Source organism: Poecilia mexicana, unplaced genomic scaffold (genome assembly GCF_051168715.1).
Source record: "Poecilia mexicana isolate PSO_F unplaced genomic scaffold, ASM5116871v1 scaffold_12, whole genome shotgun sequence".
Classification (NCBI taxonomy): domain Eukaryota; kingdom Metazoa; phylum Chordata; class Actinopteri; order Cyprinodontiformes; family Poeciliidae; genus Poecilia; species Poecilia mexicana.
Window position 1 is genome coordinate 3,260,650 of NW_028263381.1, and position 66,746 is coordinate 3,327,395.

At 39.4% G+C, this 66,746-nt stretch overlaps 3 protein-coding genes across 3 annotated transcripts; all 3 read right to left on the reverse strand.

Annotated features, from left to right (window-relative positions):
* Window positions 1-12,381: 12,381 nt before the first annotated feature.
* Window positions 12,382-19,006, reverse strand: LOC148155944 (tetratricopeptide repeat protein 28-like). Its single transcript, XM_088010746.1, has 2 exons — window positions 18,034-19,006; window positions 12,382-13,228 (listed from the first exon to the last, which is right to left on the reverse strand). Exons 1-2 carry the CDS (start codon window positions 18,061-18,063, stop codon window positions 12,809-12,811), a joined length of 450 nt encoding a protein of 149 aa, XP_087866872.1. The 5' UTR covers window positions 18,064-19,006; the 3' UTR covers window positions 12,382-12,808.
* Window positions 19,007-19,135: 129 nt separating this feature from the next.
* Window positions 19,136-29,073, reverse strand: pla2g3 (phospholipase A2 group III). The gene is made up of 8 exons (XM_088010744.1): window positions 28,888-29,073; window positions 27,019-27,568; window positions 25,337-25,469; window positions 25,090-25,224; window positions 23,442-23,788; window positions 23,217-23,346; window positions 21,961-22,071; window positions 19,136-21,133 (listed from the first exon to the last, which is right to left on the reverse strand). The coding sequence occupies exons 1-8, from the start codon at window positions 28,900-28,902 to the stop codon at window positions 20,878-20,880; spliced, it is 1,677 nt and encodes a 558-aa protein (XP_087866870.1). The 5' UTR covers window positions 28,903-29,073; the 3' UTR covers window positions 19,136-20,877.
* Window positions 29,074-29,825: 752 nt separating this feature from the next.
* rph3aa (rabphilin 3A homolog (mouse), a) lies at window positions 29,826-47,181 on the reverse strand. Its single transcript, XM_088010748.1, has 14 exons — window positions 47,014-47,181; window positions 46,747-46,876; window positions 44,544-44,627; window positions 43,203-43,356; window positions 39,573-40,049; window positions 39,359-39,438; window positions 35,851-35,925; window positions 35,536-35,645; window positions 35,323-35,449; window positions 34,352-34,405; window positions 33,516-33,667; window positions 33,331-33,412; window positions 33,146-33,242; window positions 29,826-31,776 (listed from the first exon to the last, which is right to left on the reverse strand). Exons 1-14 carry the CDS (start codon window positions 47,127-47,129, stop codon window positions 31,643-31,645), a joined length of 1,872 nt encoding a protein of 623 aa, XP_087866874.1. The 5' UTR covers window positions 47,130-47,181; the 3' UTR covers window positions 29,826-31,642.
* Window positions 47,182-66,746: the final 19,565 nt, after the last annotated feature.

A 66,746-nucleotide genomic window follows, 5' to 3' on the forward strand; every position in this document is an offset into this window, starting at 1 on the left:
ATCTCAGGTGGAGAGACGTACAGGACCATGAAGCAGACAGCAGAGAGAAAAGGAGAGTAGAGTGCAAGTACATTTCCAGACAAGCACCAACAGAAGTACCAACGAGAACTTAGAAGGTACAATTGTTTTAAAGAAAGAAGTTAGGAATGCACTAAAACGTTACGGCTTCTATGCATATTTACCACGTAAGTCTTAGCTATTTGAGAAAAAATATGTTAAATTGCTTTGAAGGTTCATGGATAACACTTAACAAGCAAACCTGTGAAATACTGGGAGGTTATGGTCCAGTCAGATGAGACCAAAACTGAATTTTTAGGGGTCAAAGGTCATTGCACATCATCTGAATTCCCCCATACAAGCCGACTGGGAAGTTCACAGTTGGGAACATCATGCTGAACATTATATCTCAAATATATCATCTTTGCAATATTATTGTTCTGAAAGTAGGACTGTGATGCAGCTTTCAGCCTTGCCACTAGAGGGCGCGGCCGTTTTGTGAGCAATGTTTTTGTTTGGTGTTCATGTAAATCAGGAGAAGTCATGTTTAGAGGCAGCTTGAGAGAGAGAGAGTCCATAAGACTGGAGGGGAACAGTTTGTGTTTGAGAAGGATAAATGGCCAGATAAATTGATCTGGACCTTTTAACTCATTCTTGACTAAGCTAAGCTAAGAGTTACTTTTAAATGGTGAATTTTATCATGTTTAGTTGTTTTCTTATACTTTAACATTATAAGTTATTTAAAAAAAAAAAACGGGACTGGAGTAATGGAAAAAAGTGTTTTTATTTTATTTATTACTAAACGTGACTAAATAGCTATAAGGTCATTGTGCGTAGTTGTAAGGGCTAAAAGGCATGTTTGTGGCTGTCATAGGTAATGTAGCGTGCTTATATAATAATCAGTGTTTACATTGGATTATATAGTTTGTCTTTTGTTTATTCTGTTTTGAAGAACCACTCACACACTAACCCATCCTCAATAGAAATCTGCTGCCATCTACCAGGATGATTAGGGTTGATGTCTTGACTCAATGACCTCAAACTTACAGTCAGGATAATAAGGTAGATGATAGTAATGAAACTGAAAAAACAAATACCTTTCAAGAGCACCTGAAGGCAACAAGGAGAAACAGCCAGAAGTATGACTGACAGAAAAATCAAGAGGATCTGACAATGAATGAATCAACTAGGCAGAGGCGTTTAAATCATGGGAAGGCTGATCACTGGCATGAAAAACAAGCGACTAATTATGATGTAAACGGCAGACGGAGGCTGAGGGAAAGTAATGGCTGAGTAAACACAGAAACAACATGAAGCAGGCGTCTAAACAACGAGGAAACGGAATTTTCCCTTGATGAGCTCTGATGAAAGATCATCAGGCCAAAAACTGAAAAATCTATTTATTCAGAGCGTCAAAACAAGAAGTCACCATTACACAAACACATCAACTAACAATAAGCACAAGGACTTGCTGCAAAGTGAAATAAACCCCAAACGACAAGAAAAATCCAAACCAAAGTGACAGAACGGAGCTTTAAAGCAACACAACAAACACTTTAAATGCTCATACAGACAAAAGCAAAAGCTTTGTTCAACATTTATCAGCGTTTGGTGTTGACGGGGTGTCGCCGTGACATAAAGTCTGCGGCGGTGTGGCTGCATCGGTCTGTGTGGCCTCCAGGCACACACCGCAAATGAATCCATTCATCTTAGCTCCTGTACGCTGCCATATACACTTGTTCTGTGCTACACAAACCAAATACATGCTGCCCTCTAATCCACTCATTCCTCTCTGCAGCCACAGCAGGTATTTCACCTGCTGTTGTTTCTCTTTTGCTTCTCCTGTGCACACACTGCATCTGCTCACCAATCCCACAGCTCTCTCTCATCCATGTCGTCCAGGATTTCAAATTTCCAGGTGGTTGGTTTATTTGAATCTGTAGAATAATCCTGACTGGTTGAAAACACATTTACATACAAGTTTTTATTCATAATTGTTTAGCCTTGTCAGTGTCGCTTGGTTAAACAGATATGTTTAGGTCATTTTTCTGCTATATTAACAGCATTACTGTATTCCCTGTTAGATATTTTGTCTGTTTTTCTTTTTGTCACTCCTAGACAGTTAGATCATCGTACATATTTTAAGGTCAGGCAAAAGTAGCATGAGTAAAATTAAAAGAAGTTTTTGTAAAATTGCTATTCAAACCAACACAGTCCTATATTGAAAAAATAAAAAAAATAGTTTGATTTGCAGCTTTTGATTGGTTCTGTATTTGATTGGCTGGTGGTGAGCTTCTTTGATAAACACTAAGTTGTGAGCGAAGAGCTAGAGTTAATCAGTTGAGTGTGAGAAGAGAACACTATTAATCGAGCATGTGTGAGACTTAAACACACACACCACTCGTTATTCTTTGCTCACATAGACATCTGAACTTACTGCGGTCTCACTGTGTGCTCAGATTGGTGGTGCAAATATAAAACCATAGTTACAGCATAAAAATAAGGAAGTCAAATTTCTTAATTCTTCTCCACAGTCCTCATCCCAAACAGATCTCTGGATTCCTACTGGAGCTTTCAGAAACTGTAAAACCGACAATAAAAACTGCTTTCTAAACCTTCTAGCTTCTGTGCTACTGTTTTCTGTTTTACTTAAAGGCAATATGAAATCAGCGATAATACAGCAGAAACACAAACTCACTCCCTCCATCTCTGGCTGTGAAATGGGCATTAAGAGTTCAGATAGTCTAGGTCAAAGTGTAGCCTGATAACATGAGACCTAGCAACGTGGAGATGTTTGGTTATCAGATCAGCCTGTGCACGTGTGAATGTGTGTGCGTGCGTGTGTGTGTGTGTGGGTGTGTGCGTTTGACTTATCTGTGTACAGGTTTTGTGCATTTAGATAAAAACCCATATTGACTCAGTAACAAGGCAGGAGGCTTCGGCATTGATCTGCCTCCACTGAGAACTCTGTCAGAGCAGAAAGGGGCTTCGCCCCTTAGCAAGAGGCATTATTGAACAGTGATAAAACTATTAACCCTTCCAGCTCAACACCTAACATTTCATCTAGTGAAGAGCCTTTCAGTGCTAAGAAGAACCATATTCAAGTGGCACAGGTCTAAATGCATTCAGGTATTTATTTCCCCAATTGAATGTTCATTATATGTTAAATAAGTAGAAATTGATTCAAACTTTCAGATAAAAACAAGCCATTCTAGTGGAACAGTGTCTATGCTGTGATCTGGGAGCAGGTTTAGGTTTGTTGTCTCTACCTCTCCTCTTCGCTCCTCCCTTTCTGTACCTCTGATCTCTTAACGGGCAGCATTGTTCCTGAGGCACTGGCTCCCTCACCTGAAAATCACCTGCTCAGCAGGGAACATTGCTGAAGAGGACCGACAGGAATCATAGATGTTGCCAGATTGTCAATAGTTGTGGTAGCCTGGTTCTCCTAGCTGTTGTGCTAAAAGGCTCGTTGCTCTATCTCCATCTCCCTGAACCCAGACACTCGCCTACCTTGAATCTACTTGATGTTACTCTTGTCCTCCAGCACCTTATTTGCTCTTCTGCTACGATGCACACCTCAAAACGATTGGGTCTCCAGAGAAGTCCTTTCCTGATTGATTGAGAGTCTTCAACTTACCTCTCCCTGCCTTCCTCAAGTTTATACCATCTAGAGATCAGCAAATATCACCAGAACCAGTTCTTGTAAAACTGCTACAAAACTGGTTCTAACCAACACTCACTGAGCTTCAGATGAGCTCATTCACCCTTTGATCCACAGTAACCTGCCAACAACTACAACGCCACCATGTGTGAATGAGAAACCAATTCATAAGTCACTTATATCAACTTTGATCACGTAAAGTTTCAGACAACTCCTTTGACCTCCTACCAAGCAGACCTACAGCAAAGTTTAAGTTATTCGTTCCCCAACATTTTCACTATTACTACTATTCACTTTCATGTTCTCGTTCATGCCTGGTTCTTCCATCCAAGTCTACGACAAAACATCTAAACACAATGAAATTTGACCTTCCTCTTCTCTTAAACCAGGGTGTTGCATCGGTAAAAGCTGTGAAGGAGTTAGCCAAACTGCTCATGGAACAATTCACTTCGCCATGCCTAAAATACCGAGGCCGAGTTTGCACATACATTTTCCAAGCGTCTAACCAGAAGGGGCCTCTCACAGAACGTCAAAGGAAGTAGAGATATCTGGAGGTGAAAAAACATGTTTAGCGATTCTGGAGTGTTTAAAACATCCTTCACCACCTTCAAAAAGCGGTTCTAGCTTTCCTCCTCAAAGATGAGCCTCTGCTTGAAGCGCCTCTGGTCATTTATGAATTAAAAATAATGCTGGCAATTTCCCACACACACCTGAGCCTTCAAAGGTCAAACTGGCATCGTGGAGCTAAAGAAAGATCAGGTAGATATAAAGCATTAGCATAAAATGAGAGTCGGGGGGGGAAAAAATTACAAAAATATGTATTTATATTTGTCAAATTTATTGCAAAAACATAGAATCTATACTCAATTTAATATTAAGGTCTGAGCGTTCACTGATTCCCGGAGGCGAAAACCTCGGAGCAGATTAAAACTACTGCAAAATAACTGCCACTAATAAGCTAACAGTGTCAAAGGTCTGTGTGTCTCTATGAATAAATTATTCCATAGCGACCAGCGAAACTACGCAGGACGTATCACTGCTTGCGCGTTGGACGTGCTGTTTATACATCGTACATTAAGTCTGCTTACTAATAGCTAATTTGGTGAGTTTGTGCCTTATGGCAAGGTTGTAGTCACTTGTCCAGGCCAACAGGTACACTCAGGTAGACTCTGTATGTCTTTGTGAGCAGCTTGCGGCTGACAGGAATGCTGGTGGAGCTGCAGCCTGGGCCTGCTGCGCTCCCTCAGGACTCTTATGAAGGTCGTTTTCAGCCAGCTGCCCCCAATATCACAGCGTCAGAGAGGAGGAGCCGCTAACAATTACACCACCCTGGAGAGATGTGCCTACTTAGCACCGGGGTTGTTGTTTAGCTATTTTCCACTATAAAAATGATAAATTATCTGTTTCCACTTTAGTAAATTATAATGCCTAAGAGGTTTTATTAATAATAAATTAGCTTTTCCACATAACGGAATTATTCATCTTTACTACGTAGATGCTGTGTTGCTGTGGCAGACTGGTGAACTTTTAATTAGCGCTTCACTTTCTGGGAAAACTATGATTTACTCTAACAAGCTGGAAACATCCTGTTCTACTGTAAACACCTTAAGAGGCAGTGTTATGTAAAATCAACCTTTGTTGAGCTTTACATCATGTTTATAGTGTTATTCCCTCATTAGAAACATACCTGGAGTGTTGCCTTGATTCTTTCATGAAAGTTTGAGAAATCCTTTAATCTCCATGGCAACCATTCAGCTTCGCAAAACGCTTGGGTGGAACAAGCCCCGCCTCCAAGACGCAGCTCCTCCTCAGAGCTGCTGTTTCTAAGGATCCGGGCAACCAGAGACAGGTTGTCGTCTTTGGACCAGAACCTCTGAAACAGAAACTGATTGGTCAAATCTCAGAGTCCTGGTGGCATTAACTTGGCCTCCGATGACAAAATAAAGAACCTGTACGTTATTTTTAACCAGGATATGTCACTTTAATTCCATACAAGTTCCTCAGATTTCCTTCTGCTATACCTGGAATTTTGCCAAAATTAGAAATATCCTGTCCAGGAGTGGCTGCAAAAAACTAGATCATGATTTGTTACTTCAGTTCTGAACTACTGTAACTCTTTACTGTCCACAAAATGCGGTTAAAATCCTCCAGCTGATCCAAAATGCAGCAGCAAGAGTTCTGATAGAAATTAAAAAGAGAGAGATCATATTTCTGCTGGTTTAGCTTCCCTTCATCAGCTCGCTGTTGAATCCAGAATGTGTTTGTTTTTTTCAGTCGAACCACTGCAGTCCTCCTCCAGCAGCGTTGTCCTGCTCTCTTCTGTTCCTTATTTAACCGTTTTGTTTTGCGTTACCTCAGTCAGAGCGTCTGACCGTATCAACGGAAGCTAAACGTTGCACTATGTGGACATATTCGGATGAACAGAACATCATATGTACCAATCAATTCAGAAAAAAAAAAAAACAATGAACATGTGGAGCAGAAGCAAACTTTACAAGCTTAAAAAGCCTTGTCTTGAATTCCTATTTAACATCCCTGCAGTGACACTGTGTGACAGCAAAAGCCGCCGAAGCTTTTGAAGGGTTCCACTTAAACCCATGAATGCATAATTTAATTTGAGGGTGGCGTTGTGGGGGGTGGGGGGGTTAAAGATAAGCAGAAAACATTCAAGACAGAATTAACCCTATCTGACAGCGAAACTGCTGAGCCCTCTGTTCGCTAATCCTTTGACGGCTGCACATTTCCCTACTAATATGAAAATACAAGATGGAGATTTTTTTTTTTAAACGATTACTAAAATGACTGTTTTAGTAATGCTGACAATTAATAAAACATTTTTATTATTGTCTAAAATGCAACAGCATATTATACTTTAAGTGAATTTGAACCGAGTGAAGCTAAAGCTATGCCACTTTAGGAGTAAAACATTCTTACAGGCAGAGGAGTTTTTTTTATCCTAAATGCAAAATATATATTTATTTTGTAAAGATTTGGCTTAATTACTGATTTGAATGTGTTGTGTTTTCAGCAAGTTGCCCTTTTTCAGAGTCTGTATACTCCAGTTAATGATTAATCAACTTCTAAATTAGTTGACGATTATCTCAATAATCAGTTAATCGGGAATAAATCAATTAATCGTTTCAGCCCTATGAAGGTATTTTTGATCATCTTCACTGAGAGCGAAACGGACAAACAGTCGGTGCCACATATGCCCAGCTGAGCTCCGCATCCAGCAGCTTGGCATGCTGTTGCTGTGGAAACGCCAAACAGATGAACCTGTAATTGTTTGTTTTAATAGTGAGGAGACCTTAGACCGTTTAAATGTGTCAGTTTGTCTATTTGTCTCACCGCCAAACTTCAGGAAAAACAGAAATCTGGGATTATTTTACAACGGTGAAACATGGAGGAAACAGTCAAAGGGCACAGCTTTGTTTTTGCTTTAATTACACTGGAGAGTATGTAATTATGCAGACTATCACATTGTGACACAAGGAAATACCAAATTAAACAGAAACGTGGGATTCATAGACTGATAGTTGAATTCTGAGAGTTGGCTTTTGAACCAGTTTTTTCCTGGGGGTTTTTTTGTTGTTGTTTTTTTTAAGAGCTGCACCAAAAAAATATATATGTTGGTTAATTGGAAGCTCAAACATCAGCTCTATTTCTGCAAAGTGAATGCACCTTCGGCAGCCACTGGGGAAACGTCTGCCTTCCAACAAGAAGGTCCTGGGTTTAAATCCTGGCCTGGGGTCTTTTCGTACGGAGTTTGAATGTTCTCTGCATACTGGCTGCTGGCAGGTTTTAATTGAAAAGCACTTCCTGTGAAAGTCGGCCTTTTCTTTTTCCTGTTACTTTACCAAGCAATGAATGGCATGACTGCTGCAGGAGGTCTGTCCGTTTTGAACAAGTTATTTTACATGATTGCAAATGCTACACAATGGATGAATGACTACAATTAAACAGCTGATTCATTTATATCAGGTCTGTAACACTGAATTAAGTTTAGTTAAATAAATTGTTTCTGTCAATTTAAAGGATTCTGTTTTTACAACTTCATTTGTTGGATTAATTCATAACTAATAAAAATATATTTTTCTATATGAATATCATTAAAAATTCTCTACATACCAAATACGACTTTAGAGAAAATCAACTTCATATTTGAACACCTTGAAATTGTGCTTCTGTCTCTTTAAGAAGAGACAGAAGCACAACATGGCTCCTCCCTTTTACAACGTTTTCACCAGCGTAGGACTGACAAGTAGCTTGTATAACGAGCGCAGTAGATACACGGTGGCACCAGGTGTTTGCTAATTGTTTCTAGCTAGTTTGAAGGAGCTGAGTGGGGGGTTCATGAGGGAGGGCTGTTCTGTGAGGCAGAAACTTGGTAGCTTGGAAACTGCGGTCTGATGAGGAGCTGCATCTCGAAGGCGGGGCTAGGACCACCCAGGCGTTTTCTAGAGCAAAATGGTTGCCATGGAGATTAAAGGATTCCTCAAACATTCATGGAAGAATCAAGGCAACACTCCAGGTGTGTTTTTTGATGAGGCAATAACATTATCACTATGCAAAGCTGAAAAAAGTCAATTCTAGGTAATACAGCCCCTTTAAATAAAGATCAGATTTATGGCTGGCGTACTGCCGTTGCTGTAGAAACTGAGCCGCTCACTGGCTAGCCGCTGCTGCCAGTGTGTGCTTAAAGATCTGCAGAGTGAAAGCCAGCTAAATCCTCGTCATGCGACATTCCCACCATGCTTCGTTCACATCAAACTGAGACAATCTTTCATTAAGATCCACTCCTCTTATCTTTCCCCTTCCTTTGCACATACAGTTGAGTTCCTCCACCAGCAGCTTGTGTTTAATTGCTGAGTCAGCAGCTTTTGGTTCGAGCTGGCTACGTATTAAAAAAAGTGGAAGGATAGGCACACATCTTCCGATTACCTGAAAATTAACCCCAACTCTCCTTGCAGGCTAAAATAAAACTCACTATGTTCTGCAGAAGTGTTTCGGCAGCAGGAGACCCAGAGCCAGCAGTACGGGAGAATATTATCAGGTCTGAGAGACGCAAAGGAAGCTGCAGCAGGCCCTCCTGCTGATGCACATAATGGGAGAGATAAGTTTCAGGGGAACAAAAAAAGAAAAAGAAGAAGTAGAACAAAAAGAAAGCAAACACTAAGTGGCCGATAACACGAGTTCCAGAGCAGCTTCTGAGACAGATTTTTGGAGAAGTCAGTCAGCTGGGGTGGATTACAGGGCCTGTGTGTTACCAAGCCTCATGTGATGTGGGTCATCAGAGGGCAACGCAGTCGCTTTGGCAACAAGAACTGTTCACTTTCCTCTGTGGATGAGAGGGGAATTTCACAAGTCAGTGCTGCTCTCTAGTGGTTTCTCCAAAAATCCTCTTCAGTCATATTCTGACACCACACGATGAACTGATCTGTGTTTCTCTCTGAAGTCTGAATAAAATATGTTTTTTGGAGTAGTCTTCAATTAGAGGAACGATACAGGTAGAATAGATTCTGTTATTTTAATACGTCATCTATGTGATGTTTTGGTAAAAATGATCTGTCTTTTTATGTGAACTAGAAAGAATAGCGGAAGCTGCTGATGCTAATGGGGATCTGAAGGAACAACAAACAAAACAGGTTCTGCATAAAAGTAGCACAATTGACAATAACGTATTTGGAAAAAAAATAGAGGAGTACGTTCCTGCCAAAACACGCAACAAATTTTGAGATTAAAATTGATTTTTTTTTCTAGAAGATTTCTCAGATTTTCTAGAAAAAAAAACCCTGGAAATTTCTTAGTTTGAAAAGCTGAAAAATTGCAACAAAAAAACTAATATTTTGAAATTAATATCAGAAAATTTCTAGACATTTTTAGATTCATCTAAATCTAGAAAGAAAAGTTTGAAAAGTAAAAAAAAAAGAACTTTTAAAACTCAGAAATATCCACATTTTATCTAGAAAATGCTTAATCTTAAAATTTCTGAGTTTTTTTGGCAGAAATTTACTCCAGTCTACAAATGCACAAATATGGCATTGCAAAAAGTTTCAATTTTGTAAATCTCTAAAGCACAAGTGTTTTTTCCCCTAAAAAATCTTTTCTTTTATGTAAAGAAAAACAAGTTTTTTTCAAAAATATTTTCTGACATGAATTGCTAAAACAGGTAATTTTAGTGTGATTCAGTTGTGAAAATTAATTGTAGTTATTCAATAAAAAACTGAAAACTGCATTTATTATTATACCTATTTTCAGCATTTGTTTCTTTACCATCTGTATTTGAAGTTTTAAATAGCCCTTGTGGAAGATCCAAAGAGGCTCAGGACCCGCAGGTTGCAGCTACATCATTTATTTTAAAAGAAAAACTGAATAAAGATGGAAAATTCTGTATTTCAAGTCCACAGAAACTAATTTAAATGAAATCATTTCCTCTGGAGACTCCTTTCCTTCCCCATCTCATGCTCTGACCTGGACAAAGCTCTCCACCACTTTTCACTCTCAGCACAAACATCAGTAAAGCAGCTTTTACTCTGAAGGAGCCTGAACAGTTTGATGTGGGGAGGCTTCCCAAAGCAAACCCTTCCTGCTCGTCCCACTTGAAGAAACGAGAGCGTCTTTGCCCGTATGCGAGTAATCGTCCGTGCAGCGTGCGGTCAGCGAGACGTTTCTTAATGACAGAGTTATCCAGAGCGACGCGGGGCCAACTCCTCTGGCTGCTCTGTAAACAGGCGGAGCGGGGCAGCCATCTGGTCTGCCTCCACCTTCCTGATGATCTGCACTGATTCCTTCTGAGTGAACCCTCAGTGTAACGTCGAGCTGAACCAGACTGCAGCGAAACGTGAGCCAGCAAAGAATGAAGCTGCTTTTACTTTCACAAGTCCAAGTTTACACCTCCAATCAAAATTATTCTCTATGTTTAGTGTTATCATTTCTAAAAATATATATATTGGTTTTACTTATTGGTTGAAGTATCTCTGATAACCAGAACATTAAAAAAAAAATCTTAAATTTTTTCTAATTGTATTGTGGCGCCCCCATTGGGGAGCACCCAGTTGGCTCATCTATTTTGCAAAAAGAGAACAAAAAAAGAAGAAAAAGACAAATTTCAGTTTCTAGATGCTGCAGAGACTTCCCCTGAAAGACTCACAGCTCTATCTGGGGTGAAAGGCTGTTCGAAGGGCCTCCTTCAGGTTTTCTGTAAACTAACACTTCTTCACCTGTGAGCTGACAAATTGAACAGAAAGTTTCACTTTCTTCATGAGCTTAGCTATCTAAGAGAAACAAAAAGAACCTGCTCGGTCTTCAAAAGTACCAAACAATAAAAAATACAGGCAGAGTGTGTGTGTGCGTGTGTGTGTGTGTGTGTGTGTGTGTGTGTGTGCGTGTGTGTGTGTGTGGGGGTGTGTGTGTGTGTGTGTGTGTGTGTGTGTGTGGGGGTGTGTGTGTGCGTGTGTGTGTGTGGACGACAGCAAACAGCCTGGTCGGTGTAAGCATATAAAAAACTTCTTCTCAGTCAAAGGAAAGGCTTTCGCTCTTGCAGCAAGTTTTACTTCATTTGAATCACAAAGAAACAAAAAGGCTTTCTCGAAAATCTTTGCATCGGATGAACGAAACGAAAACATCGAAATGCAGAGAAGCGCTGCCAGCCTGCCTGCGCGCTGTTGTTATCCAGATAAGCGCCCAAACTTCAGCGACTTTTGACCGACTCCTCCACTCCGTTCCCATGACCGAGTCGCTCCATTTGTGTGTGTGTGTGTGTGTGTGTGTGTGTGTGTGTGTGTGTGTGTGTGTGCGTGTGCGTGTGTGTGGGTGTGTGTGTGTGTGTGTGTGTGTGTGTGTGTGTGTGTGAGATTCAGATAATGCGCGTGTTTGAGAGTGCTGTGCCAACAGACAAGTCAGCGGGGGCAGCAATGGGACAAACTGTGGGAGGCAAACACAGAAGAAGAAAAGGAGGAGAGAAGAAAGCAAAGATGGCCGACTGAAGGGTAGAAAGAAGGAAGTGAAGCAGAAAGATTCTCTCTTTCTGGTAGTTCATCGGTTCTGACCTTAGCTTTGACCCAAAGCGAATGCTGCAGTGAGCTCACAGCAATGACACCGCCACTATGCAGACACACACACACACACACACACGCACACACACACGCATACTCTCTCTCTCACACACACACAGGAATGCTGCTTCTGGTATTGTCTTTAAGTACCAAACTCGGGCCAAGGCCTCGCCAGGGTTTCCAAAACAAAATAACAGCCGTGCAAAGCTATCTCACACTTGCACACAAACACACACATACACACACTGCTCGGATACACACCCAAACACCACTTCCGTCCATTCTCTCTCACTGTGAAAGGAAGCGGAGCGGAGCTGGCTGGGAACCAGCTGTCCCGACAGAGGTAGTCCTCCGACTGCCCACTTTCCTCTCTGAAAGGACTTGAAGGACTCGGAGTATATTCTCTGACTTTCCACTGTTTAGATGCAAGCGACCACTTCAAGCCTTTGGGGGAGGAGAGAAGCAATTCATGCGGTCTAAATCTGGTTTTCTTCAAGCGAGTGGTTTGATTTAGGGTCATTACTATAGATGCATCATTAACACAAAGCTCTAAAATAAAAATACCCACTTTGACCAAGTAGTTTTTATTTCAAACAGCTTTCCAACCAGCTGAATCAAATAACTGAATTACCTTTTCAATATGTCATCAAGTTTGGCAAAAGCTGCATCTCCAGGACGACGGTTGGAGACGCCTGCTCTAGAGACATTCCCTAAAGGACTGGCGGCTGTAAGCGAGCTAAATGCAGTTCCACGCAGCATTCACTCAGGATGGCTGCATGCAAATGTGTGAGACACTTTAAAAAAAAACAACCAACCTCCAGACTAAAATTTGGTTTCCAGTCACAATTACACACTACTTTGCGTTGGTTTATCACAAATAACACTTTTACAAGGCATCGTAAAAGCACAGCTGGAGCTGACCACATCCCACAAGTTGCAGACGTTTAACTTTTATTTGAGCAACATTTTACGCTGGTGTACCGAAGACGATTAGCGCCAAGAAATAAAAATAATTCTGACTTTTGATCTCAGGAAATCATTGTTCTTCTTTCTCCAACCTGATCATTACTTACACTTTTAAATCCAATTACTCTGCTCAACCGACAACTACAATTAAAGCAGTAAGGTCATCAAAGGTCAAACGTCTTACCTTGGGCCATTTGGGGTTAATTAGACGGGCTTTGATTGCGTCGTCCAGAGCCTTGGCGTGCTGTCCCAGTCTGAGGTAGGCCGCAGACCGGTTGCTGTACAGGATGCAGTTTTGCGGGTCCGCGGTGAGGGCCTCGGTGTAGAGACGAACAGCCAGCGCAAACTCCCCCTGCTGGCAGGCCTGGTTACTGCGGCGCACACGCTCCAAGAACTCAGCTTTGCTCAGGGCGGCTGGACCGCCGGAGCCAGAAATCCGATCCAGCCTTTTCCCAACTTGGGCCGAGGGGATCCCGGGAGATGAAGAGCGAGAGGATGAGGAGGAAGGGTTGGTGGCTCTGCCGGCGGAGCGAGAGCCAAAAAGGGAGAACTGTGGAGAAGACGGAGGAGGAAGAGGAAGAGGACACGCTTAGCAAGACATAGCAACACATTTCTGTGTCTATTAATAAAAAACATCATCAAAATTACTTGTATTTTTCTTTTCTTTTTTTTTTTAAATAACTGCTTTACATTGAGTAGCTGTCATATTCAATTGTTGAGATAACATTTGTCTCGTTACAGTTGTCGTACCACCAGGCTAATAGATAAATGATCTTCATCAGACTACTGTCCGATATATTCCATGGAATTTGGTCTAATCAAAATCCTGCAGAAATCATATTTGTAAAAAAAACACTACTACTTTGAACAACATATTCAAAACCATATAATTTACATCTGAATCATCAGATATTTGCGACTGTGTATTAGGGCCACTGTAGAAAAAAAAACTTAATTTCCTCCAAAAAACTCAGAAATTTTGGAGGAAATCAAGCCCAGACATTTTCTAGAAAAAAACTAAAAAAAATAATCTAAAAATTTCTGCATTTTATCTTGAAAATTTTTAATTTCTCAAACTCAGAAATTTCCTTGTTTTTTCTTAGAAAATGTCTGAGAAATTTTGGTGGAAATGTACTCAATGTTAAATTTTATCTACAATGGCCATCGTAGAAATTGAATCTAGCATATTTTATTTCTTTAGTATTGGATTCAAATAACTTTGGTTTTAAAAATGCTCAAAAGACCAATTGACATTGACCTGCATGTCATTAAACAAGACATGCAGGTCATTTTTCTTTAGTTGGATCTAAAGAAAAACAAAGAACAACTGAGAACTGACTGAAGAACGATCTGATGCAGTGAGATCTGGACTGGCTGGACAATAACGAGTTCATCCAAATGGAAACAGGAAAAAACTAAACCCAAACATTACACTGGATGCACTGAACTCCAAAGGATCTGTGTTCATACTAAAACTTAGAAATATTTTTTGAATTATCCATCATGTCAGGACAAGGACAAAGAAAATTTGAAAGGATTTTAGAAACTATTCCATTCTCTAATGATGCTTCATAAAACAGACATTTGAGAAGTAAAAACTGATTTAAGTGTAATTTTCCAGTATTTGAAGCTGTCACTAAAACAACAGCCCACTCGAAGAATATTGTCAGTCAGTTACATTTTCACACACAAAAAAAACATTATTGAAGATGGAAAGATACCCAAAATAACGGCAAACAGTAGCTGCTTCATATGAATTTTATGATGCAGTGAAAAACTGCTGCGTTCACGTCTCTGTTCTGCTGTAACCACTTCAACTCTTCAGGAAGACGCGGAGGAAAAAAGTGACAAAGTCAAAGTGGGTTCTGCTCTTATTCCCGTCGCCACGGCTGCTGAAACTTGGGCTCAAATGTTCTCACTACGGCCGAGAGCGAGGCGCTTCCACAGAGCTGCCTCCTCTGATCTGGTGTTTCCAAATCCGGGTTTTCACCAGAGCTTACACCAAGGCCGTCATTATCTCTCTACAAATTGCCACAGGCACACACACACACACACACACACACACACGCACGCACACACACGCACACAGAAGCTTAAGGGATTCCTAAACCTTCAAAATGCATCAGCCAACATTGTTGACGAAGACGCCAGAAAACTTGAAGTGGTACTTAAGATTTACTTGAAATAGACCAGAGGCGTTTGTCAGTCTCACGTTTCTGATACGAGTGAAGCATCTGCTCTGTGGAGGTTTTCATTGTTTTAAACAAGCCTGTTTATCCACCTCCACTTATTTCAATGGGTTTTATTTCTAAGAACAAACCGGGATGACTGTGGCATCAAACTAAACATCGCTGCCTGGATATCAACAACCTCTTTTTTTGTTGTCATAATATCTTTATTGAAGTTGCACTCATGTAGAACTGCTACAAAATAACAATGCAATGGAAATGTGAATGGAAAACAATAGCTTTCCATTCACAGAGGTCCATAAAAATAAATCATTTTTAGCTAACAGGAAAAAACACTTTTCTTTTAAGAAATGACAGATGTAGATTATATCTAGGATGTATTAGACCAAAACTAAAACGATGAATATCATTCTCATCAGTTATTAATCTGTCTGAAAGACAGAACAAAACAAATACGTGTATATATGCGTGTGTGCATAAAGTTGTAAAAAACAAAACTTTAGCCAACACTTTGGTCAACTGTCATATTTTTAATAGATTAGATTAGATTCCATTTTGTGTTTCCCCCACCCCCCATTTTTTTTATAATTGGAAGATTTAAAAGAGCAGCTTCTTTTGGGCTTTTCACAGGTGTGAAGGGTTGACGAAGGAGAAGCTGCGTGGCTAAACAAGTTACCTTGTTTGCCACTGTTCCCTTCACATTATTTGTTTTAAGTAGAGCTGTCCGGATCCCACAATGAAATCGGAAATCGGTCTGGAAAATAGCCCGAAAAACAGCATCGGATCTATAATCTCTGATATACGCAAGCTGATAGAAGTACTCCACTCCAGCATTTAGTCCATCTCAGAAATCAGTCCATCCCAGAATTTAGTCTGCTCCTGCATTTGTATCCAGCAGTGCTTGTATCCTGAACACAGACCCATTGGTTGATAATGGTTGGGTCAGTTGTTGTTGACTATTGTTCTCTTCTTGACTAGTATCACCAGATCAACTATTTCCTAACATTTCACACAGCAAAATACGTAACAAAAGTGTGTATGATTCTTGCTGTTATCTTATCTGGCCGATATCGGTATCGGTCAACACTCAAAGCAGCGATATCGGTAATGTCGTATTGGAACACCCCTAATTTTAAATACATAATCAAGCACAAAACAGCATCACCTGATGAATGGGTTTTGTGTTAGCTGGTCAGTACCGTACACACACACGCACACACACCCACAAGGTCAGGTGAGAAGAAAAAAGACTCAACAAGACACTCAGCAGGATAAATCTATAGTTGTATAAATATCCCTGCATGTTGCATTTGCTCCATAAGACAAAGCATATTTCAGTAGACACACAGATGATCAAAGTTTTAAAGAAGAATTTGCTGGAGCTGCAGTCAGTAGAGCAGCGCTGCAACAGGAACACAGCATGAATATCCTGCTCAGTCCTTCCAAGACTGCTGGCAAACACACGCTTCCCCTGTCGTCCCGTCTTACTATTCACTGCCCCCCGACTCTGCCCAGGTCACAGGGAGGACATTCCTGAAGAACACCACCAATATGAGGAGAAAAATCTCCATAGAAAGAACGACTGCTCCACCTGAATATGATTATTAATCTTCTAATTTAAGATTAAGAAGTATCAAACAACAGGCTGGTGGCCAAATATGAAATGAACTCCTGACAATTTCACCAGTGGCTCAAGCTCAGCCATTAGATCTGCAAACATTCATTTTCGAGTCATGACTCAGATTCTCAGTTGGGTTTAGGTCTGTACTTTGACTGACCAGTCATGGGGTCACTGTCCTGGCCCGGTCTGAAATCTGCTGCTTCCCTCTGTGTCCTGAAGACAGTAATACCCACAGTACTATGCTGCCATCACCATGTTTCACAGTGGGAATGTTGTGTTCAAGGTACAGTCAGACCCTTAGGTTTTGTTTTGTTTTTTTGCTACATGTAGCACATGCCTGTAGGCCAAAAAGTTATATTTTGGTTACATCTGACTAAAGAAACTTCTTCCTATTCTTTTCATATTTTTAATTTGCTAAAAATATATATTTTTTTATTCTTACTAATAAGAATAATAGTATAATACTGTCTCAACCTTATTTCACATTGGGATGTATGTTCACGATGATCAATGTTAGCTTTCTAAAATCTATGACTATTTGTTGGTTAGCCAAAACATTGCCAAAAAGTTCCCAAGTAACTATGTTACCTTCAGTTGTTATAAAAATGCTGTATATATATCAAATATGACTTAAAAGATATTTGACTTCATAATTTGATGCCTTGAAAGTGGGCCTTTCTGCTCTTTCTGAAACTCTTCCTCCAGGAAGTCATCACCACATGGCTCCCTTAAAAACATTTTTACCAACTTCAGACTGAGAAGTCGCTTGTGTAATGAGCTCAGCAGATGCACAGTTCCACCAGATGTTTGCTAATAGGTGCTGGCTAGTTTGAAGGAGCAGAATGGGGGCACGGTGGGGGAGTACTGCTCTGAAGCTTAAATTTTCCACTCAACAGGTACAAACCTCTGACAGGGGTCTCCAACACAGTACCTGTTCAAAATCACATAAATGATTAAGTGATGTAAAAAAATAAACTGTCAGTTTGGCAGCCCTTTGTATCACTTAGTACTCATGAAGAGCCTCTTTAGCAAAAAGTTTGGTGACTCATGCTCTAAAATATAACAGAATTTCTACATGAAAAAACAACTGATTCTAAATAGATTTAAATGAGCACATTTAAAATATAAAAATAATGTTAAGTATAAGTTATTCATGAAACAATTTTTACTAAGCAGTATATATATATATATATATATATATATATATATATATATAATTTATACTATAGATAAGGATATGTTGGATGCAAAATGCATAAATAGTGATTAAAAATAAGTAAATAAGCCACTGGGTTAGCTGTGGTGACTGTCAGTTGGAAAGCCCCCAAACCAAATTCTGCTCAGGGCCCCAAACAGCTTTGGACCGCCTATGTTTTCAGACATTTCCTCATAAATCCTGAAGGATGTCAACACCTCATAATACGTGAGCAACCTGCATTTATTTAAAAAAAAAAAAAAAAAAAAGCTCCAGCAAACTTTCTTTATCTCTTCCCTCCGGCAGTCCCCACATTTCACCCCCACAATTTACGTTTCCACCGGCCTCACCTTCTCTTTCCTCGCTCTGGGCTTTTCCATCTCCGCTAAATCCTCCGCCTGCTGCTCCAAACTTTGATCCCGCAGCAGCAGCAGCAGCAGAACTGAGGGAGGGCAGGAAAAGCCTCCGACACCATCCAAAACAAGCCCAGGAGTCGGCCGTCGGTTCCCCGGTGATGAGTCCTGCGAGTCCGCTCACGATTCAGCCGCACGCGCGCGTTTCATCGCCACTTTCCAAAGTTTTTCTCGGTGGAGAGTTAATCCGCAGTGAATGCGCCATGTTCCCCGCTGCCGATCCTCCCCATAGCGGAATTTTTGTCCGGTGAGAGGCGGGGATCCGGTCGGCTCCATGGCTGCAGCTCTCAGCAAGGTTTCAATTACTCCTCATGACATCAGAGGGGAATTGAGTTACCTGATGGACATTATAAGGCCCGACAAAGCCGCACACAGTGACGGTGTGTGCGGGGGGAATAAGCACCACGTGGACTTAGTTCTTTTAGACATGAAAGCTAAACGCGCACGAGTAAAATTAAAACCAAACACAACAGGAAACTGATCTTTTTTATATATACATTTTTAAAAATCTTCTCTAAAATGTCCAGAAACTTTTTTTTTTAACATTGTTATTGGGAAATTAGATTTTTATAAACACCGAGTTTAAACCATCTGGAAAAATGTTTTAGAAAAAACTGGTTTATTTGCCCGTATCCAAACTGAACTGGTGTGTAAAAATTCTTAGCATGGGCAGTCCACCCAGGGCGCCAGTCTGTCAAGAGCAGCACCTGGAGAAAAATGCTGCCATTTACGCATTAAACAACTTTCCTCCTGCTTTTCTCATGATTATTCAAGCCATTCCTGTTCTATTTCTGGTTAAAGTGTTCTACCTTTTCCCCAGCAGCTTCTCTCTCTTATTTTGCTTTGTTTTTGCTTAATAATGAACATGTGTATTTTCTATATTTCAGGTCACACTTCAATAATGTTACAATCTGTGAGGACCAGATTATATTTTGTGTGCTTTGGTACATTAAAATTTTCCAGAAGAAAAACTTTTTTTTTTTTACCATCAGCTACAAATTTCCTTCTCTGACAAACTAAAAGAAACACAATGAAAACATTTTTATGTTCATAAATCTCAACTTTTATGAGTGCTTCTCATGTACAAGTATTTACAAATGATTTCCAGTTCATTGCAACACCAACCAAAATTTACAAAGGCTTTCACAAAAATTCTGTACAAATACAACTTCAACGTGCTCTTCTAGGAGCTGGGCTACAGACGGACAGCGGCTATCAAATGTGTTCACACCAGATTTTTTTTTAATTTTTTGTTTTTTATGTAAAAAGAGAACATAACTTTTTCCCCGCATATCATGCGACATTTATCCTGTGCAGCTTTTTGGAGAAAAGTTATTCATTCGTAATTGTTATTTCGACAGCAAAGGATGGTAGTGGCAGGATCATGCTCTGGGGTTACTTTACTTTAAATACAATCAAGATGGACGAAGCTGAAGAAAAATAAATACTTCATTAGGGGAATATTAAAGTTCTGGGATGGCCTAGTCAAAGTCTAGAGCTAAAATTGCCCTCATAATCGAATAAGTCTGATTTTTTTTCCTTCTGACACATTTGTTTGTTTTTCAGTTGAACTCCACTTAATAAAGGTCACATTATCTGAAAAACCTTTGAAAGGATTTATGATGGTCACTTTTTTTTGTTTGTTTTTTCTCACATCACCAACAGGTGGCGTTGTAACAGGAGTGTCAACATTTTTGAAGTCGCTGTCATTTTTCACATTTTCGAACCAACTAGGGAGAGAAACAGACATCAGGTCTGGAGGAGATGAACACATTATATGAAGTACAGCAGTAAAGACGTGAACCATCCTCAGGCTCAGTTTTCGTCTTAGAAATAAATTCTGCTACATTTCACTAAAGAACTACATTTACCAGATTCCAGAAGGAGTTTGGCTTAAGCTCCACAGTGACTCAAAGGTTGCTCAAATAAATATATAATAGTGCAATATTTAATAGGGTCCCAAAGAAGTTTCCATAACTTAATAAAACATAAGACATTGTGAAATAAATATCTGCCTTTTATCATCTCAGAAATGTTGAGAAAAAAAAATTCAATTCAACCTCTATTGTAAAAATCTTTGTATCCTGATTTCTTATTTTATTTCTTTATTATTTTTTTTTCTTACTAAAATACATTGCTTGGGGGCAAATTTTGCTTATTGAACAGAACAGACGAAAAAACTACTTGTTTTGTTGTCAGTCTAAGAGCCGATTAAAGATTGTGGTTTCAAAGTTTGGAAACCACCGCCCCCTCGTGGTCATGAGGCAACACAGCATGCATTTCCAGAAGGATGAACTCTGCTTTTACAGTCATTATTTAACAGCGTTGCCTTGGAAATTATGTCTGAAAGTTTTCCATATTAACCGTTTTATTTAATGTTTCAACTGAAAATCTTATTATCGCTGAAATAAGAATAATAATGATTTGCTAAGGGTTGATTTGTATAAGCAACTAAAACTTAATTAGGCTGAATTCTGAACGTTTTTTTCCCCCTCAGTTCAATAAACAAAGGAAGAAATGTAAAGTCTAGTCTTTACTTGAGGTAGTTACTGATCTATCTGGCTTTTAATATGGAACTTTCTCAGAAAATGATTAAAATAATTACCTCATTATTACCACCTTATTTGTCTTTCCTCTGTGAAAGACAAATAATCTTTCACAGAGGAAAAAAAATAGAACTTAAAATAGCTGAAATGTGTTCCTTTGTTTGAATCAAATCCTATAAAACAGTTTTTAATCATTTATTTCACAATGTCTTTTTTCCTCCCTGCTACCGGCCGTTCAGTTGACCTGAGTTCCTGTGATACGAGGCTGTTCTGTGCTTTGGACTCGTTTTCTGTTCTTCCCGGTTTGCTTGGGTCGAGTCATTCTCACACACAGTTTGTAAAGTCTCACAGCTCGGTCTTTCTTCTTGGCTTTCGTCGCGCCTGGCCTCCTGCCCCTCCGTCTCTCTGCCTGCAGATGGCGCTGCTCCGCCACTTCAACACTCGTTGGGTCAAGACGAGGAAGTTCTGCTTTCACCACCGTAGCAGTGCAGCTGATGAATCAAAGCAGGAAATAAAAAAAACAAAAACATTTTTATCGTGTGTGTGTGTGCTGTTATCTCTACCTCTGTAACTTTACTGTTCTTATATTAATGTAGAATATATAAGAGATAAGGGGTCAATTAGATGAGGTTTTTTTTTCTCCCCTTCAAACTACTGCTTTTCGTTTAAAACTTTCGTTCATGTCAGCATGCCGCATGTTCATTTTAAACAGTGAACAAATGAAATAAATAAAAATTAAAATGAATGGGTTCAGACGCGGCACTCTGAACAGTCAACTTATGCAGCAACAAATCTTCGTAAATGTGGAGACGTCAATAACATCTGTCAGTCTTTGCTGGTTGTTTCTCAAGATTTTGTCCCAACTTAACATTTGTGGATTGACAATACTTTGATCTTCGGATGTGAAAAATGCTAATTTGATCTGGTTGCTTTTACAAACCCACTGGGTTCACATCAATCACAAATTTTTAGCTCTGAATTCCATTTGTGTTATGCAATGTTAATGTTAACAATTCAGCGCATCTCTGCACTCATTTTTGTGAATGCAGAGAATTAGATTATTGTTATTCATTCTATACATTTTCAGCTTTTTGCCACGATGGAAGAAGATGAAAATCTGCTACAGACTCTTCAGCCAATCAAAGACTAACATTTTTATCCAAATGTTTTGTCTTTTTGTACATCTTTGCACAGCTTTTAAGCACTTTTTTAAAAGTTCTTAGACAAACTTTTACGGTGGGTTAATTAAAGAGTTTCTCCCACAGAGTGATTATGCGATATTAGACACACAAAGCAGTATGTTTTTGTAAATACTGACTTGCTGCTTGATGCGCAGTCCTGGGGCAGGAAGCAGGACTGAGACACATGTCCAGTCAGAAGAGTCTCCACTTTGCTCAGTTGTCTCTGTTGAGTCAGAGAGTGGAACAGTCTGGAAGGACATTCAGAGAAACGTCAGATATGTTTCAGAAAAAAAAAAAAAAAAAAAAAAAAAAAAACACTCAAAAGTCTGTTAAAACAAGCTGACAGACTGATAACCTGTGTGATACTCCGGCTCTACGGTAACGTTCAGAGACCTAAAGGCCCGTCAGAGAGCAGAGAGCTGCCGTCTTACATAAGTTGGTGAATGTTTACACTGGCCCTGGTCTAGGTCTGTGTTATGAAATGTCTCCCCACGTCTGATTTGTTTAAGCAACCACACACACACGCACACACACGGATGCACACAGAAAGGGGAGTGTTCTGTTACCACTAGGTCTGATGTTGCTTTGCAAAAATTAAGGTTCAATATTTTAGAGATGATGTACGAGTTGGTACTTTATTATTAATACATACTGAGACTACACTGATGTGCTGAAGTATTTTTACCCCTAAAACTTTTTCAGTTTCTGTCACATTACAGCCACAAACTTTATTATACTTTAATGGGGATTTTGTGTGTCAACTGCAAACAGACGAAGACATCATCGAACATAAAATGAAAATAAGCCATAAAAACAGTTTCTCCCATTTAAGAGCAGACTAAATATGTGTTAGAAGGTGGAACCGAAACGTAGCTTACTGGCCAATGAACGGACCAATTAACCAACTAACTAAAAACCTGGACTGCCCACCAGTCTGAATCAGGAGTCACGTTGACCAAATATCTTTCATCTTTGACTGTTTTTTGTTGTTTTAAATGCTGACAAAAAAATAAAATCTTAAGCCCATTGGTCACTGTGACGGATTACACACAGCTGACCTGCTGCCTCTGTTGGGGAAATATAAGATGTTTAACTTAAGCACTGAGTTTGTTTACAGTAAACTGTGTGTTTTTCTGCTGACGTTACTTTCAAGTAGTTTCAAAATATGACACAAACACCACTCTGCATTTCAAAATCCAAATACTTTTTTTTTTTTAGTTTGATACTCCTGTAAAGTTAAACTCAATAACCATAATGGCACTGATGTGATGCAAGTTAATTAGAAATAACACCAATTGCATCTGGTGTGGGGGGGGACCTAAATGAAAATCTGTTAAAAGGTTTGGGCCGGCCCTGGACACAGATGTTAATGTGAAAACATGGTTGGACTTACCTGGCGGTGCAGTTGCAGTGATAAATCGTTCCTGTCTCCGTGTTGTGGAGACCATATTTCCTCTGCTGCGGTAGGATCTTGTTCTTACACTCATCAAGTTCTTTGTACAGAACACAAGACCTGTCCTCCTCTGTGGACGGGATACAAACGTCAGGGGGGATTTCAGTTTCAGTAACGGAGTGTAAAACTAAACCGACTGTGCCAGGCGCCGTCAGGTTGAAGTACCTGTAACGGCGTTGTGCTGCCCAACCACAGCGACCGGCGTGGAGGGTACAACGTTCCCCAGGCCATCTCTCCGCACAGTCGATCCTGACGCCTCGGCGTCTGTGGGGTTCGTAGCTTCAGTTGCTGCGGTGACGGAGGGGATGGGAGAGGATGCGGGGACCGTGTCCGTGGCAGCGGTGGAGGACAGCAGGTGCGGACGTGACGCGTTTGTTTCCTGGAGTTGTGCAGATGCGGTGGAGTTGACGTCGGAGCAGGTGCTGTTGACGCAGCCCTCTTGGGACTCGCTGGACTCGTACAGCATGGGTGAGTGGACGTCAGCGTACAGCGCCATCTGAGTCGTTTTACACCTGTGAGGTCAGAGCAGAGGGAGAAATGACGAGAGGGAAAAGAGAAAGGTTGACGGACACGTAGTGAAATTATTCTACGCAGGAACATTTAAGGTAACCAATAAGAACACTTTGAGTCGCCCTCCAAGGCTAAACAACTCCTATGAGAGACCGTCTTCACAAATGTCTGAAATGAAAATCTCACACAGAAACTGCCAGAAAGAAGTTGGGAAAGTCTTCTGGATGCATATATCCAAAGATCTCAGAGACGACCTGCACTGTCAGGTGAAAGGAAATTGGTTAGGATGTTCGTCCAGGCAGGACTCCACTGTCTGGGTCATTTTCCAAAGATGAGCAACATCACCATCGACTGATGGGTGCCAAACCTGCATTAACTCACCACTTCAACCTCAACTTCAAATTCAAGCTTAAGGTGGCCACTTTGACAAGATGAAGATGAAGGCTTTGTCAACTGAGAAAAAAACTTGCCAGTTGACAACAATGAGACGATGTACATCTACTGTCAAACATGGAGGTGGTAGCATCCTGCTGCGGGGGGATACGGTGGAAACCCGCCTATTGGTGGTTCGGAGTTTGTGGAAATGATCAAAATTTACAGAAATTTTAGGGAAGATTTGCAGAAAATGTATCTATTTGCGTTCTTTTCTTTTTTCTTGTAGAGCATATCTGAAACAGTCGAGAGAAAATGCAGCTCAGGAAGCTGGGATACGTAGGCGCAACGCTACCTGACACGCTATTGGCTGATGTTTGCAATTCAGGAGCGTCATTCATTTTTCTTGGTGCTAATTGGCACCAAGTGCTGAAGTGGTTTCTAGTGTATGCATATTGCATATTAAGGTACATTTTGCTGCTTGAACTATTGAAATATGAACATACGAGACTTTTCAGAAGGAGTCCTAAATACTCTCAAATTTTTTGGGTGGCTGTACTGTAGTTACTAACCTTTGCGATTATCAGCGATGCATTTACTGTATATCCAACGTAATCCCAGAGACATGAATGAAGTGTGACACTAATATAAGATCAGTTTGCTGCAGATTTAGCTTTTAGTAATGGCATTAACGTACTTATGTTTTCTTTCAAAGTACTGTCATTGTCCAAGTACATGCAAAATTGATTCTTTACACACACTAAAAAAAAAAAAGTTATTATTTGCTCATTGGATAACTTTGTTTGTCTGTCCAAAAGTTCTGGCCAGTTCCTTGAACTGCTTTTGAAACGTTTCTTTCTAGAAACTGAGATCAATGCTCTCAAAGTATTGCTACATGTTGCCCGACGTTTGGAATCAAAACGAGACTCACATTCCGAACCAGTTCCTCTCGGCGCACTGGAGTCGGTGAGAAAAGGTGAAGCAGTGCATCTTCAGCAGGTTGAAGAAGGTGTAGCCCACCACGTCAGCTATGCTGTCATTCGCCTCCATCAGGCAGCTGCGAAACCTGGAGCGCAGAGAGCGTAGTGGGGGAAGGGGGACCGTGAGCAAAATCACAGATAGCGGCGATTTTGTCCGCTGGGGACGGAGCAGGGTTGGTTTGGGAGGCGGCGAGTTACTTGTCGTCGCAGTCACAGTGGGACATGGTAAAGATGTTGCTGTTGAAGACGCCGAAGTCGGACTGGAAGGACAGGATGGTGTGTTTGCACTGGTCATGCTCCCTGCAGCAGCTGTCTGTGTCTGAAAACACACCTGCAAGAGGGGAGAGCGTGGAACAGGAGTTTTACTCAGAAGAAGTGGTTATGAGTTTTCATAAAGCACCTTTTATTGATGTGCAATTAAGAATCTTTTTTTAATGGATTATTTTGCACATGTTGCCTTGGAAACCCACATGGAGAAAAACAAATATGAATACAAGAATGTTATGGGCAGGTGAGACAACAGACGTTGGTAGGATGAGTCTTTCAAAACCTAAGACGATTTTACTGACTGTAAAGCATGGTGGTGGAGGCATCATGCTGTTTTGCAAAAATGTTGAAAAACTATCAAATTTTTTAAATTTTTCAACACAAATCAGCAGCTGAATGGTGATTATTCAACAAGACAGTAGATACATCAAAACTTTTTCAGAAATATTTTTTGTCATAGGTAAAATAGACTCGGGATTTACTCTATTGAAACTATGTGGCGTCATTAAGATATTTATCTTAATTTGTGTTTTATGGCTTTAGAAGAAGCCATAAAACTATAAACATTAATAGACAAAATGTAATGTTTTGTTGGTTGTTTCATAATTTCTTGTTACTGCGTGATGATTTTATCACGTAAAAACTTTGAACTACCATGTCGCTGAAATGGTTGCTATAAACTTGACTTATAATTTTGATCCTATGTGGATTAGAGAAAATTCTCAATTAAAACTTGTGCAGCAAAATTCTGCTTTTGAAAATCAAAGTGGCATTATACAATCATTTAAACTTGGATTAGAAGGCTAAAAAAATAAAGATTACATTAATGTACACGATATATTTAAATCAGAGCCCTGCAACTTTGGATTCTGTCTGATTTTTCTCTTTTGTTGCTATTGTTGTTGCTTCCCTAGCCATTTTTAAACCCAAAAGGTTTTTGACTTTGCCCTCAAACCTTACAGAAAGTTTCTCAAATACCCCAATAGAGACCAGCAGGTCTGGTACCAATAACTACCCCACATTAAATCCCCATTCTTCCTTCCTCTCATTTGCCATTGAACTTCAACAGGTCGTTTTTATCTAGAAGCCCAGATGTCTAGTTGTCTATATAAATACACTGAGTTGCCAGCATTTTACAGGCCGATTAGCTATTTGATAAGATAAACGGTTATATCTGATAAAGTGGCCAGTGAGAGTATAACAAATCATAGCTGCATTTCTCAAAAGGGACATAATAAGGCTGATAAAATTTTGTGATATAACTTAAAGTTTTATCACTATACTTTGCGGTAATATTGTGAAAGCAATAAAAGTGACGATAAAAACTGTTTATAGTTACTTTTTAAGTGGCTGTGGCGCAGCAACCATAGCAATTTCTAATACTTAAGACGCCATCATATAAAAAGTTTGATTTATATCACTAAACTGCACACAGAGACTGCATTTAGAAATATTTTCTAATTTATTGATATGCTATGATACACTCATTGAACAAACAGTGGAGAAAATACTAAAACTAAATCCAGACAATATGGATGTTTTTTTTTTTTTATCATGACAATGGTAAATCAAAACTTAAGAAATTTGCCACGTTCAAACACAGCATCACTCACCCAAATCTGCGTATGATGGCGCTTTGTTGCCAGAGCCGCACCACAGAGTCCCGGGGACGATAAATCCGCGCTTTACACGCGCGTGAATCCTAACCTCTGACCTTTCACCTTCACCTTGATCTCCGAGGCTCCTCACGTGTCTCCCCGCTGTGTGCTCCGGGAGATTAGCAAAGCTCGGAGAGGCCAGAGAGACGCACCGATCCGCGTTAAACAAAGACTCCAGATCCAACGTTTTCTCCGCGCGGTCGTTAAATTCCCGCGTGCGCCCCCGACACGCAGACAGGTAGCTCTGGATCAGCGCTGCGTCATCACTCCAGGTGCAGCCGAGCAGGGCGCGCTCCCCGGACCAGACGCCGTGGTATAGGCGCGGTGCCGCGGCGCTGCCGTGCGGATCCCCCCGGAGGAAGCTGACGTGCAGTTGGCCGCTGGAAGAAACTTTGGTCCAGCTGCAGTGGGTGGAGGCTCGCGCGGCCATACAGCCCAGGAGAGCTGATGTTACAGTGAGAGCCAGGAGAGCGGAGATGTGCGTCATCTTGGCGCATCGATGGAGCTGCGGCCGGATGAGAGAGAAAGAGAGGCTGTTTGACTAACTCTGCAGCAAAGTGCTAACTTCTGCCTCTGGGAGGTTTTTCATTCATTTGCAGAGTCCAGGTCGGTTTTAAATGTGAAGGCGAAAAAGAACAGGAGGAGGAGAGGAAGGTTTTCCGGTGGATTAACAGTACATCCAGATCAGACACGTGACCAGGCAGCGTAGCCAAAACACTCCCCATCTCTCTGCCCCACATTTACAGCCACAATATTAATGAGGATACACACACACACACACACACACACACACAGAAAAACGTTTTTAACTGTAAATCTGACTAATGCATCAGTGCTGCTCAGACACACCCCTAACATGTTGAATGGAGATGTGATCAACTAAACTATTGATTTTTACACAGACACTTCTGGACTTGCCTTCTCTGCTGTGTTGAATCAACCTGAACATGTCAGATGTGTTGTGAAAATCCAGAACAGTCGCAACTCTATTGTTAGGCAACTAATGAGGGCCGCTTTGTTTGGCTGAACCGCGCGCGCACGCACGCGCGCACACACACACGTTTGTTTTGCTATCTTTGTGGGGACTTTCCATTGACTTCCATTCATTTCTACAGCCTAAACCTTACCTTTACCCTTTTCCTAACCATAACCATCACATACCTAACCCTAACCCTAACCAAAACTCAATTCATACCTTAGCCCTAACTCTGACCCCTGACCCAAAAACAGGGTTTCCCCTCGTGGGGACCTGAGCCTGGTCCCCACGAGGAGCGACTGGTCCCCACAACGTAGCATATGTCAGGAAAATCGTCCCCACAAGGTATTGCGCGCGCACACACACACACACACACACACACACACACACACACACAGTGCGTACCGGGATGATCCGGTGTTGAAACAGGTGTTATGCCAGTTTCCATTACCACATTACTATGCTTTAGACCTGGTTTGATATATTTTGTCATGAGTTTCTGTTATCTTCTTCTTTCAACCATTTTTTTTCTCTGAATTAGAATTTTATTGTCTAAATTATACTCACTATTTGAGAACAAGGGGCACATATTGTCTAATTTAAAACATTGAGCAAAAATAAAACAGAAATTCAGTAATAATAAAATAAACACTATTTGTAAAGTAAAATGTAACAAAGTGGACACAGGATGGGTGATGCCAGCCAGGTGCCAGGATGTTTTCAAGTGTATAAAATGGTTTCATTACTCATCTGCTGGATGTCAAAGTTCAATATTTGACCAATATGGATCTAATCTGAGATGATATTCTTCTAAGCAGTTTTTAAAACAGAAGTGACTAAGTCCAGACCTTGAGAGACTCCATCCTGCAGCTTTTAGGTCCTTCTCTTCCCCACACACCTGAAGCAGATTCTCTCTTCTTCTTCTTTTTTGCTGTTTATTGGCTGTTGTCGAACACTAACTGGTATGGAGCGTGGACCAGAATGTCAGAATCCCTCATCAGCAGCTATTGCCTGGTATCAACCATTCATTTGATTCAGGTGTGTGGAAGACAACATACAATATCACCACAGCACCCAGTCATCCAGTTAGAAAGCAGTCGTAGGGAAGTCATCGTCCAATCATTGTGTAGTTGCTTCAGGGTTCTTTTGGCTGACATATTTGCAGTTTTAATTCTCTTCTTGCAATTTTTAAAAAAGGTTTCCTACTTTGTTGAAAATAAAATGTACTTTTTGTTACTAAATGTTATTTCATATCTTTTAATCTGTTCGCACCGTTACGATACAAATGTGTTTAATTCACGTACAACCTTCTTCTGGGGATCATTTTGCAGAACTTGTTGTCGACAGACGCCTTTTTTCAATTTGCAGTTATATCTCGTTTTATAGACTTTCTTGGTTCTTATACATAAGCTTTTCACATGGGCTACATCTAATCAAATATTCTTCATGTCTCGTTCACTTTTGATTTTGCATATGCTTTTGTTCCGCTTGAGCGACATGCTGAACTTTAGTTTCATTGAATTAAACGCATTAATTAATTAGCCTGGTATTATCGGGCGTTTCTGCGGGATCAATACCTGAATTTATTTGACTGCGGATTCAAGGTCAGACGGAGTCAATCAGGCATGTGACCTTTCACCCACTTGGAGGGAAAGTGCATTATCAAGAAAGGTCAAAATCCACTTGATTCTCATCTGCGTGTCTGCATCAGCTGATTGGATTAGACCTCGCCTGATTCAGACAAAGTTTATGCCATGTCACAGGAAAAAAAAAACACTGCTCCAAATCAAGTGCCATCATGTCTTTATTAATTAGCCACATGTATGCAACAACATGGGTTCATACAGGCATCAGCAGCAATACAGGGAGAATAAGCAGCTGGAAACATTTTACCTGACTCTAAAACATAGAGTTAGATCAGAACAGGAATATTTCATTATGTTTTATTGAACCATTGCTTGGTCTAATTTAGTTTTATGATCATTTCATAGAGAAGGTCCTTGCAGAAGCGTTACTTTTGCCCTTTGAATTTCTCCAGCAGAAAGGCAGACTGCTAGCACATGCACAGAGAAAGGTTTTAGCTGCGTGGAGCCAAAAGCATTTCTACAGCGGTATATTAAAGCCATTGTAGATAGAAAAAAAGAGTAAATTTCCATCAAAAACTTCATGTTTGCAATTGCAACTCAGAAATGTGCATGTTTTCCCTAGAACATTCTGAGATTAATTTCAAAATTTCAGCAACTTTTTGACTTCTCAAAATCAGAAATTATCTTGTTCTTTTTTGTTCTGTTTTTCAAGCAAATTTCTGAGATTAATTTTCAACTTTTCAAACTCAGAAATTTCATGTCAAATTTCTAAGATTAATTTGATCATTTCTGTTTTGTTGACTGGATTGTACTGTTCTCTTTTTCTCTGGCTACAACAGCCCTAATACGCCGTCATACATTTCACACCCACAAATAAAAATGTATTATGTACTATATGCGACGCACAGTGGCACTACCCTACAGAGGGCACCAAAACGAAAAATTATTCCAGGTCGAGAACGTTCTGGGCCGCGTCTTTTTTCGTCCATTTGAATTGTGTTGTCGTCTGATGACAGCTAGCTACGTTGTCTGACCGCAAATAAAAATCAAGAAGAAGGCAGCTAGCTAAAGATGGAGAGGTGTAAAAGAAAGGCAGGAAGAAAGGTCAGGAAACAAAAAAAAAGAAATATAGAAAGAAAAACGAAAGAGGGAGAAGAACAAAGATGTCGTAGGGATGAAAAAAGCTTTTCAAAGTGGTTGACAGACAGTAGGTAAGTTATTTCAGTCTATCAAGAAAAGGCTTGTAAATATTCAGGTTAGCTAACATTACTAGTAAAATGACAGGTCACTGTTAGCTTGCCACTGTGTGCTACAAACTGTCTGCATGTCAGAAAGTTCACAACTGGGCTCTTGTCCACAACTTTGTTGATTCAGTCTCAAATTCATAATTTAACATATGCAAAACGCATGGTCGGTTGGCACAATAACACAAATAAAATATATAGAGAGACATATATATTTTTGCTTGCTTTGTTTTGGACGACGCACACACCAGAATAACATTACACATCAGCTAATAAAATGTGATTAGATACATCAGGAAAGCCGACCTCTTCACCCAGCAATGACGTGGTCACCAGAATGACATGATCGGGTGGGAAAAGGTCAGACAGACGACCGGGAATTCCCTCTGTTGAGTCTGAGCATCTGTGCACACTTCAATACAACACTCTCACCTGATAACAGTGATAACAAAGACTTTATCTTCCCCGAGAATTATGATAAACGCTCAGTTCAGAGGCTCCTTTATCATGTTTTATGAGGTGTGATACAATTAGCTTCCTGGATTAGTTTAGGAGGACTGGGTGGGTAGGTGATGGGGTCGGGGTAAGGGAGGGGGGTACTTTAGATCGACACCCATGTTTGTCACAAGAAATTTAAAATTCACATTGGAGTTCTGGGGAAAACTCCATACGAACACACGGAGGAATCGGTCTAACTTTTGAAACTGAAAAATAACATTTAGCAGAGAAATGATCAAATAAAGAAGCAGATAACTGAATCATTACAGCGTGAACTAATCCTCAAACTGGACAGTATTGTCATTAAGCAGGACATGCCAGCGCTCAATCTTCTTGTCTTTGTTCTTGAGGCATTCGTACCAGTGTTTCAAACTCTCTCCTTTAGCCTGGATGCCTAGCTGACATCCCCCTGAAAACAAGAGACAGGAGAACAAGAATAATATGGTAATTTATACAGAAATGCTTCCATTGATATTGTACTTCTACTTGTTTTAATCTCATATTTATTCATTTCATTATTTTTATCCATTATAATTGCTTGTTTTGGGTTTTTTTTATCAGTGTTTTCATGGGAGTGTTTAACTGCCAGAGCTTAGAAATAAATGCAGGAGCAGGTTTCTTCTTAAAATGAGATGTGTTGGTTTTAATAAATCTAGTTAGAGCAAGTTTTTTAATCTCATTAAAACCAAAACGTTCTCTTGTTTTAACAAGTTTTGCATCAACGACAAGGTTTTCTCGTCTAAATTAGTTTATTTCCTTAAATGCTTCTGTATGTTCTTTGCAAACAAGCTAAAAATATTTTGTCTTTTCCGACCACCTCACCATTAATGATATTAATGGTGAGGTGGTCATCATAGCCTCAGATAACAGACTGATGCAGATTTCTCCTCTCAGAGGCAAAGACACAACCTCAGATCAGATAGTGAACATGCGTCTGTGCTTGTGCTACTAGACCTCAATGCTGCTTTTGATACAGTGGGTCTCAGTAATATAGGTGGGGTTTGACTAGTTTAGATCATTTTCCTCATAAAGTGCTGTCCTGGTGCAGATTTATTAAATAAATCTGTATTTCAGTTCATTCATGTCTGTTTTTTTTTTTAAATAAAGAAACATTTTAAGTCAGTTCAGCACTGTTTTTCCGTATTGGCTGATACTAAACCTCAAATATTGGTATCGGTATCAGAAGTGAAAAAAGTGGATCGGTGCATCTGTAGGATAAACTCTGATTGCAATTTCTTGTACCAATTTGTGTCAAAGTACAGTGATGCAGCTTATGGTCATTGTAACGAATGTTACTGGATGATAAACTATACCAGAAGTTATCACAATACATGATAATATTGTTGCTATGAGACCATTTTCAAGTATCATAGTAATGGCCTAAAAATGAAAGAACACATTCTGAAAGATCAGTAAAGTTCACATTCTAATGAACATTTCATTCTGGAGCTGGAAGACACTTTAAATATCCAAAAGAAATCAACAAAACAACAAATAAAATGAATTATGAAGTCTCTGTAAACAAATTGGCCAAAGCACCAGACTGGAGACTTTTGTTATTCAGTCTTTGATAGAAAGAGAGAAAAGAGAAAAACACTAAATCATGCAAATGAAAATTTTTGAGTTGGTTTTAATTCATCATACCAGTTCTTGATTTGTTGCTTATAAAACCAAGACAAGCCTGACTCATTGTCACATCTTTTTAAATTTCTGACGCCATCAAATATAAACAACCCAACAAAGGCTGAAGTTATGAAGAAATCTATCCATGGACTTACCAATGAAATCGTTGGATTTCCCCATGTCATAGTCCCAGACCGATACGTCCAGGGTTTTCTTGGCAAGCTCAGCGTGTTTAATTTCGTAACTGAACTCCTGAAACCCAGTGAAGAAACGCGGGGTTTGTTACATAACCTGCGGGTGGAGTCAGTAAGGAGGGTGCGGTTCGGAAGCAGCAACTGACCTCGTTGAACTCTGGGTTGAGGGTCTTCTTTTTGATCTGCGTCTTGTTCTTGGCTTTCTTTCCCATGTCTGGCTTCAGACATCTACGGCAACAAAGGAGCAGAAAGTTCTGGACGTGATTCATTCGACAAAAAAAAAAAAAAAAGAAAAGTAAATTAAATAAAGGCAGATGAAAGGAGGACGCACATTTTGACGAAAGGGTCTGAGTAGCCGTTGGAGTCCATGGCGGCCAGGTGAGCGCAGCGGACCACGCCCACTACCAGACGGCTCTGCTGACTGTTGTACGTCAGCGATATCAGGATGCGGCCCCTCTCCTCTGAGTCTTCGCCTTCCTTCAACTGTGAACACACACACTCGGCTAATGAATGCAGAAGCTTTTCAAAGAAACGCATTTTCTCTTGATCTTAATGTCCCTTTGTGCTGATCTCATATCTGGACAGATTATCCTCTAATTGGAGCAAAGCATACATGTCCAGTCTCAAATTGATAATAATAGGTTGTCTTTCTATTTTTCTCTAAGAGTGATGCAATATAATTCATATAATTTTGATGTCCTAACTTAATTTTTACTGCGACTGTTAGATGTTGGACATCAGTCGTGTAAAGTATGACTGAGGACTCTAGGGCTGCGCTGCTAAAATCAGCTTTTCCTAAAAAGCAAGTTTAACCTTCTTTGTCTTTGTGTCATGGCTCCTAGATTTGACATATCCATGGCAACACAACAAAACAAGTCCTGGAAGTCAGATGAAAGCAACTTAATACAGAAAACAGTTTAGGAAAGCAGGTTCTGGATCAGTTTGATTTAGTGAATCTGTTTCCAAAGGTCAGACAGACTCCAGCTGTGCACAGGATCACAACTGGAACTGATGTCTGAAGCTGAAAACACGCAGAATGTCTGTCACAGTGTCTTAAAGTAGCTTTGTAAAAACAAAAATAAGAAATCTGAAGACATATTAGTTCAGAAGTATTATGCTAACCTTGTCGAGGTTTGGAGTAATTGTGACAATAATAATGAAACTTACATCGTCCTCATAAAGTGCCATGCCACGAATCGACCCTCCAACAGCCTTCTTCACCTGCAAGTAAACCAAAACATTTGTCATCATCGTAGCAGAAAAAATCCTGCATCTTTTACCTGCTTAACAACCTATATGAATATTTAAAAGGGCAGTATTATGTAAAATCTAACCTTTTTTTAAGTTATATTATGTTATAATGTTATTTCCTCACCAAAAACATACCTGGAGTGTTGCTTTGATTCTTTCATGCATGTTTGAGAAAACCTTGGCAACCATTCAGCTGTGCAAAACGCCTGGGTGGAGTAAGCCCCGCCTTCAAGGATGAAACTCCTCTTCTGAGCTGCAGTTTCCACATTTCTGAGCTTCTGCCTCACACAGCAGCCTTCCCCCGCCCATCCCCCTCTCAGCTCCTTCAGACTAGCCAGCAGCAATTAGCAAACACCTGGTGGAACTGCGCATCTGCTGAGCTCATCATACTAACTACTTCTAAGTGAAATGCTGGTAAAAACGTTGTTAAAGGGGTTAGTAGAGGAGCCATGTTGTGATGACTTCCTGAAGGTGGAGTTTCATAAAGACAGAGGCCCAATTACAAGGTGTTGAATTACGAAGTCATATTTCTTTTAAGTCATATTTGATGTATAGTGATATATAGCATTTTTACAACAACTGACAGTAACAGTCATTTGAGTGTACTATAAAATGGCATTATATGACTAAAAAATATGTAATACTGCCCCTTTAAAGATATAAATATTGGTAGATGAGGCAAAATGGTGGTAGTTCCCTGTCAGACCACAAGGTGAATCAGTCAGAGCCCCTTCAAAATACAAAATATTATTTGGAATTATGTTTAAGTAACTAGATGAATGGATATAGATATTTAGAATGGTCACTGGTTCTGTTTAACAGTGAAGTGGGTCAAATGGTCCTCCATATCGGCTCGTACTGCGTGAGTAGTGAATGATCTTGCTTACCGGGATCACTCTCTCCAAGCAAACATTGAAATTCTTCTTCTGGTCAAACTTCAGTTTCTTGAGCGCAACCCGTGTCTCTCCAATGAATTCGTTATGTCCAAACTTGTCCTCATCGCTCACCGACAGCCTGCGGGAAGACGACCACGAGTTCTACAAATCCTTCCATTTCAAAGCTGGCGTCACAGTAACGCAGGTAAAGGTGATCCACGGTACCTGAGCGTTTTGCGTTGCATCTCGTCGTCAGTGATGCCGTGGTAGATCAGCGTCTCGTTCCACAGGGGGTTCAGGGTGTTTTTAAGAGTCTTGGTGCGAAGCTTGTTGGACTTAGAACAGAACAGAGTCTTTCTAAGAAAGGAGCAAATGCTAAAGATTGACTGAGAAACCACAAGGCTAATATATTAGAATGAAAAACAAATCTCATTTTTTAGCTTGTAAAAGAGTTCAATCACATTTATTGCATCCTTGAACTTTTTTTTTAACTGGTCACAGTAACATATTTATTGTTGCAATAAATATGTTGGTAAATACCTTACTGGCTCCAGGCAGCAGATGTAGCTTTACATACGGATCTGCCAGTCCATTGGAATCCATTGGTTTCAAACCCTAAACGTAAAAAATCAGAGTTTAGATGACCTCGTTGCTTTGCCTTGTCCAGTTTGTCCCAGTTTTCTTCTCTATCATCACCTCATCTCATTCTACAGTACAAGGTTTTATTTTAACTTCTTTTATTTGTCCAGTATGCTGTTTTTATATCTTACCCTTTTGTCGACCTTTCTTGCCTTCCCTTTTCATTTAGCTTTGCCCTTTCTCTTTGTGACACATTCCTTTTATTTTTATCTAAATTCAACTTATTTTTTTAAATCACATTTGTCATTGTTGCTCTGTGAACAGCTGAAACCAGATATTTACATACTCTATATATTAAGACATGTAACCTTTTTCCCTCACTTTTTGTCATTAACTCAGAATAAACCTTTTCTTTTTTGGTCAGGATTATCAAAATGGTTTATATTTGCTAAAGGCCAGAAGAACGAGAGAATTTCTCGAGAATTTTCTTTAAATTCAGAAAATTCTCTGAATTTTCTTTCTGCTACGTGCAGGCCAGTATTCCAAAAACCATTTGTTCTGATCCATCTTGGTTTCAAATATTCATAGATTTATTACTCATTACTAATTGTATTTTAGACATGTACTTAAAATTTCTTATAATTTTCTCTTCTCTGGTTAAATTAAAAACACACACAATAAATAAAGTCAATGTTAATTTTATAGTCACATTTATGAATAAAGCCACTGTAAATTCTGGCTTTTATTCCAAGTGAAGGATATCTTTACTTCAGTCTTTAAAGTTGACAGCTTTTGTCTTGTTGACATTAAGGCATTAGATTGTTGTCGTGACAACGTCTTTATAACTGTTGCATCAAAGCATTGTAATATATTTCATTCTTGTGATGAATGGTCACAGGCAGTACAGCCTTGAAGAACACCTGTGTTCAATTTGCTACAATCAGATGTCCTTTTTTTTCTCTTTTTCTTTTTTTTTTTAAACTTCTTTTTTGTCTCTAATTTTTGACGGTATTAAAGTTTGAAGTAAATTCACTTTCTTGGAGTAATACAGAGAGAAGGGTTGCATTGCTATGTCTGGTGAAGAGATGTTGTTAAAGTCCATTGTAATGTTTGTGCTGCATCCGTTCTGTCTTGTGTTAAAGCCCTTTTCTTGACATATTAACTTATCTAGTTTAATGTTTTTCTTTTTGAACTTGAGCTTTTATTCATTGTTCTTTATTTGTTGTAGTTCGTATTTAATCTTTTTCAACTGTCTTGTCGTTTCTTCTGTCTTATCATCTACATTTCTAGCAACTCTACTCATTTTGCTGACTTCTGTTTAATATTTCCTTCAAGGATTCTCATCCTGGCTCAACTCCTTCAGTTGAGTTGCCAGGTCTTTGGTTAGTTTGGTGTTTTGTCTTTTCTCTTTTTGCCTCGTCTCCTTCTGTGCTCTCTCATGTGAGGTTTTCTCTTCTTTTCCTACTGTACATGCCGTCCTTCGGCTCTGTTTTCTTTTGTTAATCGCCTCCTGTCTCATCTTATATTGCTTCAGTTTTGTTACATCCTCCCCCATCTTCTGTTGCATTATCGCGTCTCTTACATCTCCTTGTTTTGTCTCTTGTTGTCCTGTCTCGTTATGTCTCTTTCCCTTCCCCTTTTATCTGCTCATGTTGAACCATCTGGCCTTGTTGTGTCTTATTGAATCTTGTTTTATTTGTCCCGTCCTGTTTGATCTCGTCCCATTTTAACATGTTTATTGATTTAGCCACACTCCGTATTGTATTGCTGTCCTCTCCTGACTTGTCTTGCTCTACTTTTTTCTCTTTTGTTTTCTCAGCTTAACCAAATGTTGGTCTTTTTTTTTCTTTTACAGTTTTTCACTGTCATTTTTACAGTTCTGTCAATGTATAAAAGAAAATAAACAAACCACTGTTAAAATGCAAATTACTGCTAGTGTGAAAACCTAGGCCAAAAAACTTTTTAGAACTTTAATGTGACGTCTGTCCTGCACAATTCAAAAGAAAAACTAATAAAATATTAGTGGGAAAACACAGCAAGTTAAAAAACTGCAGTATTCTAATAGCACTGTTTTGCATACTCTAACATTTGGTCGGATCTTTTTTTGATTTAGCTTCAGGATTTACGTTTTCACAGTCCACACATGCAACAACCACAATCAGTACTAACCTGAGATCATCTTGATCCTTTTAAACCTCTCTGTAAACTATGGTTCTAATGCTGCCAATTAGAAAATGTCAGAGAAATCAGTAAAGCTGACCTTAAATACAGTTCAGTAGATAAAAATCAGGTTAGTTGTGTGTTCAAAAAAACTAATAGCTAAAATTTGACCAAAAGATGTGTTAAACAAGACTTTGTGTGAAGTCATGCACACAATCTTATTTTTTTTCCTGTACACTGAAACTAACAGCTACAGAGTATCATAAGGGTCATGGGGGATTTTATTTATTTTCTGTTACCTCATTCCCATTCCTGCATAATGAGTTTTGCATTCCCTCACAATGCACTGATGAATTTAATGGTCAGTTCATGCAGTATATTGAATACTGAAAGATTCTCTCTTACAATTTAAGCTTTTTGTAAGGAATTCTGTGTTAAAATATTGTTTGAGTTATCTGAAGTTTTATTTTTGGATAAAAAATAAAACCCTTGTGCCTATGTGCAAAATATCAAAGAAAAACAGGTCAAACATGGGTTGTCCATCTCTACTCTAAAACACAAACAAGAAGGGACAGAAGACGGAAGAATTACATCCAAATTTTTTGCTGTGTCTTCACTATCTGATGGTTTTGCTGTGCCTGTTAGTCTGAATGGTTACTAAAGGGTCGTTTTCATGCGCAGTCCAGTCTTCGCTGAAAGATATTACGCAAACATGAACTTTAAAAGACGGATTTTGAACCAGTTTTCTGCACCAAAGGGCTAAGATTGATTAAGTATGTTTTTAATGTGCATCTTTTAAGGGGTACATATGTACAATTTTAAATTATCATTTGTTATCAATGTGACTCAATACAAAATAGACAATTGTGCATTCGCAAATTTATTGCAAGGTAACGAAAGAAAAAAAATCTCCCTATAACCACTAGGGGGCTCTGTAGATAGCCCCCTTTAGTTAAAGGCACTTCGCCTGAACTCTACTTGTTATAGGGATAAGTGTAAATTATCCTGAGAGTTTGTAAGCTGGTCAGCAGAGATTTAACTTAAATCTAAAAGTTGACTAACTTTAAGGCACCTTTTCAACTTTTGTTTCTAAGATAAATGACTTACAATTCACTACAGTGAAACAGATTTGTTTGATTTTCAGCTAAACTGTGGAGGATGTCCTATTAAACATGGAAAAAGTTCTGAGATTACTCATTTTGGACTTTTTACATCACAAAACATTTGAGTGCCGTCATCCTGTCCAGGTATATTTACTTTGTCTTGTGTCACCATCTTGTTTTTCCTGTACATGTGGTTTTGTGTTCACCTTAGCTTTAATGATGCAGCAGTGTAGAGCATGATTCTCCTGTTCATAAAGAAGGCTGAACTCCAGAGATCCCAGTGTGGCTGTAAGAATAACGACACAGAAGCGCAATATACATATGCAACTGAAAGTAGATTTTAAAAGCAAAAAAAAAAAAGGAAAAAATTTTGAAATTTTTGAAAAATTGATCTGAATGGACGAGTTTCAACCGTCTTACTGGCATCGTCAGAGTCGTAGTCATTGTCGTCGTTCTCTGTGTGATTTGGAGGGGGTTTCTGGGGCGTCGCGTTGTTGGAAGGTGGATTCGCAGGTGGATTGATCCTGGTTGCAGGTATGTAAGTGGGACCTGAGGAGACGACCGGTTGCCGCTTGTTTTCCAGATCCGCCGCTGGAACTACAGACACGGTAAGTCTGGGCCGTCTTTTCTTAGAAAGTGCTAGCTTAAATGTTTGGACCCCCGTCCCGTCGTCCCCCTGCAGCGTTGGGCTTATTCTTAGAGGGAGGAGTGTGATTTTACCTGGGGTGGGTGCCGTCTGCTGCATGTTTGCCTGAGGTGTTTTGGACGCCAACACAGGCCTCTCTGTCTTGGTTCCAGCTGCCTGAGTAGAATGAGTCTCATCACAGCTGTCAGTTGTTGTTGTTCTTGCTGTCTGCTCCCATTGTTCTGACGCACTGGACTGCTTCTGCCGAGGATCTGAGGAGACAAAGGAAGATGATCAGAGCTGCCACAATAGTCGGCACCACAGCAGCTACATCAAAGCTGCTGCTTCGATAGATGGATCGGTAATGGCTGCTGGGAGTGGGAACGGTAACAGTCACCAGCGCATTCTGGATCCAGTGTAATGTACATACCTGTTCAGAAAAACACGGTGATTAGTACCAGTAGCTACGTTTCAATTAATAACAGAGTTGCACAAATTGAAAAATAAATTTGCTTCATGGAAACGCGGCAATTTAGAAAAAACTGGAGACCTGCGCTAAAACTTTTCTCCACTAGGATGAGGTGGTTATTTGACCATATCAAGAAAGACGTATTTTTGCAAAAATGCAACTTTTTTTTGTTTTGTTTTTTTTTTTTGCTTGATACTAGTCACGTGATCAACAACTACTGGTAAAAACGACAAAGAAGACAACAGGAAGTGGCAGGAGGATGTTGGATATGCTTTTGTTTGTTTTTTGGGTAATGTGCAGCTGGCTCCAAAAGTTGTGCCACTTGAACACGTTGAATCTGTAGCTCTTATGTAAAATCGCTAACTACAATTTCCCCAAAACGCTGCATACGTATAGCCACTCCCAAGTAGGCGGGGTTTTTCGCTCCAACACCAACGTCTCCTCTGATTGGCTGATACCACGAGAGGTTGTGACGTATTTCCGTTTGAATTTATGCCACATAGATCGGTTCCGGATCCTGCTATTTTTTTTAGCCAAAGCTTCAAGATCTGTACCATGAAAAAGATGCAAAACTTAAAATATCTGCGAGCTACTGGTACAACAATCGAGTTTTTTGGTGTTCCGTTGTGTCCAGTAATTAGCCGGTACCATCCAGTGCTTAGTTTTTTCATTTTCCTGCTGATATCAAGGCGTCAGCGGACTGTAGCCAAAACTTAGCCACTACAGCTAACACACGGTTTGTAGCTGCCTGCATTTCAAAGCTTGAGGATATTGAAGATCCAGCGTCAGAAATGGGAAGACGGAGGTTAAAAGGAAGCTGTACGTGCTTCGTTCACTGGAATAATTTGTTGGAGGAAAATAATGCAGGAGGAAATATCCCTCAGTGCTGAGGCATCTTCTGCTGTTTTGATTGAGCAAAGTAGGAGGGTATACCGCTCCAAGATGGCCGCCGTATTTCCTGCGCCGGAGCGGTCCATGAGGCGTCTATGCTTATATTATGTCTATGTATACCCCATTATGAACATGTCTCATGTAGCTGTTCACATCCGTAGCTGTCAAGATTTTTAATGACTTATCATGTAGACAAGCTTATTCATATGTGATTTTAATTTAATTCCTTATTTAATGGAAACACCTCAACTATGAAATTGTGTTTTTTCAACATCAGCAGAATATCAACAAATACTTGCGTGCATTTGCATTGTTAATGCAGCTAGCGGTACAGTGCCATGTAAAAGTATTCATACCCTCATTTGTAGAACATTTTCTTCCCTGATCCTGTATTGGCACTGCAGGCACAGCATGTAATATAACCGGCTGCCTACAGGGAACAGAAATAATATCTGGAGATGGTATTCTGTCAGCCTGATTGGATTTATTAAATCACTGTTGCATCTGGCATCAGAGTGGATGGGTCGAATTAATGTCATTTGACTTTGTGACCTTCAACTACTAAAACGTGGAAAAAGGATTTTACTCAAGCAACTAATTTTAGTCGTTTATAAGTTCATACAATGTATGAAATATAAACATGCAAGGTTCCACATTTCCTGATTTTGCAAAATACATCTGTTGTCAAATCAATACCCTCTTGAAATCTAATATTAATTTTAAACAATGCATATTCAAGTTTGATGTTTTAATTCTTCTTCTTCTGACACTGAAGTTAATCTCTTACATTTCCAAACACACAGCAGGACAAAGTTAATGACTCTGTTCAGTTGAGCAATCCAGTCTGCGACAACATTAGACGTGTGTGTGATGAGTGTGTGCTTTGTGTTGTAATCAGATCTGTCATATTTCATCAGAATTCCATGTTTATCCCTCTGTGTGTCTGCAAAGAACAGAAAACATATTCATGGTTTGCTGTGGATGAAAACAGATTTTAAATTTCAAGGAATGACGAATTGGACGAGACAGATGCTGCAAAAGAGGCGCTGTGGTTATGTATTCATGCATTTATTCAGATATTACAGTATGACAGATTAAAACCTTTCTGAATCACTCAAGAAAAGGCCAAAGGCCTTTCAAATGAAATATAATACAGCTAGTAGTATCAGCAGGAAGTAAATAACTCCACCCGAGCTTATGCAACACTACACCTCCCACATATGAAGAGCTTACCTCTCATTTTTTAGTTCTTTAAATTAAATAATTTTTTACCATAATTATTTGTCATGACCACACCAGACGAGCCCCCTGCTGTTGTTGCCTCTCAATTAATTACAGTGAGAAAATTAAACTGTCTGTGAAGGATTAAATGCAGAGCATAAGAATGTAAACTAGGCTAGCTGTTTCAAGCAGCAAACAGGGGACGCTAACACATGATGCTAACTTCCCATTGACTGCACATGTATTGAAGCCATAAAAAACTTGTTCAGGTCAAAATTTATAGATTTTTTTTTTCTGGTGTTCATGCACTCCCCCTTTGTCATGGTGCCCTGGGCAACTCCCCGAATGGCCCACATCAAAAACTGACAGTGAAATATTAAAACAGAGTTTATCATTTTGCGAAAGTGAGCCCAGAAAACTTAGAACGTTATTCACAAACACAGATAGGCTACAACCAAGCCAATGAGCAATTAATCAATTAAAATTAAGAATTTTATTTTATTTTGGATATTTAAAATATCTTTCAGTTTTAGTGTTGTGTGTTCTTTACAAAATTAAAGTTTATTTTGAAAGAGCAAAATTGCATGAATGTCCCATTGTCAATATATTACTTGAAAATAGTCTCAAAACAACAAAATTATGGTTTATCGCAATAATTCCTGGGACAATTTATCATCCAGCACATGTTTTATTTGACAGGCCTCACTACAACAGATATGTGTCCTTAAGCCTTACAACACCTGACCAATGAATTTCGGATGTAAACTAGCCTTTGTAGTTAGAATCATATTTCTAAATCAAACTGTAGGTTACAAGTAAGTGGAACAGTTAGTGTTTTGGTTACCATCAGTCTGATGACTTGGTCTGTGTCCCTGTGACCAGCCTGGACCGGTGCCGTCCTCTGAGTTGGACTGAGGAGGTCTGGAGAGAGGCAGAGGGGAGGGCAGGCCCTGCTGATCTCTTCCTTTATAAAACCAGGCCCCTGAACGTTTCTGTACCTGCAACATCGCACAATAAAACCGTTAGCATGAGCCCAACGAGGACTGGAATAATTCACTGAACATAATAACACAGCAAAGAGCTGAGGTTAAAATACATTTCTTTAAAATGATTTTTTTGATGTGGTCCACCGTTCAAAAGACACCTCAGGACAGGTTAAAGTTTGTTAGGACTAGATTGTAAAACTAGAAGAACAAAAAACAAATGAGCTGAATCCTGCAAGGCCACATGTTTACTGTTTGAAAGAAATTTCTCTACCAAGTTTGTACTTTCCTCATCAACTTGCTGTTTTACTTCTTGCCCTCTGATGGAGGATCTAAGTACTACATGTACTAACTGAATATTTAATTTCTCAATTATTCATAAAGTAGCTTTGAGAAGTAACATATTTTTAAGGCTTAAACACTTGCTACATCCTCTTTTATTGTTTTTTTTCTTCTTCTTTTAACAAATTTAGGGTTTTAGTTTAATTTTACAGGATAAATTTCGAAAAAACAAAAAACTTTCACATCACGAAGCTTGACATTTTAAACAAGGGTGTGTTGACTTTTGAGATCCAGTGTACGACATGATTGACAAGAATCCATAGCTGAGTGTTCCCTATATGCTGCTATCACCAACCTGCAGATGTTACATTTGATTTATCCTCCTCTATAGTGTAATTTTAAAAGCATAGGTTAATAACTCATGCACAATTTTAAAAATTCAATGAGCATTACATAATATAGTGACAACACCACAACAAAACATGTTACCAATGGCACCACAGGGTTTTACATTGATATAGTTAGTCTACATGATAAGAGAGAGCATCAATTTAAGGATTTCTAAAGACAGTCACACATTATCAAGAATGTATTGTGTAACAATATCACAAGGACAGCATGAAGCAGGACATGTTAATTTTCCCTCATCTGAATGCTATTATCCTCAATCATGTTCTAAATTAAAAAGGCCTAAATATATCATTACTTCCTCCCTATTTTTGATATCTACAGTCTATTAATGGAAGCCAATTTTCCAGGTCAGTGGGCAGTGAAATACTATTGTGTGCTAAAGCATGGGTGTAAAAGCGTGAAAACGGTTCACAGGATAAGCTGAGCTTCTCCTGGCAGAGCAGTGACATAACGCCGAGAATCAGCCTGGAGGTCTGAAACCTCCTGGCTTCTCCATCCCTGCAGTTCACCTCTTGCTGCTCGTTGCAGATCCGGCAGAGCCACATCGGACAAGTCCTGCTGTTAATCCAAATCCCACATTTGCTGCACATGTGCTGCAGGAAGAGAAGTGCACACACACCAACACAGAGAGAGGGAGAGAGAGGATTTAGCGCAACATGACAGGTGCACAAAGTACATACATTTTCACAGTTCATATGGCATTAACCCCCTACTTGAGTAGTGAGAGCAAAGTGAGGCAGAGTGTCACACACAGAGCCTGGGAATACACCGTGTGCATCAGAGCAAGTTAGCACACGGACCGCTGGCTGCTCAGAACCGCACAGAACTGTAGAATGTTTTGTAGAAAGTAGAAGGGGAGGAATGATTGCTGAGTTAAAAAAAACAAAAAACTTTAAACATTCGTTTAAGTGGGGAAGATGGAAGCCAGCTGATTAGCTGCTGCTCAGGGCTCTCACACCACCAGGGGCCCCCAAGAGCACCGAGCTAACGTGACAAAAAAAAAGGTTTTTATTTAATAACTTTGAATGATACAAACTAAATGCTATTACACATGGAAAATAATTCCTATATTATTCTTATAGCTGGTACACATATAACAGGGTGATCTCTACCTGTATTTCTTTGCTGCCACTGTAAGGAAAATGTAAGATATTAATCTTGTTAACTTGTTTTCTTAAAATTCAGTGTTTGTTTCCTGATGTTACTGTCAAGTAGTTAAAATGACGGAGCACATTTAAATACCTCTCTATATTTTAAAATCAAAATATTTCTGTTAGTTTGCTACTCTTGTAAGGTTAAAATCAACAGCCGTGACACCACTGCATTAGGTATGTTGCACACTGTTGGGGCCCCATTTGGGGCCCCCAATACCTGTTGGTATTGGGGGCCCCAAATGAAAATCCACCTGGGGCTCCAAAAAGGCTTGGAGCTGCACATGTTTGCTTCCACAGCAAACATGTGGAACAGGATGCTCAGGCCAGATAAGATCAAATTTAACTTTTTGGCCTACATGCAAAATGCTGCTTCGTGTTGCAGAAAACTAACACTCCATATCACCCTGAACACAGCATTTCTTACAGAAAACATTCAAAAAACTAACATCTCCACCACATTGTTTAAAAAAATAAAACCGTACACACGGGGTTGGTTTCAGAAAGGTTTTCATCTACATGAACTTTCACAAATCCACCACTGAGCGTTGTTTTAAGCATGCCAAACCCATGCTTAAAACATGGTTTGGCACTGGCGTACTTTTGCTACGCCACCGCGTAGCAAAAGTACAACGCACTGGCGTAGCGTACTTTTGCTCTACGCCAGTGTAGCGCAAAAGTAAAACGTATGTCAGCCAATCAGAATCCTTCAAAACAACCACAACTTCCTATTGGGAATTAAATATGGCATCATGAGGTTCATTTGTGTGGACAGGTTTGTAATTTAGAGCTATTGTTAAACATTGAATTAGATTGTTAAATTGATAATACTTTATAATCAATACAATGACGTTAATTGGGGATCATGTCAGAGTAAGTATGTGGATATATTTGCTCATATTTTGTTGCAGACTGTAATGCATGGGACCTCAGATCTATACGCAAACACAAATATGGAGTTTTCTCAAATCTCTACTTTGGTCAGGAACAATGACCCTGAAGGGTTAGGGTTAGTTACTCGGACCTGAGTATTTACTTCATAGAGATGTTCATATTATAGCCTGACTGAGTTTGAAGTTAAGAATAATTGACAGAACTGTGAATCCTTCCTGTACAAAGCCAAAGAATTACATTTTACTTGTATTTTTGGTCTAATTTCTAGTGCATTTGAAATAGAAAAACTAACTTACAAGTAACTTTTCATCAATATAGACGATGTTGTTTTAAGTCCCTGATACTTTAATATTGATGAAAAAGTATGAGTTCCACTGGCAGATTATTAACTAGTACTTTTTCATCAATATTAAGGAATTATTGACTTAAAACAAGATTCTACAACTTACTAAAAGGCTGTATGTCACACTTTTTCAACCTTTTGGTGTAAATATGTTGAAATTTGTGATTTTAATGAGTCAAAAACTGGAAAATTCAAGCTACCAAACTGCATAAAAAGAAACTCTTGTTAATCCAACATTTCAAACAGAAATCCATCCTCTGGGAGAATCTGCCTTTGTGTACAGAGGACTCTGTGTCGTATTTGTCGCTAGAATAACAACTGTACCTTTTTGCACTGCGAACAGAGAACAGCTGTGACCCCCTGCGCTCCGAAGGACGTCCCACACAGCAGGCAGCGAGACTGTCCATCACCACATGCCGTCTTCTTAATGCTGTCCAGGCGACTGGACAGACGCCTAAGAGAACATCCGAAAACGTATCAGCACAGTGACACACTAAGGCCTCTGGGTTTTTACACCAAAACGTTAACGGACAACAGCGAGGCTTTCTGGACAGAATCCAGAACAACAGAGGCAGCGTTTCTCCGTCTCACTCGATGCGCTGCTGCTCCATGGCCTCCATCATGGCGGCGCGGGCCAGAACGCTGTTGATGATCTCCTTCTCCTCATCCGTAAGGTCGCCTCCCAGGGCGCCCCCAGACACGTTCATCGTCCACCCGGTCCTGCTAACATGAAACGCACACACACCAACACCAAAATAGATACAAAATTGTTAGAGGCATGTGGCAAAAAAAAAAAAAAAAAAAGCAAAATGTGCTGAAATTGCATCAGTACAAAGAGTTAGATGTTAAAATCTGAGGACAGGAGCACAGCTGGAAGCATGTTGGAGTTTCACCAATGCTGAGCTTCAGTGGAAAATTGTCATACAGAAATATCACACGGAGATTAAAGAGTTGTGGGGAAGACAAAGAATCAGAAAGACGACAAATATCGTCTTGGTTCAGACTCCTGTTTTATCACAAAGTGTCTGTATTGTTACTGACCGTAACATTTCCTTTAATAACTCCAAATTTGTGTTTGCTGCAGTTCTTTGGTCGTCAAGCTGCTCTGAAGGTCCACACATGCAGCAACTCCAAAAAGTGTTGAAATATTAAAGTTCTGCTGCTAGAAGTCATGACAAAGCCTTTCAGAATGTTTCCATGTCTAATCTGCATCTGATTTAAGAGAAAAATAAATCTGTTAAGAAGTGAAAAAATGTGAAAAACTATAATAGGTGGAAAAAATAAAAAAAAATGAAATAAAAAAAAATCTAGCAGTGAGTATATGAGCATGATTGTTAGCACTAGGACCCTCCTCTTGGCTCTGATTGGTTGTTTTGGACCAGGAGTGGTATATTTTTGCAGATAGCGGTAGTAGCTCAGGGAAGAGGTGGAGGAGCTTGATTTTTTTTCACGTTTTATTTGTCTCACTCTGTCACAACATAGTGACAGGTTTTTTTTTTTTTTGGGTGGGGGGGGGTTGTGAAAGTTACATACTGCAGCTTTAATCTGCAGTATGTAACTACAGATTACAGTTACATACTGTAATCTGCAGTTACAGATTACAAATCTCCCTAGATTTTCAGTAATCTAGGGAGGATGCAGAAGGAAAAACTGCTTCTAGTACATAATAAGGTTGGACAGATCATATTTTCGTAATGTTTGTTATCTGAATCTTACCCGACTGAACAGCAGACGGTATAATCTGTGAGTCAAAGGTTAAGGATAAGAGTAAAGCGGCTACACAGCTCCAAGGTCGACTACTTCCTGTTTTGCTTTACCTCATTTTACTTTTTTTTCTTTGAACTTTTTTTGTAAATAATGCCTAAAGTTCTCAGACCTGTTGATGGTTTTTATTGACTGTTGCAACCAAATGTGGCCGCTTGGGCTGGGAACCTGAACCATACAGTCGATGCAGTGAGAGAATGATGGAGCTCTAGGTGCGAGCCAGAGTAAATGTCTGAGTGAATTGTGTTTCTCTCTCCATCTTGAAGTGTTTATCTTTCAGCTCTAACAGTGTGATGGTCGGATGAGCTGACTAATGCTGCTGATGTTGATAATTGCCTGGAAGATGCCCGGCATAATTGACTTTGAGGTTTAAGCTCACTGACAGAACAGAACTCACTTCTCCTGCCAGCTTAAATCATTTGCAGTCGGTTTTTGAGTCGTATTTACCATCATAAATAAGCGCAAATATTTCGAAATTAGTACCACAAACACTTGGATTTTTATTGCAAAAAAAATCACAAAAAGTATCACAAAATTCTGGAGGGACTGAAAAGATGTTCAATAACATTGTTTAATTTTAAGAATTCATTAATATTGTAACAGCTTGTGAACATGTTTTATCAACACATTCTGGCAGAACCGGCCCTTTAAGAGCCTTCATGATCTTGATTTGGCCCAAAACTAAAATGAGTTTGACACCGCTGCCTTAGAGAGCTGAAAAGCACAATGTAAGTCTGATGTCATTTCATAATCTTAAATTAGCATCGCTCATACCTCCATTGACTGGTTTCATTCCCACCTCTGTGATTCACTCAGTTTGTTCAACTCAGGTCCTTTTGTTCCCATCTTCCCCTCTGTTACAACCGGTGTTCCCCAGGGCTCTGTCCTGGGACCCTCATTCTTTATAATTTACTTTCTTCCCTCTTGGCAATATTTTCTGGAAATTTAACATTCATTCTTACTGCTATGTGGACAACAACCAGCTCCTTCTTCCCACCCCATTCCCTAACCTCCTGTTTATCACAAATACAATCCTAATTCACCTCCAATGTCCTTAAACTGAACACATACACATGTGTAGACAAAGAGGCCGAGTCTGATCACCCCTATCAACATTTTTCTCCTCACTGCTCAGTGTTAACATCCAAAACAACTTTTTGAAGACATTTGATTGAAATTTAATTTCTTTTTGGGGACAAAGTACCTTTGGATTTTAATTAAATGTCTGCCAGTGAACTTTTTTTAAAACCCAGTGCTGCCACAACGACACTCCCTTACTTTTCTTCAGCAAAACCTCTCAGTGCTGCATCCATGACAGTCTTGTGTTGCATTAGAAAACAGATACACTTTCACAAATATGGAATGCTGTTACAAATGCATGTAAAATGAGATTCTATTCATAGAAAAATAATGACAAAAAAAATAACTGCTGTCAGACCGGACAGGACAGGAGAGAGCCGCTACTTTTATTCATCTCAGCTCTGTCACATCTACAGTTATTAGCGCTGCTGGCCATTAAAATCCTAAAAAATCTGCAGCTGGTGACCGCGCGCTGCTGTGTGTTTGAGCTGGAAAAACAGCGCATTAATTAGGGCTGGCTGTGGAAAGTGACCCTTCAGAAGCTAACAATGTCTGGTCAGCAGCAGCAGCAGCAGTGTGCCTGGAGACATTCTCACCGCTCATTATCTTCTCATAACGATGATGTTAGGAAGAAAGCAACTTCTCACCTCTGGCCCAAGCAGGCCTGCAGGGTGCAGAGAAGCTGATCATTGACATTTAAGGGGACGTGTAGAGGGAAGCCTGTTTGAGTTCAAAGCCTGCATAATGTTATCCTTTTTTGCAAAAGACTCCCGGGATTAGCTGCTTGACCTCGTGTCCACTGAATGTCACACAGGAGACGGAGCCACGGCTGCTGAGTAAGAGGAGCACTGGCTTAACGGCTCAGCGCCCTTCAGCTCTCGCATCCTCTTCCTCGGCTCCCTGGAAACGTCCCCATCCTCAAAGCGTGGAAATGTCAAGGGTCGCTGCCGTGGACAGCATGGCAACCTGACAGGCGGCCGTCGCATCTGTTTGCATGCGAGTGTGTGCCTTGAGGTGTTCGGGGTGAGGAGACGCGGTAATGGGGATACTCTGATGAAAAATGGGAGAAACTCTTCAAACACACACACACACAAAATATAACTGTGGGCATTATGAACACATACTTTTCACCGCAGTTCATGCTGAAAGGATGACTTTCTGTTGTGATCTGTGTTTTTCTGTGTAGTTATTTTGAGGTTTTCTGTGTTAAGTCCTGTTTCCCTGTGAGTCTCTGTCCTGTCCCCCCTGTTGATTGATTCCAGCTGTGTCTAGCTTACTGATTACCCTCCCTGTGTATTTAAGTCCAACTGTTGTCTTTGTCTCTTGTCGGATCCTCGTCATGTGTACGTCTGTGTACGTCTTGTGTGCATCTCTGTCATCCAAGTTGCTTCCTGTGCGGCCCGTTTGAATTCTGTTCCGTCTGGATTATCTCATTAAATTATCATCATCATCACTTTACCTGGGTCTGCCTGCGTCCTCTCTCACCTCACCGCCACTACAAATTATGACACTTTCATACAAGCATCATTTCATCGTTCTATGGTTTTCATTGACCATAGAATTGCACAAATTGAAATTACATAAATGTAATTGTTTAATGCAAAAATGCCAATTTCAGACAAGGGTTTTGCACTAGCATGAGGTGGTATTTTGGTCATATTTAGCAAAACTGCAATGGAAACACTTTTTTCCACATCACAGGAGTCACATGATCAGCAGCCGGATGTTACTAGTGGCAGAAACGACGAAGGAGACGACAGGAAGTGGTATGAGAAGAATGTTTTTGTCTGTTTTCATCTGACAATGTGCAGCTGGCTCCACGGCATCACAGCATCACACAATTTAATAAAAGGTTGTGTGTCATTTTGACATGTAGCTCTTATGTAAAACAACTGACTACAATTTGCACAAAAGGCAATAATGGTCACTTCCAAGTAGGCGGGGCTTGTCACTCCAACCCCTGAGTAAGATGCCAGCGTCTCCTCTGATTGGTTGAGAGATGATGAGTGCCATGGCTCAGTTATGAATATCTCATTTAACTGTTTACATCTGTCATTGCCAAGATTTGTAATGATTTGTCGCATGAACAAACTTTGATTTTGATTTTTTATTTAATTTTTTTATCACAATTGCAAAATTGTGATTTTTTTTTATATTAGAAGAATAGTGACAAAGATTTGCACACATTCGCAATGGAAATGCTCTTAGTGTAAGGTTTATAGGGGAAGAGTCAATCACTCCAACAACCATAAAAATAATGTACAAAGTATTCTTATAAGCATTAAAGTCATTAGCTGTGTTTCCATCAATGTCTTTAATGCACATTTTCAAGTGTTACATTAGAAATGGTTAATGGAAACAGCAAAATTTGAAATAATTTAATCAATTTTGGGGTGGTTTTTTTGGCTTTTTGTCCCGAAGAAGAGTTAATGTGCTAGATGGAAGATGGAAACACATTTACTGAATAAGTTCTGACATAGTGAACATTTCCCTGTTTATTACAGCCGTGCATAATGTCAACATCTGACATAATTATGCTGAAGCCTGTTGATTCGCTCCAAACCAGTAGATGGAAACACACCTAATTAGCATTTTTTTTTTTTTTTTTTTTTTGCAAAATTTTAAGTTTGCATGACAGTTAGATAGTAAAATAGCTTTTGTTTGAATTAACTTAACAAGCTCCACTTTGGGGCCACACACTAATCTTCAATCCAACATAAATTAAAATCAATGTTTTAAAGAAAAGCTTCCCAAAGAGCTGATATGAAATAATACGGGTGGAGTTTAATGAGACTGGTGTCCCACCACACACATTACGCACTGGCAAGTTTACACACTCACCATTAGAGCCCTGATGTGATTTATTTTGCTTGTTTAATAATTCATCTGAATGGATCTTATTTCAGGGTGAAATGATAAACAGCCTCGACCAAAGCACAGCCTTCTGAAGGCTGTGTAATGATTCTGTGTGGACCCGGACCACAAATCCAAACCAGTACAAATTTGGACCCCATGTTGTTCTTTTGACTGACAAATTGAAATCTCCATATAATGGATCATGTTAAGCACATATCCAAGTATCCATCATGTACCAGCCTCCAATTTGTGCTTAATTTCAGAGTAAAGATAATCATAAATATATGGATATAGTAATAATATGCACTGTTTACTGTATCTTTTTGACCTCCAGATGACACAACAGGCACTGGTGAGAACATCAGGACTACAAAGTTTAAGAAGTCTAAGGCTACGTTCACATAGCAGGTATTGATGATCAATTCTGGGTTTTTTGGGGGGTTTTTTTGCTGAAACCTGATTGGTTCGTTCATACTACCAATTAAATTGGCTGCAGTCAGACTTCTGTGTGAACGGTTTACAACCCAAAGCGAACATTGAAAAAGAACGTAGGACATCACGCAGCAGAGCACTGTTTACTGATGTGATGATGGCTACTGCTGTTTATGGATCACTTTAAAATTTGACAGAATTATCAGAAGATTATAATAACAGAAAGAAAGTCAATAATAAAATGTAAGCAACTAATGGCCTCTTGTGGAGCATCGACTGGAGCTTCTGTAGAGAAGTCTGATTGGGTGTGCAGTCAGAGGCAGCAGTGCTGGGATCTTCACCGACACACACTAGTTAGAATGGTCAGGCATCGTTTACGTCCTGATTTACTTCATCTGGCTTCTTCTGTTGCAGAATTATGAAGTAAAAGTCAAATTAAATGCGATGGAACCGTTCAGACTGCTGTTGCTTTGCGAACAGTTGGATACATATTCGATTTAGTACCACATATGGAAGCGACACAGATTGGACATTTTTCAGGAATGAAAAGATTACAGTTGGGCCGATCAGTCTGCCATCAAAAATCCAGATGGAGGTCACATATTGGGGAAAAAAGAGAGGATTTGCCTGTTGTTTGATCATGGCCTAACTTTAACAAAAATTGTAGATTTGTGTCTGTTTCAGGTGGATTTTTGGTTAAAACAAACTGGTGAATTAGGAAGAGTATCCAGAACCTTTACACATGTAAGATCAGCAAAGCTTTATAATAAGATTACTCAAGTACGGGTAAGAAATCTGGCTAAGAAAAACTAGTCCTAAAAAGTAAGTTTTATGAAAAAAGTTACTTAAGTAAACGTAACAGAGTAAAAGTAACCGAACTTGTCTGCTTGACATAAGAGGATGAGGGCTGTAAGCTATACACTAAACACAGTTGTTGATTATAAATTATACTCTACTGAATAATGAACTCCCCACTAATGGACAGAAACCACTTATAGTATTTTATGCGTCGTAGATTGTACACCGACTGTTTTCATCAATCAGTGATACACACACACACACACACACACACACACACACACACACACAAACACCTGAACACACTCATGTGGGCTGAATCATTACCGAGTGGAGCTCTGCTGTACAACAGTACAGAACAAAAACTGCTCCTACATGACAGCATATCAATATCTCTCCGGTTTTTGCTCCATTACTCTCAGTTTGTCTCACACACGCAGCGGCCGCAGCGGCGCTGATGCTATTACTGCAGAGCTGACTGGGACCGACCCCAGAGTCAAACGCTGATATATTCCCATGTGGTGACGTCGTTTCCCAGTTCAGGACCATCAGTTTCTCACAGCAGGTAAAATCTTTTTATTAAACAAAATACATTTACAATGTGAGGTAAAGTGAGAAGGAGGGATGGGCTTAGTTCACTGACTCTAATAAAATACACAAACCATTTTGGCATCCCTTGTTTAAAAATCCTTTAAATAAATGGATCTTTTGTTGCAGTGAAGTAGTGTTTTGCTCATTATCTTAGAAAAGAAAAGTCTACATCTAATTTCGGTACATCTCATCAATGGAGAAAAACACACCATGCTAATTGTTAAAAAATAAAATAATAATTTGTAAGCAACAACTTCATGTATCTTGAGCATTGCCAAAGATTCATTGGAGGTCAACTCAAAGCTGGATTCAGGTGTGAATGTGTGCATCTCCGGGGCAACACCTTGATAGATTGGCTGAGTGAGTGGCAGATGAAGAAGCTCTGAGACGAGTGGCGTCAACTGAGAAGAAGCTTTCTATTTTTTTTTTACCACTGCAGCTGTGGTTTAAAATCAAGCTTTCCAAACCAAAGCTAACCTTGTTGCTCTGACCAGATCTGAGCAGGTTTTCTTAGATAGAAATTTGTTTTCATGGCTGAAAATAAATAGCAAAGCACACACAACTACTCACTGAAAGTGTGTCAGAAAACAACTCAGTAGCTTAATCTCTGCATAAAACCATGCAGTAAATTCTTCTAACGTTAACCTTTTTTGACTTATCTAATTCTTTTGCGTATCCTCACCGTCATTATCCACTCTAAGGTCAAATCAACATCATTTAAAGTGAAGTGTCCTTTCTGCCTCCGTATCTCTGCAGGTGCACTGGAGTAGACTTTCCTGCGACCGAGACCTCCGCCGGCCCGGTACTAACTTTAATACAAATTGACATGCAAATAAACATACACACAATCATTTCCTCTGACTCGTTCTCATGCACCCGGACACGAGGGTTTGCAGAGCAGCGACCTGTCACATGGAGTTAGCAGACTACGGGGAAAGCATTGCAAATGGATGAGAATTAGCAGACAACTGAGCGACTTTAATTTCATGCGACGGTGTGGGCTTTCCAAGAGCTCCGAGGCCGCTGGCTTAACACACACACACACACACACACACACACACACACACACACACACACACACACACACACACACACACACACACACACACATGCACGCACACACACAATAGCACAAGTTATACTGTATGTTTCATAAGAGAAAAACGCATTGTGGGTGTGAATGTGCCGCTACTGCAGAGGGAAAACTCCAACAGCCTTGTAATCCTTCTGTTTTTTCATTAATGCCAGGAGGTTTTCCCTGCTCCAAACTGCCCTGAATTCTTTCCATATTCATGTTTTCAAGATTAAATATGCTGACATATGTTCCAAGTAGATATTCATGTAGGTATGAGGACAGAATATTAAATTATTTCACGCTCGACGTTGTCAGTGCCGTGACAATGTATTGGCTCCATTACAGGGCGCTTCTGTTTTCATGTCACTCGTAAATGTTCTCCATCATCAAACAAATTTTAATCTCAGCCAAAGATAACCTGGGGAAATACAAGAAAGCTGCTTTTAATCATGATTTTATTTATTACGGGAAAAGGCTGTCTCAGCCAGTCGGGTCTCACACGATGAAACAGAACAGTGATGAACTGAAATAGATCCAACATATTAAATGGTCCCCTCGGTGCAGTTAGCAAAAAATGACCAGGTCGGCTCTTTTGAAAGGAGAGAGCCTTCTCTACGGTGGCCCGGAAGTGAAAACCACTTCATTACACACAACTCCAAATTTAAAAGCGCTAAACATATTCAGTAACACAACGATATTAACTAAGCACAAATTAAGAAAACAACATAAATGAAACTGAAGAGGAGGGTGCCAGTGGGAAACTTTAGACGCCGCTGATTGGACGAGACCAATTTTTGTCTGTCTGTCTGTCTGCCTACTAAAACAAAGAGAGCACAAATGTCAGAATAATGTAGCTCTGAAGTCAACCATGACTACTAAGTCATAAAAACAACGTACAGTCACCAATTAAGAAACCAGTAACCAGAGTGTCATCATCGATACACATGCTGGTTCTGTTTATTATGGCTCAAATGCCACTAAAAAAAATGTTGAACAGTGACTTGTTGAAGTGGGTTGCACTTCAGAGCCACCGTACCTCTCTCTCCCTCTGAGGAAAATATTCCTCGTGACTCAAAAACAGGCAGAAAATAATCCTTTAAAAAAGCAGCCGGAGCGGCGTAGGTGAGGCAGCACAGACTCTAAGACGATTGGTTGTGGCACATCGGAAAGCTTGTTAGACCTGAAATGAGGTGAATCATCCCAGGACAGTCAGTGTGGGCCAACCTCTTCCACAACAGCAAACACCCCCCCGTTATTTATGGTACACAGAACATTCCCTAAGGAGTCCAAACACTCCCATCTGAGTTAGACAGGAACATTTCAACCCCCATTGTTTGTTTCCCTCGTCCATCTCCTCCCGCCCCCACTCGTTTCCCCACAGCTGTCACTTCTCAAATCTCGTCATTTCCAGTGACTTCATTCACCAGCCTCTCCACACAGGCTTCAGGACCCTTCAGCCATTCACCCTCACTCGTCTATCCGTTCAACACTATCTCGCCTCCCCCGTAGGTTTCCCTTCCCCCTCTTCCCCCTCCTTCTCCATCTTGGACCCAGATTTGTCAGAATCGTGAGGAAGCAGCTTATGGGGCTTAACTTTACAAAGGCGCTTCCCCACCTACTTTATTCCTCTTCGGATCCGCAGCCCTTCATCACACATACGTAAGTGCACACAAGTGCAGTTCTGACAACTGCTGTGTAAAACCCTTTATAAATGCATGAGCATAATCTGCTTCATTAATCCCATCATGGTCATCTCAAGGTTTGACATAAGAGTTGGAATAACTGCTCCACCACCTTATAGGGGAAGTCAGGACGTCAATATCAGCTGTGTTTCCATTAAACACAAAATTGGACAAATTGGATTAGGAAAATAAATTTGCTTAGTGGAAACATGGCAATTACGAAAAAATGTGTGTTTATTGATAAAATGTTGTTGTGCTGGGATGAGGTGGGGGCGGGGGGGTAGCCGTATCTAAATAGATGCATTTCCCAAAACTACAAGGGAAACACTTTTGTCACATCACGAGTCATGTGATCAACAGCAGGATGTTACTACTGGCGGAAACAACAAAGATGACAACAGGAAGTAGTAGGAGGAGGACGGATTGTTTTTGTTTTTTTCAGACAATGTTCAGCTGGCTCCACCAGAGCTACCCCAGTTTCAATTTATATTTTGTTGCATCACCAGACAGTGAACTGTCTCCTAAATCTATAACACTTTCAGCAATTTGACACTTTACAAAATCACAAAGTGTCAGTTTATCAAAATATCTAACATTGGTGAGAATTATTTTAGGGATTCCTCATGTTTGTAGTTAACTGATTCAAAAATCTCAGAGGATTTGACTAAAACTGTCAAAATAAAAAGCTGTCAGGCATTGTCTTCTTGGCCAAATCACTGCGGTGACTCACTTGACTGCTAGTCGGTAATGATGCGCTGCAGGTTTGGCTTCTCTGAATGCAAAATCCATTTTCATCCCCTTCTGAGGTTATGTTTCCTTCCAGATTACCATTTGTTTTCATTATCTGCATTTACTGCTTTCAAAAACAAACTGCAAATTTAATTTCTCAACTTTATTGGGGAAAAAAGTTGCCATTGTTCTTAACACAACTGATTTTCAGGCATATATGACAAATTAAGTGATGTAGCATTGTTATAGCGAACAGTCTGCCTGCATGTCAGGGTTATGAATGTTAAATGGGTTTATATGTGGAGTACAATGTGAGTTGACAGATTGCTTGTCGGTCTGGATTTATGGTGAGCTGTGTCTTTAATTTAAGATCTCTGATGGAAGAGTGTCGTTCCATGTAATCCCTCATCATTCTCCTACTTCCTGCTATCAGCTGCTCACAACATTAACAGTAAACTTAAAAGTAGAACATAGTAAGAGTAAATGTAAAGGCAGCAGCTTAACTGTGTTGCTTTTTTGCTCTATCCATCTGTGTGTGTGCGTGCGTGCGTGCGTGCGTGCGTGCGTGTGTGTCTAGAAGGCTGGGTTGCTTTGAATGGTTTTTTGTAGCAGATTTACAATGTGTGTAGATAGAAACGTAGATGACAAGAACTGCAGGATCAATCGCCTGTTTACTTCCTGCTTTTCAAATGTTTCCCCTTGAAGATGTATTTTTAAATTCGTTAATTAAATCTGTTTGAGATGCTGATAATTTTGCCATTTTTTCTAATTCACGCAAACATATGCGCAGTGACACAACCGCACATCTTTGAAAGGCATTAGTAGCGCTTCCTGCACAACCAACAAGGATGCAGAAAGTGGTTTCTGGATGGTAAGTTAACAACAAAACACTTGTCTTTTCCAGCAGCCATTGTAGAGCGCATTCTGCAGCTGACCAAAAGTGCTGGAGCTCAGCTCGGGTTGTTGGGCAACACGCTAGGCTTCATCCCAAAGTGACTTTGGCAAGGAAAAAAAACAAAGAAAGTAAATAAGCAGCCATTATTTTTAGGAAAGTGACAATATGCTGTTTTATTGTTTTTCAGTCCCATAAAATCCCGGCAACATAAATAAAAGTTTTGGTTGTTACACAACAAAATGTAAAACATTTAAAGACACAAACTTTGAACAATTAGCTAAATGCAAACCTATCATTATCCCTCATTTTCAGCATTACGTCTTTCTGTCTTGGAGCTCAGCAAATCTGATCTGCATGACTGAACAAGCATCAGTTAATTAAATGTACACTGACAAAAGACATTTTGTCGCCAAGATGTTTCGCTACCAAAAGCAGCTTTCAAGACAATTAAGCCTTTAAATGCTGCCGTCTCAGAAGCACAGGCACAGGGAAGAAATAAAGGGGGAAAAAAAACCTAAAGTAAGAAGGATTTTCCCTGACTTCAGCAAGCAGGAGGTGTTGAGCTGGCTTTAAGCGTTTCTGCTCAAGCACATTTGCTACATCACTCAGCACCTGAATGCTCAGCAGCCTGTCTAATCCGGCAGCACCTTCCTCACTCACACCTCAGTCAATACAGCTGATAGAGGGCCAAAAGGGGGTATTCAGCTGGGATTACACGGAGCATGAGAAAGAAGAGAGGGTTCAAAAAAATCTGAACTGTGGCAGAGGATGATAGAGTGAATAAAAAAAACAACTGTGCGTTATAGCATTGCAAATCAATTCTACCCCTCTCGACTCACACACAGAGTCACTGCCATCTTTCTTTCTCTCCTCTCATTTCTGCCCGTTCGGCCCTGAATGCTCCTCTGCCACTGGGTGTTAGGCTGACGGCTCCGTTCCCCTTCACTTTGAGGACTGACGGTTTGTAAATGGGAGGCGAAGTGGACGACAACCCACCTCCTCCTCTCAGACGCACGCCCAGTTTCAACTGGCTTTGCTTGATAAAGACAAAAGTTTTGATGCTCGGATGAGGTGGTTTTTTGGCCATATTGAAATAGATGCATTTCGCAAAACTGCAGTGGAAACACTTTTTTCCGAAACACACGAGTCACGTGATCAACAGCCGGATGTTACTACTGGCGGAAATGAAGAAGACAACAATGATAGGAAGTGGTAGGAGAATGATTGTTTGTTTTTGTTTTATTCGGACGACGTTCATAAAAAGTTGTCATTCAAACGTGTTCACTCCATGGCCATGGTTTAAGTTAGCCGTGTTTAAACGTTTGTGTTGCTCTCTTTGTGAAACACTTTGATTTTTATGTGCAAAAAGGACAAAATACATCCTTATGAAGGCGTTTCTAAGCATTTCATGTCCTCCAAACTATGCAGCAACATTTCCATTTCATGATTGATTCCATTACATGAAAGTTATCAGAAGTTCAAATAAAACATTCATGACAGCGGCTATAAATATGATTCATACACAGCAGTAGTATTGGGTTGTGATTTGATCTTAAGGCCATTACATAGCCGCAGGGCTCTGAAGCTCTATGTTCAAAGGTCTAAATCTTATTTCTAGATCCAGAACAACTAGACATGAGCTAATCCCTTTTTATTAAGCTTACTTACAACTGACAAGCAAAAAAGGTACTTGCTACGATGTTTGTGAACCTGCACTACTCTGATCTTTGACAGTTCAGCTTCACAAGCACAAGAAATAAAGTTAATTAGTCGTCATGCCTCAGAAAATAAAATATTCTGTTTTCACACATGAGTAACCAAACTACATTACTTCAGTCTAGTGCAACCAGATGGTCATCTGAACAACTGAGGTAAAAGTTACAGTCTTAATTCACAGCAGCATAGTGTGGAATATGATATCTGGAGCATGTTCATTAACCATACAATTGCACAAATCCAGCACTTTAAAAAAAAGCTAGTTTTTCGATAAAAAAAGTTTTTGTGAAATTTCAAAGTTTCACAAAACTGTAATGGAAATACTTTTTTTGCATCACACGAGTCACATGACTGGCCAGATGTTACTACTGGTGAAAACCATGAAGAAGACGACAGGAAGTGGCAGGACAATGATGAGCGAGCAGCTGGCTCCTCCAGAGTTCTCACAGCATCATACGAATTATAAATTGTGTGAACAATCTAACTCACATGTGATTTTAGTTGTATTTATTACTTAATGAAAACACTGCAATCACAAAATTTGATTTATTTTTCTAATTTTTTTTTTGACTGACAGGAGGAATAAATGAAAATGGCAAGCTGGAAGAAAACAAACAATAAGGAAAAGATCAAGACAGGAAATAAGTGAAACAAATCCACATATGTATGGATTGTAACCCTACTGAGATTTTGCAGAGTGCTCAGATAATCCTGTGATCTCAAAATAAGGATTATTTTCAGCAGCTTATTAAATCTCATCAAAACTGACATCAGCTGAAGGTTGCTTTTATGTGAAGAAAGAGACCCGCCTCCTTCCTCTCTGTTGAGCTTGAGTTTTTCCATCCCTCTGCAGATGAACAGATGATCGATAAGCAAACCCGATTGGCTGCTTCTTAATCAGTATTAACTGGAGTTAGAATCACAACAAAAAGCCAGATGAACTGGATCTGAACATATCATCAAAACTTAACGAGTTTCATCAGATATGATAAAATATTTCATTTTGTTCCAGAATCAAACCCTCTTTATTAGGGTTTGACATATATATATAATGTTGGTGATCCTGTGCTCTACAGATCAACGCAAGATTCAAGACGACTCTTTGGTAATTATTTAATATCGGAATTTTAGAGAAATTGCATCTTAATTTGAGCAAATAAAACATCTGCAAAAAAACCTTTCATGGTATTTTTTGTTTCGAACAATAATACATTTTTAAAAAATATTTTTTCTCTATTATGCATACCACTTACACAGTTTCCTAACCAAGCATCGTAGTGAATTCATAGTAAAGAAAAAAGTCCAAACCAACTTGTGCATCGTATAAACATTGTTAAAACAAACCTGAGTGTCTCAGCTTGGTCTTACCTGAGGCTGTGGGACAGACGCGGTGCTGTTCTCTGGTTCTGGTCCGGATGTAAACGGCTTCAGCTCTCAGCATCCCTCCAGCAGCATCTTCTCCCCCGTTCTCTTCCTCACTGACAGCCTCTCCAGCCCCACACGCTGTAGTAGGAGCTGTGCTGCCTCCCCTCCTCTCTCGCTCTCTCTCTCTCGCTCTCATTTTACTAAGCCTGTCCGCTCTCATCACGTCAGCATCGGGCGAAACGGTGATGCCTCCTCAACTCTTGGCAAAGTGAATTAAAAGAGAGGCAAAAGAAGCAGTTAGCTGCTTCATTAAAGTATAATCCTACAGAACTGGAGGCAGATTCATGACTACAGTAGAATTCTGAGATAAAACCTGGAGATTTCAATACTTGATTTTTCTAAAAATATGTATTTCTAATTAGTAATTAATTAAATAAAATTAAATAAAATTAATTATTCATACATAAAACAACACATGATCCGTTCTTATGTTTTTAGAGTCTGTTGTAAATCACATTGTGGCTTCTACATTCATTTTTAATTAAATTAATTTCTTTAGCTTATACTTGTCACTTGAAAAATGAGGTTTTTCTCTTATGAAAGGGGCAGAATTTTGAATTTACCAGGCATACATTGCCATTTTATAGCACAATCAACTATGGTCCTATAGGATTGGAACAAGTAATTATGTAACCTTCAATTGTTATTTTTTTTAAAAAGGATATATATATATATATATATATATATATATATATATATATATATATATATATATATATATATATATATTTGTCTTCAATGACATTTTCCTTCCTGATTTAACACCTTGAAATTCGGTCTGTCTCTTTAAGAAACTCCTGCTCTTTCTGAAACTTCACCTTCAGGAAGTCATCACAACATGACCCCTCTATTAACCCTTTAACGTTTTCACTGAGCAATAGTTGACATGATATCAGCAGATGCTCAGTTCCACCAGGTGTTTGCTAATTGCTGCTGGCTAGTCTGAAGGAGCTGAGCGGAGCTGGAGGGAGTCACAGGGCCAACGTTTAGAGCTTTATTTTCCTATGTAAACATATGTAACAACCAAACTATTCTGCTGCTTTAGAACAGTGTCCATTAGATAAATCTATAAAAAATATATTCATAATGCAATTTGGTTGCAAGGTTTTGCTTATTTGTTCTGATGGACATGTTATTTTGGATTTAAAATGCAAAAAAAAAAGATTTCTTTTCAAAACAAACACTCCTATTTGAATTATTATTATTATTATTATTATTTCTAGTTCTATCTCCCATCTAGCTGAAATGTATTCCTGTGCTGGAGAAACTCGTAGTGAATCTCCACATGAGCCCACTATACTAAATAGATCTATTTTAGGAGCTTTATTTTCCTCAAGCAAAACAGCTGCACTTGTTATGTACAACACAACACAAATCCAAAGCCTCGCTGCAGTGTGCAATTAGAGCCCATGATGATTATGTAATTCCGTTATTCAGCTAAGAGATAACCGTAAGGCCTTTCCGAGGAGCGATCGCCGCAACAATAAGGACAAACACTGTTACAGTAACATGACATGTCACGCGTGTCTTTGTGCTGCAGTACTGACAGCAGATCATCATAAGCGGGGCCGATTCTCAGTTTTACTAAACTCTGGTTCGGATTTCTGTCTGCAGGTTGAGCTGAAGAAGTTGAAGCAGCTTCTCGGACTGAGACGGGAGCTGGCTCACTGTTGCCCTCTCGTGGCATTTTAACTGCACTGCGTCATAAAATGCCAGGACACTTCAACTTGTCCACGTGGGAACCACATTTTATATCCCTTAAATTTCAACTAAATCCTTATCCAAAGATAAGTGAAGCCGAAAAACACAATAAGATTGGTTGTTTGTTTTTTTTTAAATTATGGAATAAAATAAAATAGAATATACTGTAAACATAAAACACTAGAGTGCTGTTTATTGTGAGTGAAAATATTACTTTTCTTATATTTCTTTCACTATTTCACATGTTGTGAAATTACAAACGCAAACTTCAACATATTTTATTTGGGAAACATTTCATTAGACAACACAAAACTAGCACATAACTCAAGTGGAAAGAAAACAAAATGTTTCCCTCTTATTTTACTAAAGAAAATGGCTAATTTGCATTCTGCCCCTTTACTCTGTCACTCCTGAATACAATCTAGTGGGATTTATTGCTTTCATAGGTCAGCTGCATCCTGAACAGAGTCCCCCTTGTGTAACTTTTACAAAGAATGGACAAAATCTTTTGTCTCTGAAGGTGAGAGAGACATACATCAAAAGACTTGGATTGTGTGAACAAAATATTTAGTTTGCTTACTAAATATAATTTGGAGTTACATAATTAGCTTCAAGCTTAATATTTAGTCAGCAAGCTAAATATTTCTCTTCAAACTCAATGTTTAGTTTCAGGCTAAAGAATTATCTGGTTAAGTACTTACTTTCAAAACTGGATATTTAGTTAGCAAACTAAATATTTAGCTTCAAAACTGAATATCTATTCGGCAAGCCAAATATTTCTTCTCACTATATATTTAGCTTCAAATTGAATATTTAATTAGCAAGCTAAATGTTTAGCCTAAATTTAATATTTAGTTAGCTAACTAAATATTTACCTTACTAATGAAATACTTAGTTTGACGTTTCTGGCTATATTTAAAGAGAGATGAGGCACAAACAACCTTTAAAAAAAAATTTAAAAATCACATCTGCTTCATTCTGAGAGATCCATGTGAAATCTGGGACGGCGTGTGGATGATGCCGGTGCCCTTCAGAGGAACTCTGGAAAGCTGCGGCGGAGCCGGGCGACAGAAAGCGGAGGGGGAGATTTAATGACGAACGACAGATAAATGCCAAACTCATGACCACACATGCTGATAGCTCTGGGTCAGTGACGTGTTGTGCGCGTGTTTTGTGACAGCCGGCATGAATTCGACGTGTTTTTGTTCAGCAAAGTCGTTGGTAACCCAGGGTAAGACGCCCCTCACAGAGGCTGGACAGAGGCCGTTTGTTCCACTCCACTGCCTTTTTGTGTGTATTTATAAGGAGTAGTTGGTACTGAACACCCTGTATACAGTAATGGTTTGTTGGATGCAGTTTTTTTTTTCCAATACCATGTTTTAAATTTGCAATGATAAGAGTGTAAGGGTTAGAGCTCACTATGGATTACAGATCATCCTCAGCAACAGGCTGGGTTTTCCAACAGTGAATTACATTGTTTTCAAGGCCCAATATGTTTTTATTTTTCACCTATCTGAATAAACTTAAAAAAAAAAATCCCTTATAAAGGTTTCAGATTTGTTCGTTAAATCAGACAAAAAATAAAAAAATAAATAAAAAAAAAAAGCCATGTTCCTAAAGCCAACTTCAGCATTATTTAGGTGAAGACTTTCTTTGGCAGCTGACCCTCCATTTCTGTTCCAATTCACAGCATGTGAACAATGAGACTTTGTAAAAATGAAATCAATAGCCGTTTCAGTGCTTTATTCTACATCTAAACTATCTACAACAATGCTCAGCTTAAGAATCACAGTTCCAGTTAAAACTTTGATTCATAAAAGCTGTAAAATTGTCCTTGTTTTTTTTAAATCAGGAATGAGTGTTGTAGTGCTGGATTTTAAGTTAAAAGATGCTCTAATGCTTTTTTATTTAAGTGATGCATTTCAGTCAGTCAGAGTCAAAGGTCATCGTCTTAATGGGCGTTGTGAATCAACACCCAAACGCTTCCTCCAACACTTTGAAACAAAAAAAAAGATTATAGCTGTGAAACCGAGACGCATCGGTGCCGTCGCAGGGCGAGTTCACATTCACAAGCTGAATAACAGCAGTGTTGATTCTTCAACAGGCCAAACAGCCAAGCAGAGGACTTTTACAGGCATAAAATGATGAGTACTCATATTCTTTAGCTATAGTTGCTGCAATTGTAAGCTAGCATCTCAACAGACTATCACAATTAATGAGAGCCAAATGTTGTAAGTTGGTATTTATTTTAAAGCTTATGTACAAGAAGGGAAGACTACGGTTAGTTGGGTGCTAGCATGACGCCAGATGGAACTAAAAATGTCACAGACGACTTTGCTAATGCTAACAACGACCAAGCTAGCTTACTGTGTAAATTAACATTTAATACAGTTATACAATTATTGTTGTTGTTGTATATTTTTGTCAACAAGTTTCTGCTGACCGAAGATGATATTAAAGTTTTGGAGTAGACAGATTAGGGTGATGCCAAGGAGGCAAACTCAGATTTGCAGCTCATTACCAAAGATAAATTATCGAAATACCAGTAGAAAGATGGGGAAGAACAAGCTGTTCAGCAATGAATTTTATTACTATTTTATATATATATATATATATATATATATATATATATATATATATATATATATATATATATATATATATATATATATATATATATATATATATATATATATATATATAAACATTGTTTATGGTATAAATCATTTTCCCTCATGCCATTTTTAATAAAATGTAAGTTAAAAATACATTTCAGATTGCTTTATGATATTTGAAGCAACGTCTTTTCTTTCAGAACAAAAAAACTTAGTTGTTTAATAGAAATAATTTAAACCTACATTTGACAGAGGTATGAATAACTGTTCCTAGCTGAATGTGTTTCAATGATTAAAAAAAAAAAAAAATCTGGAAGGATTGGCAATACCCGATGACGCACACAGATAACTAATTTTCTGAGTTCAAAAAAGGCTCATCTTCAAGATTGTGACAGAATGTCACCATAACAACTTCAATGTCACATTTTTCAAACAGTAATTGTTTTTTTAACTCTCCTGCAGTCTTAGCGCAAGACTCAGGAGACGCACATCAAATGTCACAGTCGAACAGCAGTGAAGTAGGGCAGGATGTCCCGTTAGACCGTCAGTTCCCAAAACTACACACATACATACACAAAAACCTAGTAAAAGCTTTTGGGGTCCACATGACCCCATCTAATAAGACCGCAGGAGGGTTAAAGTTCACACATATAACGTAAGTAAACTTTCTGCTACACCAATTTTGGGCGTTTTTGTAAGCCATAATTCAAATTACAAAAAATAAATGCTTGGGATATTTAATTCTGTAGGTAATGACTTTTTGTGAATTTCACTTTCTAAAATGAGTGACAAATAATACAGTTTTTTTATATTTACATGTACATATAGCAGTGATGTAAACGTAAAGAATATATTAACCTTTAGGACACTAAAGATTTTAACATGCCTACTATATATATATATATATATATATATATATATATATATATATATATACACACACACACATCTGTTGCAGCATGGCA

Excerpts from the sequence above, each read along its gene's own strand:
- LOC148155944 (XM_088010746.1), bottom strand. The coding sequence starts at position 18,063 with ATGGAAAAGCCCAGAGCGAGGAAAGAGAAG. Across the intron at positions 13,229-18,033 it reads CCAGAGCGAGGAAAGAGAAG|TTCTCCCTTTTTGGCTCTCG; the intron begins GTGAGGCCGGTG and ends TCTTCTCCACAG.
- pla2g3 (XM_088010744.1), bottom strand. Across the intron at positions 25,225-25,336 it reads CACTGTGACTGCGACGACAA|GTTTCGCAGCTGCCTGATGG; the intron begins GTAACTCGCCGC and ends TCTGCGCTCCAG. Across the intron at positions 21,134-21,960 it reads GACTGCGCATCAAGCAGCAA|CTGCACTGCTACGGTGGTGA; the intron begins GTCAGTATTTAC and ends TTGATTCATCAG.
- rph3aa (XM_088010748.1), bottom strand. The coding sequence starts at position 47,129 with ATGAACGTGTCTGGGGGCGCCCTGGGAGGCGACCTTACGGATGAGGAG. Across the intron at positions 43,357-44,543 it reads TCTGCAACGAGCAGCAAGAG|GTACAGAAACGTTCAGGGGC; the intron begins GTGAACTGCAGG and ends GCGATGTTGCAG. Across the intron at positions 39,439-39,572 it reads CTACGACTCTGACGATGCCA|CCACACTGGGATCTCTGGAG; the intron begins GTAAGACGGTTG and ends TTATTCTTACAG.